The sequence below is a fragment of the Protopterus annectens genome, chromosome 3.part0, assembly GCF_019279795.1.
Source record: "Protopterus annectens isolate FY-2018-M chromosome 3.part0, PAN1.0, whole genome shotgun sequence".
Classification (NCBI taxonomy): Eukaryota; Metazoa; Chordata; order Ceratodontiformes; family Protopteridae; genus Protopterus; species Protopterus annectens.
Window position 1 is genome coordinate 1,878,018,450 of NC_056731.1, and position 72,089 is coordinate 1,878,090,538.

Below are 72,089 nucleotides of genomic sequence, written 5' to 3' on the forward strand. Positions count from 1 at the left end.
TACATAATCAGAGAGCTCCTCTATGTCTCTTTTCATGTAGTCCAGGGAGGTATGTCTCAGGTCATTCACGCCAGCATGGACAATGACGGAGTCATATTTGTACTTGCTTTGGAGTGACCTGAGTGCGTGTGTTATGTGGCGGAGCCTAGCTCCCGACAGGCAGCTTACAGTCACCCTCTCCTTGCTCAGCCTGGTAACTGGGACATCAGTGTGTCTGACAATAGAGTCACCTATTACTAGTGTATCAGGCATGGTGTTTGGCCTTAAGGGCTGTGATTGCTTGACACACTAATTTATTGAAGTATGTGTTGCATGTGTTGTGTTTTGATGTGGTGGATTTTTGGGTGTCTGCTTCGGGGGCCTCTGTTGTTTTGGTAAGTTTTTTATTAGAGCCTCCGAGTATGTCTTTGTGTTGTTATGTGATTGGTTCGCAGTTGGGGTAGGTCTATGTGGGACTGGATATGTTGTATGTGTGGTTACCATCTCCTCCTGTCTGGTCTTGCCAGCCTTGACTTGAGAGAGTTTAGCCTCCAGTTTGGCTATATAGTTGCATCTCTCACATGTATTTGTGTTTGTTGGGAGGAGGAGAGGGTTGTCTGTGTACATGAGACAATTGTAACATTGTCTCAAGATTCCCAGATTAACCAGCTGAACTGGAGAGGATGCCAGCACTCTACCACTCGACATGCTAGAATAGTATAAGGGAGTGCTGTGCCTTTAAGGGAAGTGGGTATTCACAGGGGTGGATGTAGTGCTTACTTTAGTTTGAGAGTGCTTACTTATAAGAGAGGTTTTGAGAACAAGTGCTAGGCTTATAATATAGCGAGTAGACTGATTATACAAAGAGTAGAGCTTTCTTAAGGGAAAATTTGAAGAGCAGACTTGGCGGAGCCAGAAGAAGTTTAACCTTGTTTAACCGGTGCTGCGCTATGCGCACAATCGCACAAAGCTGTGCAAACGTGGATTTTAAACAGGGAACTTCAAAAGAGCTAGAAATGGTCCAAAACAACCAATTACTACAGCTCTTGTGCTGAGGTCACTTTCCTCAAGGACAGGTAGGCTGCTCAAGGCTCCCCACTCCCACTGGTGAGCAAAGAAACTTCCTTCTATCCAAGTAAGGTAATGGACAACACAGGAACTACACCACAGCCCAGAATACAGCAAGGCCTGTAAACTGGTCTAAACTAGTCGAGGAGAGGCAGGAAAACAAGGATTATTTTTTTGGGTTTTTTTGTTTTTAGATAGAAAACACACAGAAATGCAGAAACAGCAATAAATCAGTTGTACAGACTAGCACACTTTAGTGGGCAGCCTCAACAGTTAAATTAAACCGCAAACAAACAATTTTTTTATCAAAATTCGACTAAATGTAACTTTAAGTGCAGATAGTATTAAATGCAGTAAACAGCTAAAAAAACAGTTAAAGCTTGCTTGTGGTAAGCACTAGAAGGTAATTCAAGTAAAAAAAACAGCAGGATACTTAAATCAAGAAAGTAGTCGCTTTACATGCATGTTACATGCATACACTGCTCTCTTTGAGTCAGTACTTTGTAAGTAACATTTCCTGCTGCTGAATGACTACTTAAAACAGAGGCAGTGCAAATGTCACAGAACAGACTAAGTGCTTTTTAACACTGATTTTTTAATTACGCTTAAATGGCACTAATTTGTGAGAGACTGAATTCCAGTCTATCTACTTCTCATCCCTCCCCGGTAACACTTAGCTTCCCTAGCTGTCAAAGTCCTGAGGGTAATTTGACCTGTTAATTCCTGTGATTGGCAGCTCTCAGCAGGGGTTTGACTCGTCTAATTTTCCCTTGTTTGAGCATTTCCTTTAACAGAGGGTACATTTCTTTTTGCTGCACTATAGTCATGGTCTTACCTGACTGCATTCACATGCGCTTTCTGAAGTAGCAATTTAAGTTTTAATTTATCACTTACTTCATTAGTTCACTTTCTTAAAAATTAAGATTGACATGTCCAAACTATGTTGGTATGCAGTGTCTACCTACATATGTTTTTATTCCACTTGGTTTTCAAAAATATTTTGCATTGTCCCTGCATTTCTCTTTGTACATACAAACCACATCACTATATTGTCCCTTCCCTTTTGTTGTGTCCAGAAACCACTGTGGCCATTGGTGAATGCCTCAATGTCACTTTTCACAAAGAAGGGTTTTTTAAAGCAAGGGCATCATGGTTAATTTACCTGAATCAGATTATAGATACCACTGCAAGGACTGACTTCTGAAATAATCACGTGTGCCGACAAAATGCCTTACTTAATCCAGCCTCCAGTGCAATTGGTGCTATGGCTGTAATATACTGGTGTGTTTGATTATGCCTTCAGAAATGCCCACTATTACAAAGCAGTTTTGCAGTGTAGTAACCACCCTACATGCCCATACACCTTTATCCATCAATATGCAGACAGTCCTGTTTATCCAACGACCCTATGAATATGTCCATTCATTTTCATCAGACAAAGTGTGGAAACTACAATGAATGATTCTACGTGCTTTTTCAGGTTTCACATGCTGCTTGCATCGAGCTACTCTCAGTTGCTTTGTCACTGCAAATATGTTACACTGCCAGCTTTGATAACACTGTAATGTTTTAATCTTTGCATTCCCATAGAGCAGACCAGGAGTATCTAGTGCAACTGAAACACAGCAGACTATGTGAGTGCCAGACCACTTCAGCAGCATTTGCCTTGGAGAATGTAAAAGTATGTACACAAAATTTCAATGTTGCCATACGCCATGGATGTACAGCAGTAATGAAGAATATATTGAAATGTAACCTTACCTCTGACCAGTTGTAATTAATAAATACTTTGTCCTGTGTAATAAACATTCCCTTATTCTCTGGCTGTTTACTTTACTTCACTTTACTGCCTCTCTGCAGAGGTTTGCTGTCAGTTTCTTTGCAAACCATTCTAGTTGGTGCAGACTGCAATATTTATTTAATTTATTTATTTGGCATTTGCTTGCTGTGTTAGTTCGACTGGACACAAGGTGACTGTTTTCAGTGTAGGTCTGGGGGTAAAAGCTCAAAATGGCACAGTCTCAATAGTCTGACTTTGTGCTGTAGTCACTTGTGTTGCCTTCCATTTACTGTCATGTCTTTTCTACAAGACTTTGTAGGCATTGAATTGCTATGTTTATCTGCCTCTCACATCAAACAAATTAGCCTTGTAGACAATCACCAATCTCAGTCAAAGTGTACTTCATTCCACCTACACACATATCCCAATGGTGGTGAACTGGTCATGTTGCCAGTCACACCGTCGGGTAATGTAACTACAACTACAACTTTCATTTAGTGGCTACAGCTAGGAACTGTATTTTTTTTTCCCAGCCACCCACCCACGCTAGTGTTGTGTGCTCTTATACTTGGTGGCCTTGCAGTTGCCCGCCCATACTGTATATTTGATCTGTAACACTCCTCCCAGTCTAGTGTCATTAGTTCACTCAATCTAATACAGAACATTTGTGAAGGCCAACCCACTCAGATTCTTAACGTTGAATTAACTTCTGTTCCAGCCTTCTCCATTTCCACTTTACTGGAAAAAAAAAATTCTAAGCTTGCTTCCCCCCTTTCCTGTGGCAGGTCAGATACGGATTTGCTGTGTCCAGGACTGTTTGTGAGCTCCTAAGCCCCCCCCCCCACACTTAACTGGGGTTAAACTATTCCTGGCGCCATAATGTCTGTTTTTCAAAATTTCCCTTGCAACTAGCTAGCTTTTTAGTTTAAGCACTCATCTGTTTCTTTGATCTCAGCACTTGTTCAGAACTCATTGTAAGCACTAAATAAGTTACAAATTACTACAGCACTCAACTTTCCTCACTTGTCTAGAGGAAAACAGTTTTTAATACTTAATAAATAAGCACCTATTCAGGCATGTCTAAAGGTCGGCTCCCAGTGTTTTCTCCTGTCTACCTGAGGAATCTGGGCATCTTGGGACAATGCAGCAATTGCCTCATGTACACAGACAACCCTCTCCTCCTACCACCCAACACTACGACCTGTGAGAGATGCACTTATATAGCCAAACTGAAAGCAAAGCTCTCTTTACCAAAGACTGGCCTAGACAGTCAAGAGGAGAAGGTAAACACTTGCACCGCACCACACTCATCACATAGTCCCTCAAAACCTACACCACCAAAACACACACACATAACCACAAAACACACACCTACATTCACGGAGGCTCTCAGTACTAATCTGCCCAAACAACAGAGACCTCCAAAGCAGAAATGCAAGCAACCTCCACCCCCCCAACACAACCCAAATGACACATAGCCCACATACTCGGTGTGCCACTCAACTACAGCCCATAAGGCATAACGTACCCAACACTCTAGTCATAGGTGACTCTATAGTCAGGCACACTGATGTTCCACTCACCAGGCTAAACAAGGAAAAAGTTACTGTCAGCTGCCTGTCAGGTGCCAGGATCCGCCACATAATGCACGCACTCAGGTCACTCCATAACAAGTACAAATATGATTCTGTCATTGTCCATGTTGGTGTGAATGACCTGAGATGTACCTCCCTGGACTCAGGGCCGGCCTTAGCTGAAATGGCCCCCTAGGCGAAGTAGCACTCCAGCGCCCCTTAAGCCCCACCCACACCATACTAATGCACACCCCTATAAGCCACACCCACAGGTAGGCCACTCTCCAAGAAGGCTACTTCAGTCTTTTCCTTTAATTATTTAAATGCATAGAAAGAAAGATACCTTATAATGTAGTTAAACTGAAAGTGAAGGACGGTGGAATTTTCCTTTAATAAACCTGCTTTATCTGTCGCTCCTTCACACATATTTTACTATAAAAGTCATGCCCTCAAAAATAGAAGACCATGTGCCTTGTTTTAAAAGGTTGCTTAACTTACAGTTTAATTTACTTTGGGGTAGGCGAGCGAGTCCTACAGCTCAGTGAAAGTAGAATAGCAACCTCTTTCCTCCCTCTGTACAGTAGCTTAAGCTAGAATAGCACAAACACAGATAGCCATTTGCTAAACAATACAATCTCGCAATGAAAACAGACTTAGCATAAGCATTAAACTTCTCTGCCATTGAAATGGAATGAAAACCCACATTCATAGAAAATGCATCTGGCCATTAAGTTTATCTTTGGGCTGTTTTCAAAACAGACTCCTTGCACACATTTTTAGGGTCATGCATGCATGTATTCATTCTTTGATTCACCTTCCTGATTCTAGTAAATTATATTCCTTGTATAATACCACTGCCACTTGTTAGAAAGCATTTTAAATTGCAGTTTAACATTCTTTTAATAAGCAATGAAATGATGTATAAAATCAATAACACTATTCATTTCAGAAAATTTCAAGCATAATAAGCTAGACCTGTCATTACAATCCACCAATATCACTCAATGCACAATCTTGCAGAAGTAAAATCATCTGAATAATTCCACATTAAAGAAATATGTAACTAGTGAAGAGGTTGCTACTGGCAAACAACTTTACATCTCAATGCTTCATCTACAAATTCAGTGTAAGTTGCCCTTGAAGAATTGCCTATATTACAATTAAAAATGTGATAAACTGGTAATATTGCAAAAGGAAATGACTAAAACTGACAATAAGTTCATAGTTACTAGGCTTCTCGTACAAAGGAGGACACACTCAGGAGTGGAGAACCCCTAGCCTCCCTTGTAATGCACCAAATCATTGGCAATCATATGGGTACTGCAATATCAGCACTTCATCTACATGGTGGGGGAGTAGAATCCACAGCCTTCTGCACCAAAGGCAATTATGGTACTAACACTGCTTTCAAATTCCCTGTACAATAAGGCACCATTTGTTCGTGTATGTTTTAAATTTGTAGCTTTGTGCTTTAAATTTGTAGTTTTGAACATTTTTCCAGAAAGCAATGAATTTCCCAATAATGAAATAACTGCCCATTTCAGAATATTTTAACCATAAAAGGCCACTCAAGACTTCTATCATTACAATCCATCAGTATAAGTCAGTAAGCATAATCTCTGCATAAATAAATTTCATCTGAATAATTCCACATTAAAGAGATGCGTAACTAATGAAGAGGCTGTTACTGGCAAGCAACTTTATATTTCAGTGTTTCATCTACAAATTCAGTGCCCTTTAAGAATTAATTGCCTATGTTACATAAAACTGGTAAGCTGGTGATACTACAATAGGGAATGACTGAGAAAACAACAAGTTCATAGTCACTAGACATCTTAAGCAAAGGAAGACACACTCAGGAATGCATTACCACTACCTCACCTTAAAATGCACCAAATAATTGGCAACTAGGGCGTTACATACAGTGCCTCCATACCTCTCAACTTCTTAGCACAAGAGAGCTGGACAAAGCCTAAAATATTTGGGGGGGACAAAGGCTCCAAAAGGACAGATTATAAATATTGCTCTTATAGACTTAAAAAGTTGCTAGAATAACAAAATTTCTCTTAGCAGGCATTGTCTAAAGGAAATGAAGACTGAAACTCAAATGTATGACATTTAATTATTTCAGTCTTTAGGGATTTTCCAGAAAACCACACATTTTATGAGGAATAGGCCAAAAATATGAGGCAAGAATTTTGACATTCTGCAAACATCTGTACAGCAGAAAGATATGCATATCTCTCAAGCTCTTAGTGCAAAAAATCTGCACAAAGCCTAAAATAACATGGATGCAATGGCTAAAAAATAGGGACAGTTTGAAGTAATGCTCTTTTTAACTTAGAAAGTTAAAAGAACAGTATTTGTATTAGCATGTATTTTGTGGAGGATGCAAAGTTTAAAACTCATATACATAATAATTTCATAACTACAGTCCTCCCTGATTTGCCAAAAAACCACAAACTTTATGGGAAACAGACAAAAACTATAATGCTAAATCCAGATACTTGAAAAGGTATGCTAAACACACACACACACACACACACACACACACACACACACACACACCCCTACTCTCACATAGCAACACACACCTACTCTCACACATAGCAACACACAGACACACACCTTCTCTATCACACAGCAACTAACAACTAGTTTAAATTCCACAGTCCTACTCTACTCTCTCATACAACACAGACATGCACTTTTCTCTCTCATACAGAGATAAACGGAACCACTAAATTTACATTATACACACACACACACAAACACACACACACACACACACACATGCCTAGGGCCAATTTAGAATGTCAGCTACACCTACAGCATGTCTTGGAATATGGAAGGAAACCGGAGCACCGTGAGGAAACCCACACGAACACAGAAGGTACACGCATCTACTCTCACACATTAACACACATGCACACTATCTCTCATGCAAACAGAACAGCTAAATTTAAATTCCATACATATACACACACACACTTCCTCTCTCATACAGAAGTGAGTGGCTTAAATTACACTTAAACACAAACACGCATACACTTACCTTCTTTCTAAACCAAATGGCTCCACACGGACTTGGCGTATTTCTTAAAAGAACTGCTAGTTTAAATTACGTGCAGGCCTGAAGAATATAATTGCACCCACGCTGGCATCATGATGCATGCATGTTGATGTTCCTCCTTAAGGTAACAGACTCGTGTACTGCAATTTTTATATATTTTTTTTTTAGTTTCCGAGCCAACCTGCAGCTATAAGTGGGAGGGTGCTCACCCCTCTCACGCTATGGATCAGGATTCCTGAACAGGGAACCGAGCAAGAAGAATTTTATTAATTAAAATAAATAAATAGTTAAAAATAGTGCCCTTTCCGAGGCTGGCCTGTACGGCGCCCTAGGTGGTTGCCTAGTTCGCCTATGCCTAAGGCCGGCCATGCCTGGTCTACATGAAAAGAGACATGGAGGAGCTCTCTGATCTTGTAGCCCAGGCTGTTATGACCCTAACCCTGAGTAGCATCCAGCCATCACCCAGAATGACACCACAGTACAAGGACAAAATGATTGACTTTAACATTTGGTTAAGCTTCTGGTGTCATTCTAAGGGAATCCAGTATCTGTCTGCCTGGGATGACATGATCGACAGACCACGCTGCTTTGCCAGAGATGGCCTGCACATGTCGCCCTTAGGGTTCCGGATACTGGCAAAGGCTCTTGCCACCCCTATAGTGCCTTTTTTAGGCAATGTTCAAATGACAAATTTACCACCGTAACCGATACAAGCAAGGAAAATCTGAGGGTAATGCTACTCAATGCTAGAAGTCTAAACCTCAAAATACACTCACTCGAGGCACTCCTTAAAATGGAGGGCATTGACATCTGTACAGTGGCAGAGACCTGGTTCAAAGCTCCAGAGAGCACCCCTGCATTGCCAGACTATAATTCATACCACACCTTTCGGCCACCAAACCCAGACCGAAACACTAAAGGTGGAGGCATGTCCATATTCATTAAGGATATCCACACGTCCAAGCTAGTTGCTCAGCATAATGCAACCGAGATTATCCAAGTTCAACTAACTCTGGGCAAAACCACAATCCAGATTGTAGCTTGCTACAGACCCCCCACCATGCCCCAGGATTCCCACTCCTCTTTTCTTGATACACTGGAGAATATTAAGGTACAACCCAACAATCTAATAATGGGTGATTTCAACTACCCTACCATTAACTGGGAAAACTACTCATGTGCCAACTCTTTTGCTCAACATTTTCTGGAAATCATCAATTCCAATGCTTTGGATCAACTTATCCACACCCCCACCAGAGGCAGCAATATCCTAGACCTGGTCATCACCAACATGGGTGACCGGTGTTCCACACCAGAGGTCAGCTCCTCGTTGGTCAGATCCGACCACAAGCTAATCACCCTAGACATCCACATCCCGCTCCCACCCCCCATTAGGAAAGCAACTGTAAAAAATTTCTCCAAAGCCAACTTCAAGCTTCTTAAGACAGAAGTGGCAAACTTCATAACACCCATGCAGATGGACAATAGAGGTACGACTCTTGAATCCTACACAAATGCACTTTATAAGCACTTACACGAGTGCATGAATCGTGCTATCCCTAACAGAACCAAGATGCTATCCTCCAAAAAAAGGAAGCCAATCTGGTGGTCTTCTGCCATAAACAAACTCTACAACAGAAGAAAGAAACTGTTGCAAAAAAGAGTAAAATCCCACGATTGGAGGAACTCCCTGGTCAGCCTCAGTAAGAAGCTGAGATCCCTCATAAAATCCTCCAAAGATAGTTATGAAAACAAAATTGCCACTGATTCTAAAGATAACCACAAAGCATTCTATAGCTATGTCAAAAATCTCAATGGCAACACTCAGATCTGCTCTGAGTTACAGCACAATGACACTAAATATACAGAACCAACTGATATTGCCAACATCCTGGCAGATAGGTTCAGTGCTAACTTTACCCCCCCTCTCACCCATAAAGGGCCCATCTTTATACCGGAAGAATGCAAAGTTCCTGTAATCACGGCTGCACAGGTAAAAACTTCACTCTCCAAAGCCAAGAACACAGCATCCATGGGACCTGACAACATCCCAGGCTGCCTTCTACATGAACTACAGAATGAACTGGCACCCCACCTAAGTGCCATGTTCAATCATAGCCTCACCTCAGGCTTTGTGCCCATTGAATGGTGCACAGTGACAGTTATCCCACTCCACAAAGGGGGGGCCACAACAGACCCTGGGAACTACCACCCCATTAGCCTGACGAGCCTCGTCTGCAAGGTCATGGAACGTATCATCATGGAACTCATAAACAAAGACATTGGAGATCTCCAACTGGCTTACTGACAGAACCCACACTGTGAAAGTAGCAGACTCCAAATCAGACTTCAGACCAGTGACAAGTGGAGTACCACAGGATTCAGTCCTGGGTCCTCTCCTGTTTGGTATCTACTTCTCTGAAGTACAGGCTAACACAGAAGGTCTTTGGCTAACTAAATTTGCAGATGACTGCAAACTAGGAGCCATAATTGAAACTCCTAACGATGTGGACATCCTACAAAAGGGCCTCACTAAGACAGATGCCTGGTGTCAAAGACATGGTCTCAAACTCAATGCCAAAAAGTGCATTGTCATCCCCTTTGGTAAAAATTCTGTACCCATGAACTACCACATAGTTGGTAGTCTACTTAACACTGAAAGTGTGATAAGAGACCTTGGGACACAGGTGGACAGTAGTCTCTCCTTTGATAATCACATCGCTAAAGTGGTCAGGAAATCCTTCTACATGGCATACCTCATCACAAAAGGTTTCTCATCCAGAAAAAAAGAGGTCATTGTTCCCCTCTACTCATCACTCATTAGACCCATTATAGAGTACAATGCCCCTTTTGGTATGTATCTCAAAAGACATCTACAACAACTGGAAAGGCTGCAAAAATACCTCAAAAAGAGGATTACTGGCCTCAAACAGATGCCTTAAGCAGACCGTCTCAAAAAACTCCAGCTTTACTCGTCGCATATCGCCTACTCAGTGGCGATCTCTGCCTAACATACCAAGCTATGTCAAACCCAGAGATGTTGGACATGCTCCACTTAAAAAAATCCCAGTCCCTCCGAGCTACATGCTCTAGGGACCTAAACCTTGTCACCACAATAAACAGAACATGCTGGAGGGATAGATTCCTGTCCCATAGCCTTCCCATACTCTGGAACAGACTACCTATCTATGTCAAACAGAGCTCCTCATTAGCACTCCTCAAGAAAAATCTTGATGATTGAATGGGTAATAGGAAATTCACTCTGGGGAACACTTCTGTGGTTCTGTTTGACAGGGGCACAGGAAAATTATTTTCTTGGGTGGCGAAAGCCAGGGTACATTTTTGGCTAGGCTTGTATAGGCCCTAGGGCCAATAGCCTAGTATCTACCTATGAATCTATGAACCTATGAACAGTACATCACAACAGTCTAGTCCAGACAACCACCAAAATATAACATCTAATCATCATCAGCATCTTTTTCCCAGTATACTCAATATCCCTCCTCAGCACATGTCCAAACCAACGTAATCTTGCCCCTCTGGCTTTGTCTCCAAACCTTCCAACCTGGGCTGACCCTCTAATATACTTATTCCTAATCCTGTCCACCTTCGTCACACCCAGTGCAAATCTTAACATCTTTAACTCTGCCACATCTAGCTCTAACGCCTGCCTTTTTGTCAGTGCCACTGTCTCCAACCCATATAACATAGCTGGTCTCACTACCCTCTTGCAGACCTTCCTTTTCAATCTTACTGGTACTCGTCTGTCACAAATCACTCCTGACACTCTTCTCCACCCACTCCATCCTGCCTGTACTCTTTTCTTCACCTCTCTTCCACACTCACCATTACTCTGAATTGTTGATCCCAAGTATTTAAACTCATCCACCTTCGCCACCTCTACTCCTTGCATCCTCACCATTCCTCTATCCTCCATCTCATTCACACACATATATTCTGTCTTAATCTTGCTGACCTTCATTCCTCTTCTCTCTAGAGCATACCTCCATCTCTCCAGGGTCTCCTCCACCTGTTCCCTACTCTCACTACAGATCACAATGTCATCAAACATCATAGTCCACGGGGACTCCTGTCTGATCTCATCTGTCAACCTGTCCATCACCATTGCAAATAAGAAAGGGCTAAGAGCTGATCCTTGATGTAATCCCATCTCCACCTTAAACACATCCATCACTCCCACCACAGACCTCACCGCTGTCACACTACCCTTGTACATATCCTGTACCACTCTTGCATACTTCTCTGACACTCCAGACTTCCTCATACAATACCACAATTCCTCTCTAGGCACCCTGTAGCATCTAATCATGTCTTTTTTATGTGCTCCACAAAACAGAAGTCATCGGATGCTTCAGACCATCATGAAAGATTACTCCATAATGTTCGTTATCGATGACTTTCACTAATGTTTTCCCTTCACCTGTAACTCTAACCACTGTTCTACCACTGCGGTAATAGCTTTAAGAATTATTGCTCTAGTTTGTTTAATACTATCATTTGGTTAACTGAAGCCATGGGGCAGGTGTTTTGTCAACTTAGATGGTGACGTCTCACTATTATTACAATGCCAGTGTGCCTTTACAGCGTCTGGGCACTAGCTGTCATACCAGCGTATGCATTTGTCCCACCATCTTAAACACTGTAAACAACACATCAATATATATTAAACTGTCTACCTAATAATGCTATCACCATCAATCTGTCCATACAACTGAACAGGTATTCTTCCAAATGGCTCTAGAGTCCTAACAATTCTGAGGCTAGAAATATTCCTCTGACATAATGTAACACCAGAAAGATATGTTACAGTCTTGCACAAGGCAGATCTGAATTATCTATTGCAAGGTCCATTTCATCTATCAGGCAGTATCAAACAGTATGACTAGATAAACCATCTGTCTGGACAATAGGCGATTCTTTACACTAAAAAACTCTTACCTTTATCAAAATCAGGCTGTGTATTACTTGGTTTTATGAAGGTGAATTTATGTGAGTATTTGAGGGACAGCACTCCCAGGCTCTTCAGACCTTGCAAAATACATCAGCCATGACTCATTTGTCATGTTTGTACATTATGCAGCCAGCATTATCCACATCACATGGTTCCACACGTAAGATTCAAATGCCAAATACCTGTCAATACAAGAGAAGATTATTGCATTCCTTACAAATATTCGCCAATGCTTAACCACCAATTATACACCTAAATATATACCAGCAGTCAAAAGATAGTACTTAAATGATGTCTGCACACTCTGGCTTTTGGTTACAATGTGCAAATGCAGAAATTAATGCACTATTGTGACAAGCCTCTGTACCAACTCATGGTAGCCAGCCTCACAGAGGTCCACTCACACCACAACACTACTTGCAGCTGCAGCCAGATCCACTCATCTCACCACTATCATAACACTCCTGCAGCTACGCAGGCTTCCACAAGCACGCAGCCTGTTGCCAGTTACGCAGTCTGTACATCTTACTTCTCTGTCCTCAAACACCAGTCCTTAAAACTGCAGCTGCAAAAAAAAATCTAACAAACACCACTGCACAGCTGCATCATTCACTCAAGTCCAGGGTTGAAGGCTGACAGACAACTAACAATCCCAGTTTAGTACACATTTAGATTATCTATTGATAGACACATGCAAATGTTCAGACAGCTCTTAGCCATGACATTTCCTGCTTACCCCGTTGTATATGAATGTCATTGTCTATATTCTAATAGCTCAGCTAAGCAGTCATGTTTGAAAGCATGTGCTGCGGTGAATAATGGTTGACAGTCCGATCCTAAACACATTCCTAGGCAGGTGTTTATACACAGATTTGCTATATCCTCCAACATTTCTGGTTGGCCATGGCAGTTTGACAACTGTTTCATTACCGGGGTTGTGAACTGGTCAGCACCCACAGTCTCCACAAACCTTTTATCAATGCGGGCATGCTCCACCACAGTTAATGTGAGATTACTTGTGATAAGGGCACTAGCATTCCTTTCCACACTTCTCAGTTATAATCCATTTCCAACAAGCTCCTCACCAACCATCACCTCGTCCAGACACTACTGTACAAATTATGATCAAAGTGTATGAACATACAACAGTAACACACTACTTATGCCTAATAAACATAACTTGTCAGTAAACACATCCCATACACAGCATGTAACAGAAGGATGCCAACTTCCATGCTCGACTCCTTTCACAAATTATACACACAGAAAAAGATTGAAAGTTTGCTTTACATGTGGCCTACTTGCATGATGAGGTATTTCAAACCTTTACAAATGACATATGATTACAGTAATCCCTGACACAAGTTTCTTACACATGACTAAACTGAAATGGACATTTGTCATGTGTAATTACCCTCACGCCTAAGAAAGTGAACCAAATTTCTGGACATATATTTCTTCTCAGCAGCAGTCACCACGTAGTTTCTCCAAATGATGATGCCCTCAGTACAAGACAACCTACAGGTGGATATTACCAATACAACTGTAGATAAATGCTGAAAAAGCAGTTTGTATAGGGATATAGTAACATATGTTTCACTATTTGTTCTTCTGCTCTTTCAGCACTTGCAATACATGACAAGCCCGACCCAATCTGTCACTGATGGCAAAACCAATGCAATTAATTTATGACTGTCACTTGCCAAGGGCCCAGTGTAAAATAAGACATACAATTCTCAGTTACGTTCCAACAAAATAAATAAGCCTTTCCATGTTGCTGCTTTTAACAATGGCCACCCACTTCATAACATAAGATTAATACAATTATGCATGTCACTGATTACTCGTTTATTTTAATTACAGATATCTACAACAATTTCCATGGTTGCATTCTAATGTACACCTAATGAACCATGGTAAGTGACATATCAGAATGCAGCATAATACATAAGCAAATTACAATTAACATGACAGTACATAACACAAACTCAATAGCCCTAAGTCACCTACAAATCAGCCAGACAGGGGATGACAAAAGAGGATGAGGGCAGCAACTAAACCATTTGAAAATTACTTTCTGAAGAGGGAGAAGGACACATAGGCCTGTAGGCTAAGACCAAGGGTACAACTACGCAAGAGTCTAAATGCAGTACAGTAAGGGTGTAGTGCCAGGGACTGACAAGAGCTTCACTGCACCTCTCCCCTATGATGGGCATGGGAAGTAGCCACAGATCTACACCAATAATTTATGCCATTACCTGTTTAACTGCACTGACCGATGGGAAGACAATAAGCACAAGGATGAGCCAGCCTGCCAGGTGGACAGGCGGCATTCGCACTGTTTACCACCAGGTGGACAAGCAGCATTCATACTGTTTACCACCAGGTGGACAAGCAGCATTCATACTGTTTACCATAAGATGAAGAAATGTGTTCATAGCAACAGGCAGCATGCCCTAAACTGGCAACGCTCCCTCCTCAACTTTACCATGCACATAATTTGTGCAGTCCTTTTGAGCAAAGACTCCAAATTAGATTTAGATACCTCACCTATGGACAACCAGAACTCGTTTTTTACTTTCATCCCTTACCAGTAATGAAAGGAAAAATACTAAGCAGAACTAACAGCTATTGATACCACATACACTGAGACAGTAGATATGGCTAATCTTGTGAGCTGACAGGTCATAAGAAAAACTCAATCCCCCGTTGCCATCACATGTATCACATGACATCCATACCAGTCCCCTAAGTTGTATCTCTAAAGAGCAGATCTGAAATCCCCTCTCTAAGGATAGAAATACAGCAACGGTGGGACTGGCTGAGTCATATATTGCCTACAACAAGAATTAGTAACAACTTTGGGTACTGATAACGTCGTATTGGCTTCATCACAGCTGACTGGAAGATGTCTTCTCAGGATGTTGGCACCAAGCAATATTCTTTGTCCATGTGACCAAAGTTGGTGATTCCACTGAGACCGGGGACTGTATCTATTTTTGCTTGATTAGCAGTGAGACAGTTAGCGACCTACCACACTATTCAAGGTTTACCTCCCAGGGTGATGCCAGGGTGGTGACTAATGTCAAAATGCCTGCAAAAATGTATGTAGGCTGTACACAGTGAGGTCTATGATTCCTTGCATGGGCTTGAAAATAAGGCTAATCAAGCAAAAATAGATACAGTCCCACTAGGGCAATTCACCTTCTCCAGCAGACCACTAACCAGTGGGGTTCCACAGGGAGCACACGTGGGACCTCTTCTGCTTGTTGATATTTCTCATTAAATAATAGCAAAAAGTAGGTTCTGCAGCTGACAAAATTTGCAGAAGACAACCTCTGTGAATCAAGGTTTTCATCTGTCCTATATGGATTAGATGAAATTACAGTCATTTCTGTTTCTTACTGACAAGTCATACAGGAACTCTGCTTTGCCTCTAAATCAGAAGGCACACTGTAATGACCTTCCCTTGGTATGTGACAGTACTATAAACTGCCAGTTGGACTTTGGTGTCCCACAGAGAGTACCCAACCTGGGCACCAGAATTCTGAATCATGTCTGAACACCTCATTGGACTGCTTTGCATGCAATGCATACAATTGGATGGGTAATGGGGTGCTCCACCAATGTCTCCTGGACAGGGACAATTGGTTATGATTGTGAAAACAAGAATAACACTTGACTATGCTTGTGAGGCCATTATGGGCATTACATCAGATCATAGGAATTCATTATGCAAAACTGCTAATGAACCCTGCTATCACTGTTTAATGGCAGCATAAAACTCATACACATTTACCCAGAGAGAATATGTACCCAAAATCCAATATGCACTCAAAATCCAATCAGGTAAATATGTATAAGAGAGGAAACTTCAATGAGTAAAATAGATGTAGGGTAGGAAAAATGCCAATTCAAATGGTACTTACCCAGTTTGTGGTTACAGTTTCACTGTATTAGCCAGGATTTTCCTTACTTTTTCCAAACCCGGAGACATGTCTTTCAATCACCAGTGTCTTCTCAGGATGTTGGCACCAAGCAATATTCTTTGGAATTGTGGGTATTGACATGGGTTGAGTTTCCCATATGCCTCTTCTGGCTTTTATGACGTCCATCATCAGGTCACAGATGTAGTCAAACTTTTGTTTCTCAAATATTGGTTTCACTAACCACTCCTGTTATGCCTTCAGATACACCACTGTTGTATCTAAGCTCTCCCTTTGGTGCTGAGTTTTGGGTAGGGAATCTGATGACTGCTTGTTCACGAGTGAGGTTTTTGTTGTTATCCAGGATGGCTAAAATGATTCATGCCTTCATTCTTGCAAAATTGAAATGCTCAAACTTTGGCAGTACTTACACAGCAATGCATGGAACACCTCTAGGTTGCTGGTGTGGCAGAACTTGGTAACCTGCTTTAAATCTTTAATAAAAACTCAATTTGCAACATCCTCTTCAATGCACTGTGGCATGCATCATCTTCATCCAGCCACTTCTTCTCATCTCCATCGACAACTGGCATCTCATGACCGCAACATGAAACCTTTGTTGCACCACTCCAGCTGTGTTGGTCTATTACATGGTAGAGCAATGGCAACCATTTCTCTTGTAGTATAACTTCATCGCTTCATTGCCTTTGCATGTTTCAGCACACCACCACAGGTGAATGGAAACACTGTGGCACCACTACAGCAATTTGTGTTTTTCTCTCTTTTTGCCAGCTTCTGTAATTTTCTTTGTCAAGCTTTTAGCCATATGCCATACATCAAACTGGTGATCCACTGCTGGGAAATCCTTGTGCATCAAAAATCTGAACCCCAGATGTCGGTCTGTTGCCACAAGACGTACCTTAATATTTCTTGACAGTAAGTTAGACAGGCACTTCTTGAACGCTTTAAATACCCCTGTGCAAACTTGCTCAAGAGCAAAATCAATGATGAATCCAGAATTCCGGTCCATCATGCTATAGCAGCAGTATTTGGCTGAATAACCTGGACTATCACATCGCCCATCACTACCTAACCTTATTTCCTTTCCCTCTGTATCTGCTAGTAGACCATTCTGATGCTCTCTCCAGGTATGCTGCAATTGTGGGAACAAATACTGTCTTTGAATGGCATAAAAGGTCATCTCACTGATAACTCCAGGCCTAAATATGCATGGAAATGTGTGATATGGGCATATGTACTTCCACTGAACAGGAGAGACAATGCAAGTAGGAAGTTGCCAGCAAGCATTCGGCCTATTACTGGTTGACTTTGCCACCGAATAATTGCATGTCCACTAATGCAGGATACCTTTACAGATACATATGACCCCAACTTTGTTTTCTTTTCCACTTCCACAGCAGGATGTTGGCATTCCGGGCAGGTCAGTTTTAACTGCAGTGAATCAAGGAAAGACTCAAAAACAATGAACTTTGGTTCACTTATCATCTTTTCATCATCATCCTCTTCCAACAATGTGTCTTCCATCTGATTGGTCATCATGCTGTCCAAAGGGTAGCTCCTATTTGGATCCTTTCCCATATCATTTGTCCACAGCGAATCTGAGGAGTCACTCTGCATGCTTGTGTTATGTATTTCTGGTGTGAGCTTGATTGGAGTGCTGCAAGCCTGCATCTGAAGAGACATGTAGGCACTTGAGCTACATGTGGCTGCTTCACTGCAGGTATCATCCTCGGGTTGAAAACATGGGTTGATGCTCAGTCTACTGGTGCCCTCATCCATAGAACTGTGATCTTCTCATGGTCCTGACTCAGTCATTTTAGCCTGAACAACTTGGTATTTTCGGCAGTATGTGTGGTCCATCAACAGTGACACTCCAACCTCTGGAAACTGTGCAGCTGCATATCTTCCATGGTATTGTATTCTGGTCCAGTAACTTAGCTTGCACTCCTATACTGCACCTTTCTTTTGCTGGAACTTTGTTTGGCATGCTACTGTATTCCTTTCCACTGCAATTATATCTATGGCTTCCACTATCTATTCATATACTTGTACCTGCAAATAGAAGAAAATTATATATGAAATGCACACTGCATTGTAGCCTGTCATAACCTCAATAAAATAAGCCCATTTACTAGAACAAACCTATTCTGGACAGGAACACATTTACCAGTACTCTGTCCCAAAGATGCTCCTCAATTCACATTTGCATGTTTCACAATTTTACTGTCACTGACATTGTCTGAAGCATTATTATGCCCATTAGCATTGCATTGCTTGTTATCATTACTGCATGTAACTTCAGCAACTATCAACAGGTAGTGTGCTCATTAGGGCCAGCTAAAACTGTCATTCCCATAGAAAAGCATATGGAAATGGCATATGACTGTGTACCACCACCGTTAACACTGCTGCAGTACTCCAGCAGTCCTTTAGTGAACATCAATCCCCGGAAGAGTTGCAGTACTTAACACTACACACAGTACTACCTCTGCCTTGAAGGAAACTACAGCAAATGCACATTCATTGGTCTCCACACAGTACACACTTGATGTATTGCAGCACTATTCAACTCACATGTACAGTACAGTGTGTACTGCAGCACTACTCATCTTACACATACAGTACAATGTGTACTGCAGCAATACTCATCTCACACATACAGTACAGGGTGTACTGCAGCACTACTCATCTCACACGTACAGTACAATGTGTACTGCTGCACTACTCATCTCACATGTACAGTACAATGTGAATTGCAGCACTACTCATTTCACATGTACAGTACAATGTGAATTGCAGCACTACTCATTTCACATGTGCAGTACAATGTGTACTGCACCACTACTCACCTCACATGTACAGTACAATGTGTACTGCAGCACTACTCATCTCACATGTACAGTACAATGTGTACTGCAGCACTACTCATCTCACATGTACAGTACAATGTGTACTGCAGCACTACTCATCTCACATGTACAGTACACACAATGTACAGCAGCACTACTCATGTCACATGCACGGTACAATGTATACTGCAGCACTACTCATCTCAAATGTACAGTACAATGTGTACTGCAGCACTACTCATCTCACATGTACAGTGCACACAATGTACGGCAGCACTACTCATCTCACATGTACAGTACAATGTGTACTGCAGCACTACTCATCTCACATGTACATTACAATGTGTACTGCAGCACTACTCAACTCATGTGCAGTACAATGTGTACTGCAGCACTACTCATCTCACATGTACAGTACAATGTGTACTGCAGCACTACTCATCTTCCATGTGTAGTACAATGTGTACTGCAGCAATACTCATCTCACATGTACAGTACAATGTGTACATGAGCACTACTCATCTCACATGTAAAGTACAATGTGTACTGCAACACTACTTGTCTTACATGTGCAGTACAATGTGTACTGCAGCACTACTCATCTCATGCCCATTAGCATTGCATTGCTTGTTATCATTACTGCATGTAACTTCAGCAACTATCAACAGGTAGTGTGCTCATTAGGGCCAGCTAAAACCGTCATTCCCATAGAAAAGCATATGGGAATGGCATATGACTGTGTACCACCACCGTTAACACTGCTGCAGTACTCCAGCAGTCCTTTAGTGAACATCAATCCCCGGAAGAGTTGCAGTACTTAACACTACACACAGTACTACCTCTGCCTTGAAGGACACTACAGCAAATGCACATTCATTGGTCTCCACACAGTACACACTTAATGTATTGCAGCACTATTCAACTCACATGTACAGTACAGTGTGTACTGCAGCACTACTCATCTCACACATACAGTACAATGTGTACTGCAGCAATACTCATCTCACACATACAGTACAGTGTGTACTGCAGCACTACTCATCTCACACATACAGTACAATGTGTACTGCAGCACTACTCATCTCACATGTACAGTACAATGTGAATTGCAGCACTACTCATTTCACATGTACAGTACAATGTGAATTGCAGCACTACTCTTTTCACATGTGCAGTACAATGTGTACTGCACCACTACTCATCTCACATGTACAGTACAATGTGTACTGCAGCACTACTCATCTCACATGTACAGTACACACAATGTACTGCAGCACTACTCATCTCAAATGTACAGTACAATCTGTACTGCAGCACTGCTCATCTCACATGTATAGTACAATGTGTACTGCAACACTACTCATCTCACATGTACAGTACAATGTGTACTGCAGCACTACTCATTTGACATGTACAGCACAATGTGTACTGTAGCACTACTCATCTTACATGTGCAGTACAATGTGTACTGCAGCACTACTCATCTCACATGTACAGTGCACACTCAATGTACTGTAGCACTACTCATCTCACATGTACAGTACACACAATGTACTGCAGCACTACTCATCTCACATGTACAGTACAATGTGTATTGCAGCACTACTCATTTCACATGTACAGTACAATGTGTACTGCAGCACTACTCATCTCACATGTACAGTACAATGTGTACTGCAGCACTACTCATCTCACATGTACAGTACACACAATGTACGGCAGCACTACTCATCTCACATGCACAGTACAATGTATACTGCAGCACTACTCATCTCAAATGTACAGTACAATGTGTACTGCAGCACTACTCATCTCACATGTACAGTACACACAATGTACGGCAGCACTACTCATCTCACATGTACAGTACAATGTGTACTGCAGCACTACTCATCTCACATGTACATTACAATGTGTACTGCAGCACTACTCAACTCATGTGCAGTACAATGTGTACTGCAGCACTACTCAACTCACATGTACAGTACAATGTGTACTGCAGCACTACTCATCTTCCATGTGTAGTACAATGTGTACTGCAGCAATACTCATCTCACATGTACAGTACAATGTGTACATGAGCACTACTCATCTCACATGTACGGTACAATGTGTACTGCAGTACTACTCATCTCACATGTACATTACATTGTGTACTGCAGCACTACTCATCTCACATGTACAGTACAATGTGTACAGCAGCACTATTCATCTCACATGTAAAGTACAATGTGTACTGCAACACTACTTGTCTTACATGTGCAGTACAATGTGTACTGCAGCACTACTCATCTCACACGTACAGTACAATGTGTACTGCAGCACTACTCATCTCACATGTACAGTGCACACTCAATGTACTGTAGCACTACTCATCTCACATGTACAGTACACACAATGTACTACAGCACTACTCATCTCACATATACAGTACAATGTGTATTGCAGCACTACTCATTTCACATGTACAGTACAATGTGTACTGCAGCACTACTCATCTCACATGTACAGTACAATGTGTACTGCAGCACTACTCATCTCACATGTACAGTACACACAATGTACGGCAGCACTACTCATCTCACATGCACAGTACAATGTATACTGCAGCACTACTCATCTCAAATGTACAGTACAATGTGTACTGCAGCACTACTCATCTTCCATGTGTAGTACAATGTGTACTGCAGCAATACTCATCTCACATGTACAGTACAATGTGTACATGAGCACTACTCATCTCACATGTACGGTACAATGTGTACTGCAGTACTACTCATCTCACATGTACATTACATTGTGTACTGCAGCACTACTCATCTCACATGTACAGTACAATGTGTACAGCAGCACTATTCATCTCACATGTAAAGTACAATGTGTACTGCAACACTACTTGTCTTACATGTGCAGTACAATATGTACTGCAGCACTACTCATCTCACACGTACAGTACAATGTGTACTGCAGCACTACTCATCTCACATGTACAGTGCACACTCAATGTACTGTAGCACTACTCATCTCACATGTACAGTACACACAATGTACTGCAGCACTACTCATCTCACATGTACAGTACACACAATGTACGGCAGCACTACTCATCTCACATGCACAGTACAATGTATACTGCAGCACTACTCATCTCAAATGTACAGTACAATGTGTACTGCAGCACTACTCATCTCACATGTACAGTACACACAATGTACGGCAGCACTACTCATCTCACATGTACAGTACAATGTGTACTGCAGCACTACTCATCTCACATGTACATTACAATGTGTACTGCAGCACTACTCAACTCATGTGCAGTACAATGTGTACTGCAGCACTACTCAACTCACATGTACAGTACAATGTGTACTGCAGCACTACTCATCTTCCATGTGTAGTACAATGTGTACTGCAGCAATACTCATCTCACATGTACAGTACAATGTGTACATGAGCACTACTCATCTCACATGTACGGTACAATGTGTACTGCAGTACTACTCATCTCACATGTACATTACATTGTGTACTGCAGCACTACTCATCTCACATGTACAGTACAATGTGTACAGCAGCACTATTCATCTCACATGTAAAGTACAATGTGTACTGCAACACTACTCATCTCACATGTACAGTACAATGTGTACTGCAGCACTACTCATCTCACATGTACATTACAATGTGTACTGCAGCACTACTCAACTCATGTGCAGTACAATGTGTACTGCAGCACTATTCAACTCACATGTACAGTACAATGTGTACTGCAGCACTACTCATCTTCCATGTGTAGTACAATGTGTACTGCAGCAATACTCATCTCACATGTACAGTACAATGTGTACATGAGCACTACTCATCTCACATGTACGGTACAATATGTACTGCAGCACTACTCATCTCACATGTACAGTACAATGTGTACAGCAGCACTATTCATCTCACATGTAAAGTACAATGTGTACTGCAACACTACTTGTCTTACATGTGCAGTACAATGTGTACTGCAGCACTACTCATCTCACATGTACAGTACAATGTGTACTGCAGCACTACTCATCTCACATGTACAGTGCACACTCAATGTACTGTAGCACTACTCATCTCACATGTACAGTACACACAATGTACTGCAGCACTACTCATCTCACATGTACAGTACAATGTGTATTGCAGCACTACTCATTTCACATGTACAGTACAATGTGTACTGCAGCACTACTCATCTCACATGTACAGTACAATGTGTACTGCAGCACTACTCATCTCACATGTACAGTACACACAATGTACGGCAGCACTACTCATCTCACATGCACAGTACAATGTATACTGCAGCACTACTCATCTCAAATGTACAGTACAATGTGTACTGCAGCACTACTCATCTTCCATGTGTAGTACAATGTGTACTGCAGCAATACTCATCTCACATGTACAGTACAATGTGTACATGAGCACTACTCATCTCACATGTACGGTACAATGTGTACTGCAGTACTACTCATCTCACATGTACATTACATTGTGTACTGCAGCACTACTCATCTCACATGTACAGTACAATGTGTACAGCAGCACTATTCATCTCACATGTAAAGTACAATGTGTACTGCAACACTACTTGTCTTACATGTGCAGTACAATATGTACTGCAGCACTACTCATCTCACACGTACAGTACAATGTGTACTGCAGCACTACTCATCTCACATGTACAGTGCACACTCAATGTACTGTAGCACTACTCATCTCACATGTACAGTACACACAATGTACTGTAGCACTACTCATCTCACATGTACAGTACACACAATGTACGGCAGCACTACTCATCTCACATGCACAGTACAATGTATACTGCAGCACTACTCATCTCAAATGTACAGTACAATGTGTACTGCAGCACTACTCATCTCACATGTACAGTACACACAATGTACGGCAGCACTACTCATCTCACATGTACAGTACAATGTGTACTGCAGCACTACTCATCTCACATGTACATTACAATGTGTACTGCAGCACTACTCAACTCATGTGCAGTACAATGTGTACTGCAGCACTACTCAACTCACATGTACAGTACAATGTGTACTGCAGCACTACTCATCTTCCATGTGTAGTACAATGTGTACTGCAGCAATACTCATCTCACATGTACAGTACAATGTGTATTGCAGCACTACTCATTTCACATGTACAGTACAATGTGTACTGCAGCACTACTCATCTCACATGTACAGTACAATGTGTACTGCAGCACTACTCATCTCACATGTACAGTACACACAATGTACGGCAGCACTACTCATCTCACATGCACAGTACAATGTATACTGCAGCACTACTCATCTCAAATGTACAGTACAATGTGTACTGCAGCACTACTCATCTTCCATGTGTAGTACAATGTGTACTGCAGCAATACTCATCTCACATGTACAGTACAATGTGTACATGAGCACTACTCATCTCACATGTACGGTACAATGTGTACTGCAGTACTACTCATCTCACATGTACATTACATTGTGTACTGCAGCACTACTCATCTCACATGTACAGTACAATGTGTACAGCAGCACTATTCATCTCACATGTAAAGTACAATGTGTACTGCAACACTACTTGTCTTACATGTGCAGTACAATATGTACTGCAGCACTACTCATCTCACACGCAGTACAATGTGTACTGCAGCACTACTCATCTCACATGTACAGTGCACACTCAATGTACTGTAGCACTACTCATCTCACATGTACAGTACACACAATGTACTGCAGCACTACTCATCTCACATGTACAGTACACACAATGTACGGCAGCACTACTCATCTCACATGCACAGTACAATGTATACTGCAGCACTACTCATCTCAAATGTACAGTACAATGTGTACTGCAGCACTACTCATCTCACATGTACAGTACACACAATGTACGGCAGCACTACTCATCTCACATGTACAGTACAATGTGTACTGCAGCACTACTCATCTCACATGTACATTACAATGTGTACTGCTGCACTACTCAACTCATGTGCAGTACAATGTGTACTGCAGCACTACTCAACTCACATGTACAGTACAATGTGTACTGCAGCACTACTCATCTTCCATGTGTAGTACAATGTGTACTGCAGCAATACTCATCTCACATGTACAGTACAATGTGTACATGAGCACTACTCATCTCACATGTACGGTACAATGTGTACTGCAGTACTACTCATCTCACATGTACATTACATTGTGTACTGCAGCACTACTCATCTCACATGTACAGTACAATGTGTACAGCAGCACTATTCATCTCACATGTAAAGTACAATGTGTACTGCAACACTACTTGTCTTACATGTGCAGTACAATGTGTACTGCAGCACTACTCATCTCACACGTACAGTACAATGTGTACTGCAGCACTACTCATCTCACACGTACAGTACAGTGTGTACTGCAGCACTACTCATCTCACACGTACAGTACAATGTGTACTGCATCACTACTCATCTCACATGTACAGTACAATGTGTACTGCAGCACTACTCATCTCACATGTACAGTACAATGTGTACTGTAGCACTACTCATCTTCCATGTGCAGTACAATGTGTACTGCAGCACTACTCATCTCACATGTGCAGTACAATGTGTATAGGAGCACTACTCATCTCACATGTACAGTACATACTCAATGTACTGTAGCAGTACTCATCTCACATGTACAGTACAATGTGTACAGGAGCACTACTCATCTCACGTATACAGTACACACTCTATGTACTGCAGCACTACTCATCTCACACGTACAGTACAATGTGTACTGCAGCACTACCCATCTCACATGTACAGTACTCACTCAATGTACTGCAGCACTACTCATCTTGCATGTACAGTACAATGTGTACTGCAGCACTACTCATGTCACATGTACAGTTCAATGTGTACTGCAGCAATACTCATCACACATGTACAGTACAATGTGTACTGCAGCACTACTCATCTCACGTCTACAGTACAATGTGTACTGTAGATAGCACTACTCATCTCACATGTACAGTACAATGTGTACTGCAGCACTACTCATCTAACATGTGCAGTAGAATGTGTACTGCAGCACTACTCATCTCACATGTACAGTACTCACTCAATGTACTGCAGCACTACTCATCTCACATGTACAGTACAATATTTACTGCAGCACTACTCATCTCACATGTACAGTTCAATGTGTACTGCAGCACTACTCATCACACATGTACATTACAATGTGTACTGCAGCACTACTCAACTCATGTGCAGTACAATGTGTACTGCAGCACTACTCATCTCACATGTACAGTACAATGTGTACTGCAGCACTACTCATCTTCCATGTGTAGTACAATGTGTACTGCAGCAATACTCATCTCACATGTACAGTACAATGTGTACATGAGCACTACTCATCTCACATGTACGGTACAATGTGTACTGCAGTACTACTCATCTCACATGTACATTACATTGTGTACTGCAGCACTACTCATCTGACATGTACAGTACAATGTGTACAGCAGCACTATTCATCTCACATGTAAAGTACAATGTGTACTGCAACACTACTTGTCTTACATGTGCAGTACAATGTGTACTGCAGCACTACTCATCTCACACGTACAGTACAATGTGTACTGCAGCACTACTCATCTCACACGTACAGTACAGTGTGTACTGCAGCACTACTCATCTCACACGTACAGTACAATGTGTACTGCATCACTACTCATCTCACATGTACAGTACAATGTGTACTGCAGCACTACTCATCTCACATGTACAGTACAATGTGTACTGTAGCACTACTCATCTTCCATGTGCAGTACAATGTGTACTGCAGCACTACTCATCTCACATGTGCAGTACAATGTGTATAGGAGCACTACTCATCTCACATGTACAGTACATACTCAATGTACTGTAGCAGTACTCATCTCACATGTACAGTACAATGTGTACAGGAGCACTACTCATCTCACGTATACAGTACACACTCTATGTACTGCAGCACTACTCATCTCACACGTACAGTACAATGTGTACTGCAGCACTACCCATCTCACATGTACAGTACTCACTCAATGTACTGCAGCACTACTCATCTTGCATGTACAGTACAATGTGTACTGCAGCACTACTCATGTCACATGTACAGTTCAATGTGTACTGCAGCAATACTCATCACACATGTACAGTACAATGTGTACTGCAGCACTACTCATCTCACGTCTACAGTACAATGTGTACTGTAGATAGCACTACTCATCTCACATGTACAGTACAATGTGTACTGCAGCACTACTCATCTAACATGTGCAGTAGAATGCGTACTGCAGCACTACTCATCTCACATGTACAGTACTCACTCAATGTACTGCAGCACTACTCATCTCACATGTACAGTACAATATGTACTGCAGCACTACTCATCTCACATGTACAGTTCAATGTGTTCTGCAGCACTACTCATCACACATGTACAGTACAATGTGTAGTGCAGCACTACACATTGTACTGTACATGTACAGTACAATGTGTAGTGCAGCACTACTCATCTCACATGTACAGTACAATGTGTACTGCAGCACTACTCATCTCACATGTACAGTACAGTGTGTACTGCAGCACTACTTATCTCATGTGTGCAGTACAATGTATACCGCAGCACTACTCAGCTCACACGTACAGTACAATGTGTACTGTGGCACTACTCATCTCACATGTACAGTACAATTTGTAATGCAGCACTACTCATCTCACATATACAGTAAAATGTGTATTGCAGCACTACTCATCTCACATGTACAGTATAATGTAAAATGTGTATTGCAGCACTACTCATCTCACATGTACAGTATAATGTGTACTGCAGCACTACTCATCTGACATGTACAGTACAATGTGTACTGCAGCACTACTCATCTGACATATACAGTACAATGTGTACTGCAGCACTGCTCCTCTCACACGTACAGTACAATGTGTACTGCAGCACTATGCATCTCACATGTACAGTACAATGTGTACTGCAGCACTACGCATCTCACATGTACAGTACAATGTGTACTGCAGCACTACTCATCTCACATGTACAGTACATTGTGTACTGCAGCACTACTCACCTTTCTCTCCAATCAGAATATTCCTGCCTACTGCGACAGCCATAATCTGAACAGTACACAAATGTCTTGTCACCAGTTCATATAGCACAAGTCTTCATCCTTGCTTACTTCTACAGGTTGTGCCATCACAGGACGGTCTTCTAGGTGATCTTCAACCACAGCAGGCTCTGCTTCCTCATCCGTTGTTTCACTTTCATTCTGCCTCTGGACATGGCTATTAGTCTTTGACAAGCAAAAAAAAAATAAAAATCAGGCAACCGTCACATTACAACACTGACTCTGGATGTTATCACTGCTGGATATATGTGGACCAGAAAATGAAATTAGATTTACCTTGCATTGGCCATACACTTGGTCATTCACAACATCTGGAAGGTAGGCTGGGTTGTACTGAGAAGTTACTCAATAAGCTGCCGGCGACAGTAAAGGCATTAATGAATTATACTCCAGAAGCGTTATAACATACTGTCTACATGTCATGCTAAGCAAATGCAAGTATCACAAAACAAATGTATGTATGCGAATATTCTTACAGTTTCATGCTGTTTGCACTGCAGCCACTGTTCTGAAAATGTTCATGGATTTGTGGTTGAAAAAGTAAAAAGTGTAGGTACAGCCTTTTTAATTAGTCAACAAGCTGCATGCCTTGGCTTCATGTTATCTGGAAGTAGCTGACTTTTGAAGTCCAGCTCAAATTGGTTCTACACCAAATGTTTGGAGCAAAGGAAATTAGAACTGCTGACCGCTTCTTTCACAAACCTGCCTATGTTACCGACATCCATCCCACAGTTAATCACTCATCGTGTACACAGTTTAATGTCACGTGGAAAGTGAAGGAATGCTGCACCAGGTAGCAGATTGTCTTGGGAAACATTACATGCATAGGCGAAACAGGTTGGCATGGCTTCACTCACCTGAAGGAAAAAAAATAGTACAGGATCAACTCCTATTGGCCATAACTTTTTAACAATGCACAGCCCTGGTACACCGATTAATATGTTACAACATCCAATACTTGGGGTTAATTATACAACTTTGGCAGGACATCAACATCAGCTGTACTTAATCGGCACTAACATATCCTCCTACAGTAATTCGTTCCTGCTTGTGACACTCCAAGACACTTACGTGCTGCGTCTGGTTATTCTCACACCTTATCCCACCTTTTCAGCCACCACTGAAAGGCCTAGCAGTTAAGCACACCATCATAAATGTACTCATTCCTCCCAGCATTACACACTGACTGCATAACTTGCTTGTATAACAGTAGTATCTTTGTAACACTATTTTTCCTTATGACAAGAATTAAGGCTTTACTGTACTTACATGTTCATTTAATACCCTGTATGGGTGAATGTTGTGCAAATACCAGTTGCAATCATGAAACTGTGATTTGAGTGTTCCTCACATGGTGGTAGCTGTGAGGCAGTTAAACATCTGTGCAATGTAGCATACACCACTAATAATTAATGTGTCAAAACAGCTAATGAAAAGCAATTCTTGATAGCGCCAGACTGTACGGCTTGTCACCAACCACTGACAGGCTACCTATATTCACATTAGTACTGCGGATAGCCAAAAAATGATTTCACTGCTCACCACTGTTTGGTCAATAGCTCAACATTGCCCACTGTTGTCAACACCACCGAGAAAAAACACTAACCTGTTTAAATAATACACAAGCTTCACCTTTGGAGACTGGCTGTTCATGCCGACAGTGTTAATATTAAGCATGTATGCACACAGAAATCTGAGTTCGATAATGATTCAACCAATTTATTACTACTCATCCAAAATCACAATAAGGGATGGCATAGAAGCATTGAAATGTGATGTGTTCTCATATTCACTTTGATGCCACTCAGTGTTGCTGTGCAACTTTACATTTGCCAAATGAGACTTCAGTCCTAATGAAAAACCCACAGTCCCTCAAAAGGATGAAACCCAGTGTAACCTTCATCTCCTTCTGCTCCTAGAAAATGTGTTTGTACATGTGACACCACACAAGCGGGGAGGATGACTCTGTTGCTGAAGCCAAGGTTGGAATTGTTGTACACCACAGAACATAGGCTCTGTATGCCACGAGTTGGTACAACCTGAAACAACAAAAATTAATGTCACTAAAGATCGATCACTGGAACACATAGGTACTCCTGCCCATCCTTAGGCAACAACACATGAGCACTGTCTATAGTGTTTGAGAGACCACAGCTGGCAAGCCAAATCTCCCATAACACTGGAAGTCACTGCTAGCATATAATCGTTGCACTTCTACATGCCCAGACTTACTGACATGCCAGTATAGTACTATTGCTTCCAGCATTATCTGCTGCCACCTATATTTTCACATTAATCTTGCACACTAACAAAGGTAGGCCACTATGGTGGGGACTCGCTCAACAATGCAGTCACACACACCCAGTCATACCTGTTGGTCCGCTGTGCTCATCTGAATCTTCCTCAAAGCATAGACTACTGTCTGAATATCATTTGCAGTACATGTGGTAATAAGCATGCCGATTCTAACTGCGGATGTTTAGTAATGCATGGATTTGTTGTTGATGCTGAGTTTATTTCTCTCCATTTCTGGATAACACTCTGTGATGACACACAGCATTGGCATTCAGGTGACATGTTCATCAATGTGCACTAGCCATAAAAGCACTATGTCATGTTCAACAGATTACAGACATCAGGTTCCACTGAGTCCTGCTCCATATCATTGTTCCTGCTCCTACAACGCTTCTTCCTTGGCTCTCCAGGATGATATGTTGGCTCAAACTGATATCCTTGTCATGAATGCTGTTGTCCTTGAGAAGTCATGGTGGTCATTCTATTATGGGAGAGAATACACAACACCCAGAAAAACTTGTCATAATTGGCCATCCAAAGAATAAAAATTTATAACCTCCTGCATTGTGTCCTACATGTCTACATTCACATATGCAGCTGGCCGACATACAAAGCATCAAGCACCCAAGTCCACACGTGTTCATTAAACTGGGTAACATCTAATCAGTTACATCGATGAAATCTACTTTTCAAACAACCGTCACACATTCAGACTCACGATGCCTTTGAAACTGCTTCAAGCGTGCATATCCAAGATTGTGTACCAGCACACTCCTACAGGTACAATGCTCCTCAACACATAAACAGTTCAAGTATGGGTGTAATGTCACTAACTGAGGCACTGTCCTAAGTGCACCAACAAAGCTGATAAGCAATGCAAGTGCAGATTGTGACTCAAACATTGAACAGTAAGCCGCAAGACTGTATCTGCCAAGCTATCTGAAAGCCAGTAGTGAAGTATTGCAACACCCCGGCAACCATGGCCACCAAAACCCATTCCAGTACTTGTGTAACTTGGCCACGACCCACGTTCAAGCCAGGCTGCACCATGTCCTCCAAACCCCCCCTCCCTTTAGTATGAAGGTCCCTTCAACTAAGACCATCAAAAAGTCATCATTCAAGAGAAACAAATGGATTCCACAGAGAACTACTGAGACTAAGAAAACAAGTATACATTACTACTGCTGCAAGAAGCCCATATTTTCAACTGCAAAGACAAGTTTGTCAGAAATGGTAGCAATACCACTACCATTCTTGCACCTGTACTATTACATCAATTCTGCTGCCTTTAGTACTGCTAGCTAGTAGCCTGTCTAAAGTGCAACTGCCATTCTAAGCTTCATACTTTTGGTTCAAGCACTTGGGTTTCATACAAGGTGCTAGCTTATAGGTAATGTGAGCAGGAGATGGCAGGATTTGCTACATTTCTGTTACTAGAATCTGAGCTAAATATTTCCCCTTAGCAGCCTTTGTGTGACAACCAGTGGTGGTTGGTGACTTCAAATCAAAGGGGGGCAGCAGGAGGCAGCTGAATGGGTGGGGTCAATGGGGAGGGGTGCGGACAACTAGAAAGGGGAGGAGCTATGCTCAAAACCACAAAAACTGTAACTTTAATTAAAATACACTACTCTGGGTGCCAAACAGTCATTATGAGAGTCCAATCAAGACAAACTGAAGTGTAGAAGAAAAAAAATATTTTAATGCATTGGCTACATGACAACTTACTTAATATCTAGAAGGTTGCGAGGCATGAAAAAGTAAATTACTTTTTAAGTACATTACTGGAATGCCAGTCAAAATCAAGTATAAGAAAAACAAGCAGCACTCAACTCAAACCATTTCTCCTTGCACTGCAGTTCTAATTATAATTTATATTCAGCTTTATTAAAGTACCAAGTAACATGCTGAAAGTAGCAATCTCTGTGATACCCCTACTTGTAAAAATGTTTCTTATCCAAAAAGACCTGCTGCCTGACAACTATCTACTTGTTTCATGGGGAAAACAAGATCAAAGTAAAAAATGAAAAGCAAACAAGAAACAAGCTCAACATACATTGCTTAAAGGATTACTGCACAGGTTATGGACCACACATGACAGATTGGCATTCTATTTGGTTTACCGGTAAAGCCTGCAAAGAAGACTGCAAGTCTCCAACAAATGTAATGAGCTTCTTAAAATAATGTACTCCTATCCTTTATTACAAATACTGTCATATGCATTTCAATACCCAAGGTTTGTACATTATCTACTTATGTAAGTATTCTCTGCATGGCAACAACAGAAAGGCTTTCAATGTTGGCAATTCTTTAACAGTATGCTTATTAAAGCTGACTTGCATCTTACAATCTCAGACATGCTTACCTGATGGCCATTAAAGCATTGCTACTTAAACACAGAGCAACAGACACATTCTGAGTAATAATAAGCGTAAATCAACAGTATAAAAATATGACAGAAACCAGAACATTCTGCAAAATCAAGGACAGAATAAAAGTAGCACTTGTGTCTACTTTGGATGGGGGGATACTCTGCACATTTACACTGCATAACTGCTCCTTGCCTTGCTTGGACACATCCAGAGTAACTACGTGGGGGAGTGGAGTGCAATAAGTATGTCACAATTTGAAATGTCTCTGTCTGACTGTGATGGCCCTGACACATTTGTCATACCTCTCAACCTCAGAACAAAAAATATGGACAAAGCCATACATAGAAGTGGGGCAAAGGCCCAAAAATAAGGACAATTTTTAAATATGGCTCTTATAAACTTAGAAAGATAATAGAATAGTAGGTCTTGCATTATTATGAATTTTTTGAAAGGTACAAAATCTGAAACTCAAATGTCTGTCATTATTTTCTAACTTCAGTCTCTAATGATTTGCCACTAATTTGGGAAAAAAACACAATTGTATGAAAAATGGACCAAAAATATGATGCAAAAATATAAAACAGCCACACAATACAGCTGGGAACCTGTCAAAGAAGGGACACTTTTTTAATATTAGTACTGCTAACTTGAGCAGCTGACAAAATAAAAGAATCTACATGCATTTCTGAAATAAAAGTAATCTATAACTCTGATTATTACAGTTATTTCTTAATTGTAAGCCCTCCACGTTTTCTTCCAAAATTGCCATTTTGCGGCAGAATTATTAGGGGAAGAGCAACATTTTATGCCAAAATTAGGGACAGTTGAGAGGTTTGGATATGCCTAATTCTATAAAGCAATTTATTTGCACGTACCTCTCAACCTGTTAATGCAGGAAATCTGGACAAGGCCAAATATACTGGGAGAACATATAAACAGTACTATTAATTGTTGTATAAACTGAGACAATTGATAGAATAACAGGTCTTGCTTTAGCATGCATTTTTCTGAAGGTTATGAAGTCTGACACTCAGTGTCTGTCATTATTTAGTGACTTAATTCCTAAATTATTTGCCAGAAAACCACACATTTTATGAGGAACAAACCAAAAATAAGAAGCAAAAATCTATTCATTCTGTGAAATTCTGGACAGTTGAGAGGTATATGAGCTGGAGCTGTCTTTGAGTTTGCTGCCCTTCCCCCTCACAAAATCATGGTCAAATGGAGCCTCCCCCCTGCAGCCATTCCAATGAACCATTACTTGGCTAGTTCACCCCATTTACCATAAACACTAATGTGCATACTGCTTTACTTCTACGATGATTTGGACTTTATTTGAAAGGTTTATTTTGCATTTTACAGCACAAACACTAAGACAACTGCTCAATAAAGCAATGTAATCTCACAATGAAAACAGACTTAGCATTAAAACTTCTCTGCCCTTGAAACTCACATTCATTGAAACAGCACTGAAACCCACATTCAAAGAAAATACATTTCGCCGGTGGCAGATAAAGATTAACTTTGGGCTGTTTTCAAATCATAGGCCCCTTGCACATGAAACATACACGTGGTCTTTGATATACCTTCCTGACTGTATTAAATTATATTCCTTGTACAATATAGTACAGTTGTTAGAGAGCGTTTTTAAATTTGTTTTGACCATTTTCCAGTAAACAATGAAACAAAATGAATGCACCAATAATGACAAAACTGCCCAATTCAGAACATTTTTCCAGTAAACAATGAAACAAAATGCATGCACCAATAATGACAAAACTGCCCAATTCAGAACATTTCTATCATAAAAGTCTACTTAAACTTCTACAGTCCACCAGTATTAGTAAATATGCACAATCTCTGAGGAAGTAAAAGTCATCTAAATAATTCCACATTAAAGAAATCTGTAACTAATGAAGAGGTTGCTGCTAGCGAACAACTTTGTATTTCATTGTTTCATCTACAAATAAAGTGTCTGTTGCCCTTGAGGAATAAATTGCCTAAGTTGCATTAAAAAATGATAAGCTAGTAATTTATTTATTTATTTATTTATTTGCAGTTGGTTTACCAGGATAGTCCATTGGGCCAAAATGAACCCGTTTTCAATGGAGTCCTGGGGAGAAAAGCTCCAAAAACAAACAAACTAGGTACATACAATAGATTACTAATGATAATTATACAAATATAAAAAGATACAAGCATTTAATTTCAAAAATTCAGGAAACATTTCAGAACAATACAGTCTAGTGATGAAAATTTTAGGTGTTTTAGGCTGTGAAAAGTAATATTGCATAATGATACAGAGTAGTTATTGTGTAAGGAGCATAAGCTTTACAAGGTGCAGTCAAATACAGTCTTTGCAGATACCATGGGAAAAAAAAAAAAAATAATATGAGTTATGGGGAATTTATAAGGAAAAATTACTGGAGTAACATGAGAGTGAAAGGAAGAAAATTGCCATTATTAGATAAGAGGGGTGGGAGCAAGAGCATTCCCAGTGGGACATTAGATGTATGTGAAGAGATTTTTTGAACATATAATGGTTAGAGGTGGTGCGAATGGATGGTGGTAGTGAGTTCCAAAGATGTGCTAGGTTATAGGATAGTAAGTTTTTGCCTGGGGGACGAGTTGGTTTGTGCACTTCTAATAGGTTTTGATTGCTTAACCTTAAAACTCTATCAGGTAGGTGCATCTTAAAGGCAGAAGACAGGGAGGGACAGAGAGAGGGGTTGAAAATGAGCTTATGGGCAAGAGTTAGCTGAGTATAGCTGAGATGATTGGGTAGTTCTAGCCAATTAAGTTTTTGGAGAGAGGAACAGTGGTGGGTGGAGGACCTATGGCTGTTAGCGAACTTGGCGATTTTGTTGTAGCAAGAGGAAAGTTGTTTTTTTAGAGAGGACTGAAGATTAGTTAGGAGTGGAGCTCCATAGAGAAGGGAGGGGATAAGAAAGGAAGAAGAGAGAGTGATTTTAGAGGTGCTTGTAAGGTACTGATTTTGTCGGTAGAGCATACCTAGTTTTTGATGATTTTTTTGATATTTAATTGTAGATGGGAATTGAAATTAAGCTGGCTGTCAATTTGGACACCAAGTAACTTGGTTTCTGACACCAGTTCCAGAAGTGAGTTATTTTGACTAGTAATCAAGAATGTGTTTATATCGAAAGGAGTAACTTTAGAGGGGGTAAATACCATTAGTTTAGTTTTGGAAGCATTGAGTGCTAGGTGGTTTATTCTCATCCATTGCTCAGTGATTGAAAAAGCTTCTTGTGTAAGCTTTAGGAGCATAGGGGTAGATGTGGCAGAGCAGATAATGGTAGAATCATCTGCATATTGGATGATATCTGAGAATGGAATAGATTTGCGGAAATCATTTATAAATATATTGAAAAGAAGGGGACCTAGTATGGAGCCTTGAGGAACTCCGGTGGGGGTACTAAGAAAAGAGGAGGTTGCCTTTTTCCATTTTACAGCTTGGTATCTATTAGATAAGTAGCTGGAGAACCAATTCAAAGAGGAGGGAGATAGGTTAAGTTTTGAGAGTTTAGTTAAGAGCAGGCTGTGTGAGATAGTGTCAAAGGCCTTAGAGAGGTCCAGTAGTAGGGTAGAAACAATTTGGCCAGAGTCACGAGCTTTGTTTACAGTTTCAAGATAGGAGAGGAGGGCTGTCATGGTGCTATGATTTGGCCTAAATCCATGTTGTGTAGTAGTTAGAAGGTTATTATCTAAGAGATGTGGTAAGAGTTGAAGTTGGACACATTTTTCTAGAAGTTTAGAAATGGGGGACAGGATAGCAATGGGTCGGAAGTTGTTGACATTACAATTGTTGCCACCTTTATGCAGAGGTATGATAAAGGCTTGTTTCCAGATTTGGGGTACTGTACACTCTTGGATGGAGCGGTTGATTAGAATGCTTATGGGATAGGCAATTGCTTCAGCAGATATGCTTAGAAAGTAAGAAGGGATGTTATCAGGTGCGTTAGTGCAAGGCTTCAATTTCTGAAGGAGTTTCTTTATAGTAGAAGTGGGTATAGGTTTTAATGAGAATAGAGGTGAGTGGGGAGAGGGAGTATTAGAGGATGGTAAGGATGCTGTGGAAGTTAGAGTAGGAGAAGAGGTGGAGGATAGAGAGTTAGTAGATGGGAATGACGAAGGAGCAGCAGTGCAGGGAGGATTGTTGGCAGGGGAGGGTGGGGGTGTATTAGATAATGAGGTGGAACTAGGGAATGAGGAGGTTAGTTTGCCAATAGATTCAATGAAAAAGGAGTTAAATTGAGTAGCTACGTCTAAATCAGGGGCATTTGGGTCTGGGGTAGGGGTGTGTGGTTTGCTGGGGTTAAGGAGGGTAGAGATACCTTTCCAGAATTTCTGAGGGTTTGTTTTATTATTGTTTTGGAGTGTAAATAAGTAATTTTGTCTATCAGAGATAATAAGCTTTTTTACTTTATTTCGAAGTGTTTTGTATTCAATGTGGTGTCGAGGGGTCTTGTTTTTCTGATAGAGTGCCCAGGCTTTATCTCTATGGCGCATGGTTGCTAGCGTGTTTTTGGTTAGCCAGGGGGCAGAATTAGTTTTTATTCTCTTTGTCCTCAAAGGGGCTTGGGAGTCTAGTAGTTTTAAGAATGTTGAGCTGAAGTGGGCAACTGCATTATCTAAGGATAATGTCCTTAGATAATTCCAGTTAATTGCTTTTAGAGAGTTTGAGAAGGTTGTTGGGTTAAAGTTTTTGTGGTTGCGGGTAGTAATATAATTATGGGTGCGATATGGGATACAGGGGAGTCGGTGAGTGAAGATGGGCATATGATCACTTAGAGGATCGGGAAGAGTGCCACTGTCAGAAAAATAGTGGGGATGTGAGACTAGAATCCAATCTAGAATACTGCCACAAGAGAGGTTTTTTGAAGGACGTGTTACAGAGTTGATTAGCTGGGAAAAATTATAGAGGTTGATGTTAAGGGAGTTAGTTGGAGACTGAATGGAGGCCCAGTTAATATTTACATCTCCTAAGATTATGGTTTCATTGCTGATGTTATTGGAGAGCCAGGAGAGGATATCTTCAAGTGTCGAAATATTATCCCCTGGGGGGATGTAGAGGGATGCTAGACATATGTGTTTGTGCTTGTTTACTTGAAGGAGAGTGAGGAGTAATTCAGCGTTATTAAAGTGTGGAATAGGTTTGTTGTAGGGAGTAACTAACAAGGAGGATGAATATAGTAATATTGCAATAGGGAATCAATGGCAAACTGATAACAGGTTCATAGTTACTAGGTATCTTCACCAAAAAGGACTGCAGCATCCACCCCTTTTACAATACAGTACACTATCAGCAATGTATCTACTTAATGTGGGAGTAGAACCCACAGCCTTCTGCATCAAAAGTAACTACACTACCTATAGCGCTATAAACAATGCAAGCAGAATTGGCATAAGCAGCACTAAATTTTTGTTCCCCAGTAGCTCTCAGCTTCTTGTAAAATGTGGTAAAAACACAAGCAAAACACGAACTGATATTCCAAAAACAAGGAAGAAACCACGATGCAGTCACAATGCAGCACAAAAAACAACACTTATAATAAGATCTTGTAAAATGTACTTGACACTCATCTGCATCTCTGAACTTTGCAGCACAAGAAATCTGGAAAAATCCAAAATTTAGGTGGGGGGGGGGGCAAAAGACCAACAAACAGGGACACATTTTAAACATTGCTTGTATAATGTTGGAAAGTTGTTAGAATAAAATGCTGTGTTACTACCATGCATTTCACTGCCAGGTATTGAACCCAGGACCCTGTGCAAAACAGTCAGAGCAACATACTACTATACCAAATCATCTGTTTTATGAAAGAAAGGAAGACTGAAACTTAAATGGCTACCATTTAGTGAATTCAGTTTTCACCATAGCTGTCAACATCTTAGCACAAAACACCTGAATAAGCCAATAATGGGGGGATACAGCCCTCAAACATATTCAGTGTGTTGTTATTAGCATAGCTCTCAACCTTGGCACAAAAAATCTGGACAAAGCCAATAATTGGGGAATACAGTCCAGAAAATAGGTACAAATATCCATTGAGGACACCAGAGCAAACCTACACAAACACAGGGAGGACATGCAGACTCCACACAGAAGACACCCCAGCCAAGAATCAAGCCAGACAACTTGTAGCTGTCAGGCAACAATGCTACCACTGCACTACTTGCTGTGTTAAGAAACAAAAATACAGAAACCACAGATTTTATGAGGAACAGAGCAGAACAAATATGAGGCAAAAATCTGCAAATGTTTTACAAATGGTGGTGGATCGGGAATTCAAGCTCTTGCCACTTGGGCCCAAGGTACAGGGTTCAAGCCTTATTCTCTACCCACCACCATGTAGCAAGTGGGGCATTTCACACGCACACACAAACACACACACACACACACACACGCACACACACACACACCCTACCTCCAGCAGACCTAAGTCCTCATCCTCTGCAGCAGACCTGATCCTCCATGGTGGCCTGAATCTGTTCTCTGCAGCAGCCTGATCACCTGTCTGTCCTCCATAGCAGCCTGCGCAGGCTTTTCTGGTTTCCCTGTGAAATGTGAGTAGGCTGGAGCCTGCAGGCGATGCAGTCCAGTGTTCTTCTGGTCTTTGCAGTCATCACTGCACAGACTTCTGGGCTGGCAGGGTCAAGTTCCCTTCCTTCTCTATCCAGACTGCCTAACAGAGCAGTCTGGAGTTTAGGAACTAAGCACACATGTGTGCATGGAGCTCTGGACTGCCTAACACAGCAGTCAGGAACTAAGCATGCATGTGTGGAGTTCAGGGACTCGTTATTTTTTTATTTTATTAACTTTTCTACAGGGGGGGCTATTTTTCTTTTTTCTTTTTACAGGTGGGGGGGGCTGCAGTCCTGCAGTCCTATAGCATGAGCCACCCCTGGTGAGAACTGACTAGTACTTATCTCAGACCTCCCTCCCTGTATCCCTTTAGCTCTCTCTGGCCACTCTCAAATTCTGAGAAATATGGGTGGAAATTTTCCAAAGGTCTCTCTGGCATGTCTGGTTGATATGGGCATTTTGAGACTGTGGAGCAATTGCCTCATGCAGCCAAACACCCCTCTACTACCACCTAGGAACACAATTTGTGAGAGATGCAGTTACATTAAGAACCTATAGTCTTTGTTCTCAACTCTCATGACAGTATTACTGGCACTGAGAAGGTTGGCAATACAATCACTACACCTCAAGAACCATCCTTTATTATCCCACCAAAAGTGCTTGCTGGAAAACTGGATTGGAAGCAAAAAATACACACCTGGCATTCCTCCTGTGTCCATGCTGGGCAGGGGCATCAGGAGATGACATGTCTGACCATGGGCTAAACACTTGGCTATGCTTGTAAGCCAATCTGTGCCAAACACTGAGTAACTGCCTATGATTATTGGATAATAATAAAACATGTTGGTAGCCTCCAGTAACTGTGTTTGTTGACATCCAAGACTTGTACATCAAATGTAATGCAAACGAAGCCTAGGATAAAGTGTGTGAATAATCAAAACCTCAATATGTCTGAAAGAGTTCACTACATAATCTCGAACTTTTGAAATATCGAATTTCAAAAGCTCAAGACCATGTAGCTGAAACCCTGGAATACCAAAAGACCAGAAGCACGAAATTCAAAATCCCGATGTTCGGAGATATTGAATTAGCACTTCTGGTGTTGCGGTTCAGGTAAGTATGTGTGTGTAAGTGTGTTTGTGAGGGGATTTAGTGTGTGTAAGTGTGTTTGTGAGGGGATTTAGTGTGTGTAAGTGTATGTTGTGACTGTGATGTGTGTGTGTGAGGGACTGTAATGTGTGGGTGTGAGTTTGCCTTGTGTGTCTGTTTGTGCGATCTCGGAGTTAGAATATTTAAGTAGGCGGGGTGTGTGGGGCACAGCCTCCCACATGGGGCATGCAGGGGGGCTTGCCCCCCTGCTTATCTGTAGTGTAGTGTGATATGTTTGATTGCAGGGAGAAGCTGTGTGTATGTGTGTGCTGTATGTGTGTTAGATGTTCGGGATTTTAAATTCCGCGCTTGTGTAGTTTCGGTATTTAGGAGTTTCGGGTTTATAGTCTCAAGTTTTTGAAATTCGGTATTTCAAAAGTTTTAGATTATGTAGTGAACCTATCTGAAAGTTATAGCAAAAATAATTGACCTTGGCAAAGACAAGCTTGATATGGTGCACTGCTTATGCACAGTGGATAGACCCAAACATTAATGCCATCAGTGCAGCCAGCTGGATATCTTGATACATGCCGACAACGGCATCCAGGCAGGCAGTTTCACCTTAAATGTACAAGAGATTATAGATACCGCAAGATTAAGCAGCGTTTTAAAAAGCTAATGATGTAGTGTCTTTAAAATAAGTAATGAGCACAAATTATGCTTGATGCATATCTGCACATGTAAACGCATTGAGCAGAATGTGCATTTGTTCTGATCTGAACATATGCCAACAATATCAAAGCAATATATATGCAATGACGAGGCATTTGTAATGTCCCCTGTCAAGGGAGAAACAATAAATAGACTACTCTTTGGTCACCATTCCTAAGGATATTGGTGTCAAAGCAAAAGTAATGAAACTGTAGGTAGTCTGCACCATTGACCTTCAGCAACTCTGTGATTTGCAATATTGAACAACCTCAACAGCGCAGTGCATGTGGGTAAATCATTACATATTGTTACACATTTAAAAAGCATCGTAAAACTATTTTTACAAGGGCTACAGTGACACTTCGTGGTCTTTCATGTGCAGTTTTTGAGTGGTAGCACTTATAAATTCATAGCAAATGGTCCTTCTGAAATGGCACTCCCACCCTACATATGACCCAAATCTTCTCCCAGTAGTAGACTCACAAGTACAACAACTGGACACCTCGGTGCAGTTCACTACTTCTGTAAAACGACCACGTATGTACACATAGGCATGAACAATTACCCACTACTACCCCTTCTACTGGCTTGGAAGAGGGTGCCAAAGGACTCCACTGACACACCTCACAACTATTATGTGTAACTCACTAGGGGAAGCATGACAATTAGGCAACTAATTGACTGCAGTAGCTGCAAAGCAGGTCCAAACTACCTAAACAACTCACATCACTGTTAACTGACAAACCCCTCTTCATGTTTTCCCTTATGTAAAACCAAAACTAACTATAAACATTAAAAAGTCATACAAACAGCCAAGCCCCATGCCAGCCAAGATCCAAACAACACTGTCAGTCCCACTGGTAGTGCAGCTCAACCTCAAGAAATTATAGTCATCAGGCACAATCATGTGAGTGAAAAAAAACAAAACACCCACAGACCCATGAAACCGGTAACCAGACAAGGCCACAGACACACATACTCTTAAGGCTGAAATACAGTCTTAAGTTGCATGAAATAAACAGACTGCACATATACAGACCAAAACAGTACACAGAGTTATGAACATATGAAATTCAATAAGCAAGTGGTGCGCATTTAGCAAGCAGATAACAAGCATTGGTTTATTGTTGGAACAGCCTCTGGATTTGGAGAAAACAGATGTTTCCGAACTTCTTTGTCAGCTACACTTCTTTAAAACCCATGCAAATCTGCCTAGAAATGGAGTTGAACTACAAGGAAATACAAAATGAAGCACCAACACTAAAAACTAGCCAGTCAAGCTCACCACATGCTCTCCCCTTATCCAAACTGTCTCCACAAGCTCAAAATACTGACCAAAACCTTGTTTGCTATATGCATTGTTAGAGGACTAATAGCGATTATCTCACTGTAACAATTTCCTCATGGCTGACAACATGCTCATGCCCTCATACCCAGTTACCATAAACACTGTGCCAACCTGATAACGTGCATACTGTTTTTCTAGTAACTGCAACACAAGGTCTGACAGTAACATAAGATTGAACAACTCGGGACAGACACTTGCTACTAAATTGAGTGCCCCAATGAAACATAGTGTTAGCAGGACCAGTAAATGATCCTGCCCTTAACAGACACATCTGTTTAAGCATCATTAAAATTCACACTCCAATAAAACACATCGTAGCAGTAGCAACTTTGGGCTTGTTTCAAAGGTTAGGCTCCATTCACACATTTTAGGGCCATGCTTAGACGTATGTGTTATATGATTCATCTCCCTGATTGTATTACATTATACTCCATCTGCAGTGCAGCAGTACTTGTTAGAATGTGTTTGCCATCTGTAAAGTGGAGTACTCTACTAATCAATGCAACCAAGAAGTAATGACACAACCAACCACTTCCGAAAGTGTGTACCACAATAGGCCACTCAAGCTTCTGTCACTGCAATAAACCAAGTAGTAATGACACAACCAACCACTTCTGAAAGTTTGTACCACAATAGGCCACTCAAGCTTGTGTCACTGCAATATACCAAGTAGTAATGACACAACCAACCACTTCCGAAAGTTTGTAGCATGATAGGCCACTCAGGCTTGTGTCACTGCAATATATCAAGTAGTAATAACACAACCAACCACTTTTGAAAGTTTGTACCACAATAGGCCACTCAAGCTTGTGTCACTGCAATATAGCAAGAAATAATGACACAACCAACCACTTCAGAAAGTTTGTACCACTATAGGCAACTCAAGCTTGTGTCACTGCAATATAGCAAGAAGTAATGACACAACCAACCACTTCTGAAAGTTTGTACCACAATAGGCCACACAAGCTTGTGTCCCTGCAATATACCAGTATCAAGTACTGTGCACAATCACTGCAGAACTCAAAAGTCATCCAAATAAGTACACACTAAAGACACTGTCAACTAAAGACTAGGTTGCTACTGACCAACAAGGTTACATGGGTAGCACATTTACCCCAGTTCCAAAGGACCCAAAATTGGGATACGGCACATAAGCAGATGTATTTCCAGCATCTAAAATACTGACTGTGCTCCAGATGCAAAACCTACTATTCGAGTCTGTACTCCTGTCATACTTTGTCAATGTTATTCAAGTTAACATTTTTTCAGTCTGTGACCTTATTAGCAATTGTTTCACATTATCTACATTACAAGAGGCAGTGTTCCCATATTTGGAGATGGTTAAGAACTATGCAGGTCCTAATGCTGAATGAACAATTAAATATCAAAGCATACTTAGCAACAACTGATGCACATATTAAACTAAAGCAGATCCACAATGTTTTCAGCTCTGCTCATGCCAGCACCATGAAGTGGCAACTGAACTCCAGCTACAGAAATGCAAATATTCCAAATAAATCATATATACTGCACCCAAGTACTTGAAATACATCTTTACTGGTGAGAGGGATGGACTTAAAAAGAAGGCACTATGTTCAGAGGGCAAGAACAGTTATCCCAAGCCACATTCATTTATTCACAAAGTGTGTGTTAAACATAACACAGATTATAAATGACACTGACTGCACCTCCTTGTCTCCATAACCATAGAATGTAGTCGTGATATACACCCAAACCCACTCTGAACTTAGCATATACATGTACCAGACAGCATATCCACGTCAGCTACTTCATCATATACATCCTACACATAGTCCCAAACTGGCCTTCATATTTACTGTACCAGCTTACAAACTCTGTATAACAAACTGTCTTAAGCACATACATGGATAGCAGTACACACTCTAGACATCAGAATTGCCACAGAAATACCAAAGAAGATGAAGCCATTTCCACAGCAAGCCATAATATTTCAAGATTAGACAATGACAAAAAATGCAGGTGGTGTAGCTACTTGCTATAAAGCATACAATGGTTATCTGCATGCACCCCAATGACCTTTCAACTTTCAATAACAAAAAAATCATGCTAGCCATATTAAAACTAAACACTCACAATACAATTGAAGGCATGGTTACAGACATACCCCAGGGTGATACTAAAACCGGTTACACACACACACACACACACACACACACACACACACACACACACACACACACAAACACCACGCGTGCACGCACACACACAGACACACACAGACACACACAGACACACACATGCACACACATGCACACCCACTTTGTTCCACTTTTGTTCAGCTATTAGCTATGAATACATCATGTACGGGAGAGGGTCAGCAGCAAAACAGTGGTGGAAACCAGGGTGTGTTTATGTGTGTCAGAGTGCGATTATGATCCGGCAAGTCTTTATTTTACACTTGCTTAGCTGTTTAGGTGAGTGTAAAATAAGACCAAAGTTAACAGCTAAGTGGGTGTAAGAAAATGGCCATCTACAGCGGCGTTTACAGGAATCTGCAAAAGGGGGGATGTAGTCTGGTTAGTCAGCTATTGGGGTTGGAGTGACACTGGTGTTTGGGGGCGTGTAAAGATCACATGAGGATGCTCTGACATCATGTTTGAAAAGACAGCAAGATACATTCGGTTGATAAATAGATAGATAAATGACCTGTAATACAATGTTCATGCTGATATTTAACACTAAAATATATCTCCTAATAGCTAATACAACTGTAGTACAGTAAACACGTGTAATAGACAGGCGGGGTAGTTGTAGATAGGCTATGTTTGACCTCCTTCTGCACTCAGAAGTAACTTCAGGGGTTCAGAGCTGAGGAGTTTACTCACAAGTTACGCACTATAGACAGGATCCCTACTGCAGATTGGTAGCACTCTGTAGCTGGGATGTGTGCATGTTGTGGGGTATTTATGCTTGCTCAGTGGCTATTAAACAGTCTGGTGCAATATCAATATCACTTTCTTTACATGCAAATGTCTCCTCTCATTTGATATGGGGTAAAAGTGATTTAAAGTGACTGCGTCACATTTGCAGATTACCTGGGAGTCATATGCTGTTATCCTGTGTGCTGAGAACAGACCCTTCCTGCCTAATGTCAGTGCCTGCACCTCATTCAGATCCTCAAAGAAAAGTCCCCAAGGCTACTGTAGGGTTATCTACATACCTCCAGAACTCCATCATAACTGGGGTTATACAGTGAAATAATGACCCAGAAATTCTCCAGGTATTGTTAATGTAAATAAGGTAATCTAGTACATGCCAGCCCTTTACCAACCTCGCTTCATGTCACCAGTACCTTGAGAAACATACCTCAGTATACAGTGTTCACCATACTGCTCAACCTGTAGACATCACAAATAAAGACAAAGGCTCTTGGAAAGCAGATACATCCAACCAAAATTATGGACAGCTAAACTTGTTTAACCAACCTCATAACTCCTACTTCAGTATAACTATCAGAAACAAGGGGAGAAAGACATCATAAATCAATCATACAGGCTGATTCCAACAGAAACAAGGGGAGAAAGACATCATAAATCAATCATACAGGCTGATTCCAACAGAAACAAGGGGAGAAAGGCATCATAAATCAATCATACAGGCTAATTCCAACAGAAACAAGGGGAGATAGACATCATAAATCAATCATACAGGCTGATTCCAAGGTAGAGGCCTTTGTCTTTTCATATGGAAACATGGTGGTAGAATGCAGAAGTCCAGCAAGTCATCAAAAGAAAGAAAGAAGCAGTTCCGGAAAAAGTGGACACTATAAAACATGGACCAGCTAAGAAGGGTTACTGGATGGTGAGTAAAGAAGCTAAGAAAGGACTACCAATAGCTAAAAGCAGGGAATTGGAGGCACTCCACCAGCATCTACAAAGTGACTCAGTTGATGGCACAAAGACACTATATCAGGTTGCAAGACAGACAGAAAGATAAAGAAAACTTTAAGACAGCCTTCATAAGGGATCCCAGCAATAACCTCCTCACCAGAGCACAGGGCTAAGGAAGTGGGAAGGAGTACTTTCATCACTTTCTGAATGAAGACAAGCACACAGAAGCTGTACTGCCCCAGACACAGCTGACAATGAGAGAAGAGGAGCCCATCCCAGAAATGTTAAGAAAACCACTAAGGAAAATGAAGTCAGAGAAAGCAGTAAAATCAGATGAGGTTACAGCAGATATGATTAAGATGACTAAATGAGGACAAAAGAGCAGAAGGGAAACTATTTATTTTAAATTAATAATTCATGTACGTGGGAACAATTACCTGGTCAAGTGACTGGCTCAGAGTTGCATCGCTGGCAACACAGGATAAAGGGAATCGAACCCCAGACTACAGGACATGTCTTAATGCTCTATGCTACTGTGCCTGAAAGCATGACTAGTAGAAGAAGTACTGGGAAAACTTAATATGTCGTACATCAACAAGCAAGAACAGACAAGGTCTTATCTCCTATGCAAGCTAGCCCTTCAGGTTTGGCAGCTAGCTATAACATATCAGATGATCTTTCAAGCAGTTTACATTCCCTCAGATCAGTAGCTGGCTGCTTCAACTACCTTAAAGCATTGTTTTTGGATGACTGTTCTTTTGGCCCATTACTTCTCCACGATGGGTGTTCGAGCTGCAAACCCTTATAGCTGTTGCTCCTTTTGTAGTTTTCCATAAGGACAGGGTGTCTCTTCATACTAATCCTTTTATGCCCAAGGTGGTTAATGATTTCTCTTAATCATTCCATTCATTTACTCACTTTTTTCCTTTCTCCACATGCCACTAGTGAGAAGGTTTTGCACACCTTGGATATGCATAAACAACTCTGGTATTATTTGGATAAGACTCTAGCTTTTCACACATCTGATCAGCTTTTTTTTTGTTTTCATACTTGGTCTTTAGGTTTGGCTGTTTTCAAGCAAACCAATTGTTTATGGATATCTAAAGCCATGTCATTTGGCAATTTTTTTCATGGGAAGAGCCTTCTTTTTTCTGTTAAGGTTAATTCAGCTATAGCTGTGGCTTCTACTGATGATGTTTCCAAGGCTTTGAACACTAATTCCATTATTTAGGCAGCAGCCTGGACTTCTATGCATACCATCGATAAGCAGTATAACTTAGATGTGATTTCTACGGCCATAGCTGACTTTGCCAGGACTGTTCTCCATGGCTTTCTAGAGGGTTCTGCTGATCCTTGCTCCTTCCAGTCTTCTTCCCGAGTTATTGTACTCTCCCGATTGTAAAGATGACTGCAACAGTGATATGGAAGGACATAGTACAGCTGTGTAAAATCTTACCACAACAATTAATGTCCTTATCTTCGCTGTTACAGTATTGACACCCTCTCACATCCCTCTGGTCCTTTTTCCTTCTGGATAGGTTTGCTACCTATGTTTATCCTTGGATTGTCATTCCTACTGGGGCTTTGTCAGTTCTGAGGATATTACATTCCATACATGATCTTCAAGTCTTACATCACATGTGGGGAGCTTACTTGTGACACATGGCTTATCCTTTACAAATCAAAAGTGTTTGCTATACTGACCAGATGTCCTTCTGCCCTTGGCAGGGCATTCCTATTGTTATGAAGACTTTATCACTCAAGAGAAGTACATCTATGGTTATATGATTTTACACAACTGTACTTTCCCATGCTTGTCAGTACATGACAGTGCTTTAGAAGGCAATCAGAGAAAGGAAGACCTCTATTGCTTCTTTCTTTATTTAAAAAAAAAACGAAATCCAGGCAGTTTACAGATATGACAGAGTACAAAAGTACAAGACAAAAATCAGGTTAATTTCTTCAGGTATGTATGATGTATCAGATTTCCTTGAATTATTTTTACTCTACATATGTACCTCTCGACCTTTTAGCTCAAGAGAACTGGAAAGTCTTAGCATATATTAATAGAAGAAAATCCAGGTGACCACACTTGTTTCTGTTGGTATATGCTGGATTTACAATGGGCACACTGGTTGGGCTGAGCAATCAGCATACACGTTTTTGAATATGTATGAGCTACCATTGTATAATATATGTTTAAGTTCTGTTGTCCAGGTTCATTTTTTAACAAAATGTGTGTGTGTGTGTGTCTGCATTTCTATGACTTAAAGATCCTGGCCAAGTGACCTATCAATTGGTTTATAATTTATTGGGAGATCTGTTGACCTCTAGTTATGGAGTAAATAGGAGCCAATCTCTTACATGAAAGAGAGAAGGACTTTGCACCCATCACTTACACCAATTCAGTTATTTTAACTGAAGCAACGGCTTAATTCAAGGCTGAATGGGACCAGAAATTCTTTTCTGGGTTAAACGAAGCAAAATAACAAAACAAAGAACATAATTCTATCAGAATCCTGGCTGTCCCTATGGCCAAAGCACACTGGAGTTTACTGGACTTGGACAGAGACACATTTACAGGAATGGCCAAAACAGAGAAACGTACGACTGCACAATCTCCACTCCCCGACCCCCAGATACACACACAGACAGAGACATTCTAGACGTATTGCTTTGGAATGTGTGAGGAACTCGGTTCACCCAGAGGAAACCCACGTGAAAGCAGGGAGAACATGCTGACTCTGCATACAAAGCACCCAATTAGAGAATCGAACAGGAGTACCTCTTGCTGTAAGGCGACAACTCTAACTGCTGCACCACTGTGCTGCCTATTCAGTGCAATCATAAGATAACACTGATATGACTTTGCACTGGATAGGAAATTTCTGCAATAGATTTCAGCATTGGCACCCTTCTTACATACTGGAAATTTGTTTAGGGTCAACAGCTGGTCAAAAGTCATACAAGGTCAAAATATTAGAACATTTACATACTATTTTGGAAAATGAAGTTTATAATTTAGATTTCACTACTCTCATATGAGCAGTCTCTGACCCAACAGACTAGATAGGTTAATGTGCACACAGCTCTCTCTTCCCAGTTTCTAACAGGCCCAAAGCTTGTTTAATCTCCTCTGGCAAACTATTACACATTCAGGCCATCAAATCGTAGCATACATTGTCAGTCTGACTTGCGTTCCTATCTTACATTCTCCAACGCTTTCCAAACTTCAACGTAAAATCTTTTCACTTAAACAGCATCACAAAACAAGCCATTTTCACACTTCTGTTAACACATTTTCAAAACAATTTACTTGCTTTTACACACTGTTGCAAACTGTTATTTGCAGGGTTAGATTAAATGGACATCACGTTACGGCCATATCTAAAGCAACCAAATTTGCAGTCTTTGACTTTCTTCAGCTGAAAATAGGTAAAGTGAAAAAGTTAACAGAAGCCACAAACATTGTGATTTCACCACTACGTCATATACATTTTTTTTTCACAAATGAATGCATTCCACCTACAATATCCAGCTGACGTGTCTCTACAGGAAGCAAAGATCACCTGTGGCTGCAGTTACCACAGTAATACAGAAGTCTATGAAGACTGAGGTGTATATGTAAAATAAGCAAATACGTGCTGCAGTTCTTTCTCAGCCAGATGCCACAACGGGAAGATTGAAAGTCTGGGAAAATTTTTTGGATGTGAGTAACTCTGCAAAAACACACACATACCTACTTTCTGCACAAGAATCAGCACACTGACAGTCCATATGGTAGGAGTACTACTGAAGGGTTCATACTTAATTCTACTTCACCAATGTACCTTGATCACCTACACTCACAAAATTACATTCAAAAACACTGCTGAAGTTCTGAAGGAAAACTGCAGCCTCCCTGTAAAAGTTAGAATGACTTTTAATCTTGGCAACTGACAATACTTTTGCACAAAATATACAATACAATTCAGTCAGTGTTCATTAAGGCAAGACAAGTCACGTTTGATCCACTTCCAAGTATACTATTTACATTACAGAGAGCAGGAGAGAAAGACTGGTGTTCTTGTTTTGCAAAATTAACTTTTGCACCAAATGAGAATAGTTTTTCCTGCTTATATTCACAACAGCACTTCATAAAATACTATGGATAATTTCTACAGTGGTAAATGATTATGGTCAAAGCTGGGTTACTGTATGCACTGTACAAAACACAGTCTGGTAACTTTGACAGATTTCTAACTGCTCTTCCATAAAGCAACACTCAGTAATTTACTGCAGAATCTGAAAAGTACATGCACTACAACTTTTCATACAGCGGCTTAAAAGCAGCTACTTCATAGGCCATCTCTTCACAATGTTGTACAAGTCGGCTACCTGTCATCTGTCCAGTCATAGTAAACTTTCTGCCACACCACAAGGAAATTTTGCACACATCCTACAAAAATTAAATCCAAAATGAACAAATGCTGCATGAAAGACTACCATAAAATGTAGACAATTGGATCTTAACTGTTGCTAGCAGTCACAGTTCTTCACTGACAATTTAAAGCTGCTCCAGACACTAGTGTAGCTAAACTTTCACAGCACCTCACATACTTACCACCTCATTTGGCAGATGACTGCAACAACCCTATCGAGCAAGTCCATCAACTCCTCAACTCTTTCCCCTCTTGTACAACCAGATAAAACACATACTCAGGGAAACACAACCTCTATGATCAATTTTGTTAGCAGTGCAAAATTTCTAAACTTTGCTGGCAATATATTTTTAAACTTTTCAATCAATATAAACAAGGATTTTGTCAGTGAACTTATCGCACACAATTAACCATTACTAGTGAATGCCTTACAAATGAAATAGAGAGTGGCACTAATATTTATTAGGTACCACTTTTCAGGAATGACAAAGTACTAATACAATCACATGAACTGGTTAAAAACACATAACTATAAACACTCACTTAGTGCCATACTAAAACACCAAACCATTAATTTTTTGTCAAATAACTAGCATGCATTCTATTAGAGGCACACCTCTTATAAAGAGAACCTGCAAGTCACTACATAGAACACACAGCCTTCCAAAAGACCGACCATCACAACTAACACATGGAAACACTAACCATATACCCACCTTTGCAGAGGCTCTCAATAAAAATTTACCCAAACAACAGAAACCACCGAGACAGACACGCACTCAACCACAACAACACAACACCAACCCCAGAACACATAGCTCACCACCACAGTGTGCCCATCAAGCCAAGCCCTTAAGGCAAAACACTTTGCCCAATGTACTAATCATAGGAGACTCAGTTGTGAAGCATGATCGACAGACCTTGATGCTTTGCCAGAGACAGTCTGCATCTGTCACCCCTGGGATTCTGGGTACTGGCTAAGGGTCTTGCCACCCCCTATCATGCCTTTTTAGACAGTGTTCCAAAAACCTAAATTCCACCATATCAGCTACAAATGAATGCAATCTGAGGGTGATGCTGCTCAATGCTACAAATCTAAATCTCAAGATCGACTCACTCAAAGCTCTCTTCAAAATGGAGAATGTCGACATCTGTGATGTAATGAGACCTGGTTTAAAGAGACAGAAAGCACCTCTGCACTCCAAGGCTACAACGCATTCCATACCTTTTGGACCCTTTATATGGCCAGAAGCACCAAAGGCAGTGGTGTCTCCTCTCCATACTCTTAAAGAATACGCACACTTCTAGACTGGTAGACAGCATAATGCATCCGATATACATCAGGTACAACTAACACTGTGTAAGACAGTGATACAAGTCATAGCCTTCTATAAAACCCCAAACATGTTCCTAGATCTCACTCCAAGTTCCTAAGCACCCTGGAATCTATCAAGGTCCAACCCAAAACTCTCATACTGGGTCCAACCCAAAACTCTCATACTGGGTGACTTCAACTACCTTTCCATCAACTGGGAAAACTTTTCAAGAACCAATATACAGGCCCAACTCTTTCTGGAATTTATCAATTCCAATGCCGTGGACCAGCACATTCTGACCCCCAATAGAGGAAGCAACATCCTTGACCTGCTCCACATCTATAGTCAAATCCTCCCTTGTTAAATCTGACCACAAACTGATCACCATGGAAATAGCCATCTCACCTACACCCCCGCTAAGGTTATCACTCTGAAAAACTACGTTAAGCCGACTTTGTGCTCCTAAAAACAGAGGTGGCTAACTTCTCGGCACCCATGCTAATAGAAAATAGCTGCATGACTGCTGAATCATACAGCAATGCACTGTACAAGCATGTACACAAATGCATGAACCTTGCCATACCAAACAGAACTAAGACACGCTCCTCCAAAAAAAGGAAGCCAATCTGGTGGTGCCCAGCCATCAATAAACTCGAGACCGGAAGGAAGATACTGTTGCAGAAAAAAACTGAAGTCACAAGACTGGAAAACCTCCCTTGTCAGTCTCAACAAAAAGCTGAGATCCCTTATCAAATCCTTTAAAGCCAGCTATGAAGGAAGAATTGTGGCTGACACCAAAAACAACCACAAAGCCTTCCTTCTATAGATACATCAAAAACCTCAAAGGCAATACCCAGATTTGCTTTGGGTTATTGCACAATGGTACCTTCTATACTGAGCAAACACATATAGCCAATATACTGTACTGACCAACAGATTCAGTGCCAAGTTTACCTCTCTCCCTCCCCCAAAGGGCCCTATCACAATACCAGAAGAAAGCCTGGTACCCACCATTTCTATGGCACAAGTAAAAGCTGCATTGTCCAAAGCCAAGAATACAGCATCCATGGGACCTGATTATATCCCTGGCTGTGTCCCAGATGAGCTACAAAATGACCTGGCACCACATCTATGTGCCCTGTTCTATCACAGCCTTACCTTACTGTATGTCCCTAATGAATGATGCACTGCTACAGTCATCTCACTCCATAAAGGGGGAGCAATTACAGACCCTGGAAACTATTGCCCCATTAGCCTAACGAGTCTGGTATGTAAAGCTATGGACCACATCATCCTGGACCTGATTAGCAAAGATATAGGAAATCTCCAAACTCTTGACCCCACACAGTTTGACTTTGTCAAGGGGATATCCTTCCTGCTGAACATGGTTGACTTGTTTGAGGCAGTCACCAAGACTGTGAATGAGGGTAAGGCATTGCATACAGCCTATCTTGACCTGGCCAAGGCCTTTGATACCATTTCCTACTCAGGTATCATTGATAAACTCACCAAAATAGGCATCAATCCTTACATCACTAGGTGGGTTGAAAATTGGCTCACACACAGGACTCACAGAGTGAAAGTTGCAGATTCCAAATCAGACTGTCGACCAGTCATGAGTGGAGACCCACAGGGTTCAGTCCTGAGCCCTCTCCTGTTTTGCATCTAGTTCTCAGAAGTCCAGGCCAACACAGATGGACTCAGGCTGACAAAGTTCACTGATGACTGCAAGCTAGGAGTCATTATCAAATCCCCAAGTGATGCAGACATCCTACAAAAGGGCCTCTCTGAGGCAATGACTGGTGTCAGAGCCATACCCTGAAGCTTAACACTACAATATGCATTATCATCCCCTTTGGAAAAAAATCAGTTCCCAGGAAATACCACATTGATGGGAGGCCACTGAATACTGAAAGGGCCATAAGAGATCTGGGCACCCAGGTTGACAACTGCCTCACCTTTGACCACTACATTGCCACCATGGTCAGAAAGTCCTTCTATGTGGCACATGTTATAACCAACGTTTTCACATCCAGGAAGAAAGAGGTCATCATCCCTCTCTACTCTTCCCTCATTAGAAAAGTCATTGAATATAATGCCCCGTTTGGCATGTACATGACCACACACCTACAACAGCTGGAGAGGTCACCAAAGTACCTCACAAAAAGGATTCTAGGCCTTAAACACATGTCATACATGGACAGACTCAAGAAACTTCAGCTGTTCTCAGTCTCTTATCATCTACTTAGAAGTGATCTCTGCTTGACTTACAAAGCCATGTCTGACCTAGTCCTACTTGAAATGCTACATCTAAAGAAATTCCAAACCCCCCAGGCCACACGCTTCACAGATCACAATCTCTTTACCACAATTAATATAACATGCTGGAGGGACAGGTTCATCTCCCAAAGACTGCCCATACTCTGCAATAAGCTTGCCATTCATGTCAAGCAGAGCACCTCGCTGGCCCTCTTCAAGAGAAATCTTGATGAGTGGATGGGTAACAGAAAGTTCACTCCATGGATCATTCCAGTTGCCCTACTGGATAGGGGCACTGTGAACTAACAACGGGTGGCATGGTGCCTGGGCAATATTTTTGGGGAGGAGCTTGGCTTGTAAAGGATCCAGGGCCATTAGCCTAGTACATACCTATGAATCCATTAACATTGACAAGTGCTGTGTACTACATTAGTCAAGAATACTGATGTAAAACTGTACTGTTCCTGATACAGGTAGTGTCTTGCATTCATTATGTAATACTGCATTTACTTGAATTCCACCCAAAGTACCAATAAGATGCAAAAGAAATGGGAAACTAGTTTGGCTGTATTTGCACAAAAACATACAGTTCGCCCATTTTAACATGCTTACGTGAGACACTGTTCAGTACATTGCAAATTCTAATACTAACACTGGCAGTACAGAGCAAGCATTTGTGTTTTGGCCAAAGCACATTTTATGAAGTAAAAGTTCTTAAAAGTATCAAAAAACAAAGGTGGTATGCCACTGGTCATTTCTGTAGTTTTCCTATTAATGCTACTGGGTACATAAAATATGTGCGTGTTACCAGTGATCCATTTCTCAAACAATACACTGCAGACTGTATGTATTAGACACAGATTCGAGTCAAACCTTAGATCACAAGGCTTTACTGGAAAAAACAGTACAGTATCTCCTTCAATAGTCTAAGAATTTCGCTTTATATTAGACCATGTGCCACTAGACAACCAGTACATGAACTGCCACTGACATCCAGATGTAGAAAATAAAGGAGGATCTCAAAAATATAGCATGCACAGAAAAATTAAAAATGGAATTCTGTGGAACCGAGAGATAAAAATACTGTGCAATTCAGACCAGAGGAAGATACCAACCAGATTGCTCACACACTACATTTGCTATGTTTACCATACTGCACAAGTTCCTATTCAAAGTGAAAACAAAACACTCCCTCTGAGGAGAGAGCCGAGTAGCCAGTGCCTTGAAAAACACAAGAAAGACGAAGGATAAACCATCCTAACAGAAACAGCTAAGCCTGACCTCCAGCAGACTTAAAACAGGCATTTATTAAGCAAGTATCACCTCAGCTCTGTAAACCCATATGAAACTTAACAACCACAAAAATAAAAGTTCTTGCAGCAATGAAACAGAGTTCTAATCTACTACAACATCCTGCCACATGGAAAATAACAAACCACATAATTTCAAAATGCATGATTGGCTGTTAAAGTGGCAAAACAATCAATGATTTACCCAACCTTTACTTAAAGTAAAAAATATAAAAAAACGCAACTATGTCATCAACTGGATGATAAAAAGAATGCACTGACCCTACCATGCCTTAACGAAATCGCTGAAACAATAGACATATCCATGCACAAAGAACTTAGATCTGAACGGAAGTAATTTTCTGTGGTATTCCGAACCCTGTAACTCTCAAGTATTCATTGTGCATTCCTTTAGATCAAGTGTTGACTGGTGGCCAAACCCTTCTTCAAGGATGTAGCATATGTAAAGTGTTGACTGGCAGTGAAAACCTTGCTGCATAGCTTGGTGAGGTAATTTTGGGCATGCAGGAAGATTACATTTTTAGAAAAATCCTTAACAAGTACAGCTAATAGTAGACATTGTAAATTGACACCAGCCATTAAGCCCAACGTAATGCAACCGCCAGACAAAGAGTACTGAAAGCATCAACATTAGAATATAAACATTAATAAATATAAGATGAAGTGCATTTTCTTAAAACACTTACGGCGTTACTGCCTTTGTACAGTGCAATGCGTTTTATTTTAAACAATGAGAGCAGACGTAAAAGGAAAATCGGTTGCTATTGGCAACCAAGACCATGTGCAGCAGCTCAGAAACAAACACCACAGCAAAGGCAACCAAACATTACCAAAAGTAAAGCAGTAAATGGCCGGCCAGAAACTTAGGAGTTTGATAGCAAAGTCCACACGTGTACCCACAGCAATTATGTTGGCAAACATGACCAAAACAGACAAACGTATACAGTTTTTGGATACACGTGTGAACTTATTGAGAAAAGCCAGGATTGTTGCATCTAACACATACCTAGGATTATTGCAGCTAACACATAATACTTTTCCCTAGAGCAATGCCATTAGAAAAACATATTGCACTCACAAATTAATAACTTGCTAAGTACATGACAATAATAATAATAATCATACCTCTCAACCTGGAAACATCAAAAATCTGGACAAGGTCCATGAAAAATAGGTACAAATCTGTACGCTGATTAACATCTAATCTGCATACATAATTATGTAACCCCACTCACTCCAATGGAATTGTGGGATACCAACTTTCAAACGCAAATTGAAGAACAGACAACCAAAACATGGCACCAGAGTCCCCCTGCACCCATTCCAGTGTCCTGTTACCTGGCTATTTTGCCCCATTTACCATAAACACTAATGTATGCATACTGCTTTACTTCTACAATGATTTGAATTTTATTTTTACATTTTACAGCACAACAATGCAGAAACACTAAAATACATCATCTGGTAAACAAAGCAATACTGTCTCACAATGAAAATAGGCTTGACATTAAACTTTGCCCTTGAAACTCACATTCATTGAAACAGCATTGAAACCCACACCGCATCCAAAGAAAATGCATCTGGCCAGTGGTGGATAAAGATTACCTTTGGGCTGTTTTCAAATCATTGGCCCCTTGCACACAAAACAAGAAACATACATGTGTTCTTTTCTTTATACACCTTCCTGACTTTATTAAATTATATTCCTTGTATAATGCAACACACATGTTGGAGCGCATTTTAAATTTATTGTTTGAACATTTTACCAGTAATCTGTACTGTAGGCAATGAAACAAAACACATGAACCAATAATGACAAAACTGCCCAATTCAGAACTTTTCCATCATAAAAGTCTGCTTCCACACCCACACTATAAATAGAATGACAGTAGTGTAAGCCATAGGCATGTTGCACAGCGTCTCGCACTTATTTTCAATTTCATTTTTTTTGGGGGGGGGGGACAAAAGGTCAAAAACCAGGGACACATTTTAAACATTGCTTGTATAATTTTGTAAAGTTTCTAGAATAAAATGTTGTGCTACCATCATGCATTTCACTGGCAGGTTTTGAACCCAGGACTCTATGCACTACATTCAGAACAACATACCACTATCCCAAATCAGCAGCTGCCTGAAAAATAGGAAGACTGAAACTTAATAGCCATCATTTAGTGAATTCATTTCTCACTTCTCAACATAGCTCTTAACCTCAACACAAAAAACATGGACAAACAACAAAGCCAATAATGGGGGAATACAAATTCAGTTCTGACTTCTCACTCACCATATCTCTGAACTGTTAGCACAAAAACAATAATAGGGGAATACAAATTGTGTGCTCACTTCTTATCATAGCTCTAAACTCTTAGCACAAAAAATGTTCTTACTTCTCATCATAGCTCTCTCAACTCTTAGTACAAAAAAAAAATCTGGACAAAGCTCAGAACATAACTTTCAACTGTTACAGAAAAAAAATCTTCTCACTTCTCATCATAGCTCTCAACTCACTCAGAAATGGTGGTGGCTAGGGATAGTAGGTGCTTTTTACCCTGTACTAAAGGTACAGGGTTTGAGCCTGAATGCCACCAAGTGTATTATATGGGGGCATTTTCACACACACACACACTCCTTACCCTGAGTAGTTATTCCTCTGTTGTTGCTGCCATTAATCCTTGCGAACTGCTGTTTCAGCTTCCTGCACAAGATCTTCTGTTCCCCATGTTGGCTCGGCGAACTGCTGTATCAGCTTCCATGCCCACCAGCTTGCAATTCCTGCCGTTTCACAACTTAATTCAGCCAGCCAGAAATGATGATGTGAGCTCCTTGAGCTCAATTTTGACTGGCTGGTAGCCTGACGGAGCTGACGTGCCACTTGGGAATCATGGCACCCCTTCATTTGTACCCCAAAGCTCAGTAAAAAATGAGTAATTCGGAACGATTGAGAGGTCTGATAACAATAATAATATTAATAATAATAACAACAATAATAATGATAATAAAACAATAATAGTAATAATAACAAGAAAACAACAATAATAATAACAACAACAACAATAATAATATTAATAATAATAACAACAATAATAATGATAATAAAATAATAATAGTAATAATAAGAAAACAACAATAATAACAACAACAATAATAATAATAATAATAACAACAACAATAATGATAATAAAACAATAATAGTAATAATAACAAGAAAACAACAATAATAATATCAACAACAATAATAATAATATTAATAATATTAATAATAATAACAACAATAATAATGATAATAAAACAATAATAGTAATAATAACAAGAAAACAATAATAATAATAATAATAATAATAATAATAATAATAATAATAACCCCTGAAACACTACACGCCTTGCCTGGCTGACTCCACTATTACTTTTGACAAGCCTGTAGTTTACCCCCAATTTACACTGGTACAACAGTGACATATTTTATTCTTCTGGTATATCTGCTCTAAATTTGCAATTTGCTGTAGATTTTTGCCTTGAGTCAACTAGCTCAGCAGTCCAATTTCTGAGAACTGTGGTAGGTAGCCATGTGGTCCTTCTGGTTTTATACTCATTAAGAGGAGATAGTGTAGTCTCCACTCCCCCCCCCATAAGAGCATCTGTGTATTGCTATCCACATGAGGCACTGTCACCCACCCAGCAGTACAACAGAGAATAGCTACAACTGTGTAGTTAGCTAGCTCCATTGAGATGCCAACTCTTGGAAGCTATACTACATATAATTGTTTATGTAACATGTCTTTCTCCCTCTCACACCCCATTAACTGATGTTCGGATACCAAATTTTAACAAACTTTCAGTCACAGGGGGGACAGGGGCTATTCTAGCATTCAAAATGTGACAAATGTAGACATCATTAGCTCACAAGGTAGCAGACAGATACCCTTGGTGCTGGAATATCAAAAGGCTGTGGGTTGTATTCCCATATCAGGCACTTTGATTATTTTTTTGCAGTACTGATCCTTCACTCCTGAGTGTGCCATGTTTTGGCTATGATGCTACACAGACATCCCATCGGTTTCACTCGATGGAAGATTAGGTGGGTCTAAGAGATCCCATGGCATTTACCAAACAAAGTAGGGGAAATTTCCAGTGCCCTGGCCAGATTTCCCCTAGTCAGTATGAATACTGCCTCAAGCCTGTGCTGAAAAGACAGCACTGGGCCAGTAGGATGACCCTGATTAGCAGAGTATAACAGAATGCATTAAGCAGAACTTCTCCTTCTGCTCATGGATGGGGTACCACGCCAAAGGATAAGTATACATGTAACATGAAAGGCTGTAATTCACCTGTAGCACATCTTTTAGGGATGTAGGATGACAATGTGAGTATGCAGTGAAAAACACAAGACACCATTACAGGGGCCAAACCTGGGAAAAAACCCTATGAAAGATATTAACAATATCTGTAGCACAATAAGCTGCCTTTCAAATACCTTAAAGTACACAATCAGTGTTACTTCTCTGCTTTCAAGTATAGAATTAATTCTAAGCCACAGATAAAATCAGCCTCCATTAATGCTTCAGTCAGTGTTCTTACATTCAAAACCTTGCAGAAAGAGAAATGCTAGTGGCACTATTTTACGCTTCTGGAACCACATTTCATTGAAATTCCAAAATACCTCCCCAGCCAAACATTCCTTGTATCTGTAGTTAAAAACAACTGAATAGAAATATACCATCCCATGCACACAACATAAAACATGCATCCCATCACCTCTACCAATTATGCATAGTACATTACAAATGTTACCATCCCCTGAATTCTGTCCACAGTATTATTTTTGGGTCCAAATCATTTGACAAGGTCAATTATGCTTCCATAAAAAGCTTTGGCTTGCTTTAATGATCCTTTCCCCACCCATGCCTAACTCCCTCCACCAAAAAAATGAACTTTACATAATTGAATGCACATGCTTGATGACAGTATTATTTTAGTACTGATTTTTATCTTTAAACAGTGAACATGTTTACATATTGGACCCATTTCAGAGTTTTTCTACATCTACACTATTTGATCTTCAACTTTTTAACAAATGTTAATTTGACAGTCTTTACAACTATTTAAAATATACTCAATTCCTGTGTGTAATGAATTATATTATTACACCAGCAATCAATAAATCCTAAGCTTTGGCAACATAAATCTCAACAATAAAAAATTACAGTAATAAAGACCATCCCATACAGGAAGGAAGGAAGGAAGGGACAATCTGATTGGTTAGTGAGATTAATTCACATTAAAAAAGATCTGAGAATACCCACATGAACGAAGGAGGCACTGCACACTCCATACAGAAGGAACTCAAGCCGAGATGATTACATGCAGCTACTTTCAGTTCCATTTGTTTATTATCATGTAAGGAATCATTAACCCAGTGCTAATCAAAGTAACTCAAACTCAGCATAGAAACAACAAGTGTCAATAACTAAACAGCATGAAACAAAAGCACGGTCGGCATACTCGGAAATAAAAACGAAGCAAATGGTGATGCTTTTGCAACACAAATAACATTACTGCATAATCAGCACATAACCCATAACGGTTTGCAAAGCAGACCAACTACATTATGATCATCAAGTTATCAGACATAAAATTTATTCTTCCATCTTGAAACCCTTTTCCATAGCTCTCAACCTTCCATCTCCAAACTGAGGAACACTAGCCCACATAATGTGGAACAAATGTGCAAAATGTGGAACACATACTAACAGCTCACTAACAACTTCAACTAGCAAGGCCATAGAATGGTTAAAATATGCTGATTTTACTTATAAAACACATCTGACTGGTGCCAGAAACATGGCCTCAAGCGGAATGCCAAAAAAATGCATCATCATTCCCTTTGGGGAGAGTGATGTCCCCACATATTATCACATTAATAACAATGTCCTAAGTACACAATCAGTAGTGAGGGATTTGGGCATGCAGGTTGTTAGCAACTTGACTTTTGTCCACTATGTCGCTTCCTTTGTATGGAAAGCTTTCTACATTGCCCACCTCATAAGTAAAGGTATCTCATCCAGGGACAAAGAGGCCATAAAATCCCTGTAATATTCCCTTATAAGGCCAATTATAGAGTACAACACACTCTTCGATATGTACGTCGCAAAGCACATGCAGAAGCTGGAGAGAGCACAGAGGTTCCTCACCAGGAGAATCCAAGGCCTCAAACATCTACCCTACACAGACAGGTTAAAAGCCCTGTCCCTCTACTCAGTTTCATACAGACTCCTCAGAGGTGACCTCTGTCTGGCATACAATGCAATCTCAGACCGTATCTTAATGGGACTGCTGCATATCTGCAAGCCAAGCTTCACTTCACTAACCCATACGCGTTACCTCAACCTGGTCTGAGATATCAATATGACTTGTTGGCGGGACAGATTTGTGCCTGAGAGACTCTCCCATCTGTGGAATAGAGTCTCTCTCCACATCAAGCAGAGTACATCATTGTTGCTTTTTAAGCGCAACCTGGATAACTGCATGGGAAACAGAAAATACACACCACGGATTCCACCTGTGTCCCTGCTGGACAAGGGCATTGGGTACTGACTTGTCCAAATGTGAGCTAAACTCTTGGCTAGGCTTATAAGGGCCTCAGGACCAATAGCCTAGTAACCTCCTATGATCCTATGATGCCCACAAATAGGTGTGATGGTCTCTCAAGTTACATCACTGACAACCAACAGGTTAAACTAGGAAAGATAAATAAATCTGATTCAGTAAATAATTCACCAACTACAACCACCACTCAAAAGCATACAGTGAATATGCAGGGTTTGGGTTTCCAACATCAAAATCGTAAGTTGAACCACATACTTACCACTTACTGTGCTGAATATTTGACTTGACACCCCATTGTCCCATTCTCACAACTGTTTCTGTGAATACCAGTGTCTTCCATTGACCCTTATTCATGGTAATTATATTGAAGCAAATTATTTGTAACACACATTCACACACAAACAATACCCAGGGAAGGTAGAATTGTTCAATTCTCAACAGTTTTTGGCTTGGCATGGTGAACTGTCACCACTCTAGATATTTGGGCCACAGAGACAACTAGTTACCACACCCCTTGTGATCAGTAGCCTGATAGTGGTAGTAAATATAAATGTTAATATGTAGAGAGGTCTGGGCAATTACAGGCAAATGCCAGCAGATTGGCAACATGTGGTTTTAAATGCTACTCTCTTCTCAATAAATACTAAATCTAAATATTAACCACAAAAATCTTAAAAGTGAGGAATATACAACTTCACTTAGAAAATGAAGGAGTTAGACCATGCTGATATAAATGTAATATGCAGAGATAAATGCATTTGGACAAAGAGCATAAAAATATTTAATTAAAGAACTTTAACTATTCAAGTTGAATACCCTGGATGGCAGTATATCAAGGAACGCAGATCTGAGTGCTAAGTTACTATCAAACTGTACACCCATATTACAGAATCACAACTTACACAGACAACACAAAGTCTTCAGCATGATCGATTTTTAAACACTTGTTCCTGTTCAAAAATATGTTAGTTGCTTATCTTTTTTCCTAAAAAACACAAGTAATTAGATCAGTTTTCTCACCAACAGAAAAAACAGAAGACAATAAAAACAAGATTTCAAATCTTTCTTCCAGCTGCTGATACCTGACCTTTTTGCAAGCCTAAGCTTAGGAGTTTCCTGACTGCACCATTGATACCTTTTTTTTTTTGCAATTATAAGCAAACAATTAAGTTGTTTCCTTAGTCAGAGATATACTTTTACAATTATTACAATTTTCTGAAGGATGATGCAGGTTCCATACCTATTTTCTATACTGTATAAAACAACAAATACAATTCTCCTGTTACTTTTAAGACATCTTACAAAAGACTGTTTGCTAAGTGAATGAAACGCAGTTTGACTGCTAGGCAGTAAACTGGACATAGATAAGAAACAGCTGAGACCGAGTTCTGAACGCCCATGGCTCAGTGAGGCTGGGGACTTTAATTGGTTGTGGAGTAACCAAGTCACTGCTGCCCAGCTGGGAGGGGCTGCACACTCGCTTGCACCCTCTCTGTCACCCAGTCACCCACAACCTCAGCAGTTGTCACCCAGAGGGTCATTTTGTGTAGCAACAAGCCCTTTTACCCCAGACACCTGGAGTCCAACTGGGTTTTACCTTTGCACGTTAAAGGGGAAAGCTCCACTTAGGAATTATTTCTGCATTGCGTGATTGTAAGATCAGATGCACATTTGGAACCAAGGAGACTACAAGCATATATAGAGATCTCAGTGGTTGTTTATGCTGGAAATATAAGTGCCACATTGACCCCTGTACAAAGTGGACGGGAAGGGGGCAAGCATCGATCAGTGCTGCTGGAGGGATACACACCCACCCATCCCCATGGCTGATAATCTGATATGTAACTTAGGCTACTGTTGAAAGGAAACTGCACTCTTCAAAGTGGTGGGCTTTAGCATGAGTGGTAGGTCTGAATGTGTGTTTAACACGCCATGAGCCAGTACGAAATGCCTCTGAAAACAGGGTGGCTAGTGGCCAAAATCATTGATGAAGAGGGATAACAGCTGCCAAAACTGTTGCTATTCATTAAGGGTATAGGGGCATCTTTGATCTAGTCAGGAAATGGATGATACATAAAATAACATTGTGTATTGGAGAGGGGGAGCAGCAAAAACAGAGGTGGAAATCCAGGGTGAGTGTGTATGTATGTGAGCGTGTGATTATGATCCAGCAAGCCATTAGTTTGCACTTGCTAAGCTGTTAAGTGAGTGTAAAATAAGAAACAAATAAACAGCTTAGCGAGTGTAAAAAAAGTGCTAGCTAGATCGTGATCACACAGTTATGCACACAAAAACACACACACTAATTGAAAGAAATTAGCAGCAATAAAAGAAATTGGTTGCTACTGGCAACCAAGACTAAATGCACCACCTTGAAATGAAATGCCACAGCAAAGGCAAAAAAACAGGGCGATAGTAAAGCAGTAGCAAATGAAAAAACATAATAAAGCAGTAAAGGGCCGGAGTTTCACAGCAAAGTGCACACGTGCATCCACAGCAATTTCATTGGCTAAGATGACCCAGGCAGTCTTTCAAAGTTTTAGGATGCACGTGTGAACTTATTAAGCATAGCCAGTTGAGAGAAGTCAGGTGAAATTCAGCTCCCACATTAATGTTTGGAATGGAATTTATTTGCTATAAAAGAAATATCTGACTCGCGAATTAAGAAGGCCATGACAGAAGCTGATGCAGAGAGAGAGAGACTCATGCAAGAGGTTCCTATTGGAAAATACAGCGTACTGGAAACACCATCAGAAAAAGAACTTCCATACCTCCTGGAGCTGTATTTGAGCACTCGGAGGTTGGGGGAAGGGCAAGGCAGCTATGACATCACAGACTGAGCGGGTTTCATTGTTTTACTCAGAACCAGAGACCGGCCGTGATGTCACTTTGGGGGAGGGAACTGTTAAAAAAAATACATGCACTACCTGGCCGCGATGACTTCAGTAATTGGGTGACTCCAGCAAGCTTTACTAAAGAGCGAGAGAATGGTTTGAAAGCGAAACCATCCCAGTATGCTAAGGTAGGCTTCCATTATAGAAGTAAGGGGAATTAGAAATATTGTAAATTCTGCATTGTTGTTCATTTATAGAGGAAGCTGTAAATAGGGAGCAAAAGGGCAGAGAAGTTGAGGAATGCATTTTAGAAAGCCACTGTACTCCTTTAAGGTGAGAATTATTTTCTTCACCATTGCAGTTGCCTCCATTGTAATCAACGGTGGTAGAACCCTGAGTCCTAATAATATAACTTCAAAGCCCCTGGCCAAGAATATGCTAAATTAGTGTCATGGGTTTGTGGCTTTGTGGCTTTGTGGCTTTGTGGCTTTGTGGCTGTCTTGAAGTTTCTTTACTTTGCAGACAATAATTGTCATGCATTGCTTATAAATATTTTCAGAAATGTCTTTATATTTGTCCAGATAAGAGTGAAATACAAAATCCTTGGTGATTAATTGGTTTATGTCTCCATTTTATTCTCATTTGCCCATACCTGAGTTGTTATTACTTCACACCCTTCTTGGCCATATACTTCAATAACCTCTTTCTGTAGGTCTGGAAAGTTAGTAGACCATGAGAAAATTTAAAAATATAGAGTTCTGTGCACTAAATTGTTCTTTAAATAATCTGTAAAATACTTATTATCACACTGCAACGTCCTGTACCACAAATGTTTTTTCACAAATTCCTCCGTTTGTTGAACTAAAGTACCTTTGTATGAGTTTAGACTTCAGAGGTCTGTAGGTAGGTACTACTCATTTAGTCTACAGATTATTACAAGCCTAGCTAATAACCAGAGGTCAGAACCAAATTCTGTACCTTGTAACTGAGAGGTAAAGCACTAATCCTAAGGAATGTAAGCATGTTAGCATGATAACCGACAACGTTAATCAAACATGCATGCTTCGCATCATGTCTACAAGTTTGCAAGCACCTCTTTCTGGCAGGCAGTAGTGTTTCCAGCCATGGAAAGATGCCTGCATGCAGGAGGAGAGAATTTAAACAAAATGGCTTGCTTATAGGTAAAACTAACATGTGAATGTTCTGTAGCCCTGAAATATTAAGAGCAAGTACAGTAAAAGAATTCTGAAGGAGTGGTAGTGAAATGGGGGAATTGGATACCAAGAATAATGGTTTGCAATGCATAATAATTAACAGGTAAAGGGAAATAAGCAAATACCACAGGCAAATGTGCTGAAGTATCAAAGAAAGATTCCTAACATAAATGCTGCCATATTAATGTACTGACAATTAATGTCAATGACAATATTGGTGTTATGCACATAAATAAAAATGGGTATGTTAACAAAGGCTGGGATAGGATTATGGAGCTGCAGTGTAACAAAAGGGAGTTAAATGTGATAAACATGTTTATAAAATGATGAGTCGCAAGTTAGGAAGGACAGAAGATACATTATGGGATGAAGGCATAGACTGCAATTATATATGAGATGTATATACAGGGAATTTATGTATACAAGATGACACCACAGCTGTATTCTCCACCTCTGCATGTATGCACAAGATCAAATGAGCCTAACTACTGTAATGTCAGGTACATCAGAAATGAACATGTTTTTGCAAAAAATGTAAGTGGCACTCATTGGAAAAGGGTTTATCACCTAATAAACATGTAATAGATAAGCAAAGGTTGTAAACTCATGTAAATGCTAAATCATAATATAATAACACACAGCATACATAACTGACAAATAACTACGGATTGGATGTCATTTCATGATTTCATGTTTTGCATCATTAATTTGAAAACATCTCAGACATCATTATACTGGGCATGCTCACATGGAATTACAGGGAACAGTGACATACCAGCAATTCAACAGCACCAACACAGAAGAAAGTGTTGTAACACAGGACCAGTCAAAGTTTTTGATGGTCTGGCTGCATGTGATAAATTCAAATACACCAACAGTTCCCAAAAGGAACAAAGAATTCTGTCCCCAAAAATCTGATGTCAGGAAACAAAAGGATTAACTGTCTTTTCTTTATTTTTTTACTTCTTCTGGTACCTCAGCTACACAAGCCTTCTAAGGAATAAAACAATGCAATTCAAGCAGCCTTTTTAAATCCCCTCAATCAACTGTGTTAATACATTTCAATTAATATACACCAATTGCTACAAAGTACAATTACTACAAATTTCAATTACTGTAAAATTCAACCCAAGCTTAACGGTGTACCCTCCTATGCTAGTGTAAAAAAAAAAGAAACCCACAGAAAAACTTTCCAAAAATACATATGAAACCACTTCACTGCTATATCCTACATAATGCATTAAACAGTAGAACCATTCATTCTTATCAATAAATTAATAAGCATCAATTAATAATGAATTTATATTAATCCCATTAAATGCTACTATTCAATACACATATCAATTCTAAATTCATTCAAATTTACATTCAGATTCACATATAATCAATGCATTATTGCACGTCCCCTACTATTACTATTCCTCTTACCTTTTGCATATTTTCATATTTCTGCTTATTACTAAGTGTGAATCCAATAATTCCCTTAAATATCCCAATTTATTTCCAAATTTAACCCGTGTGGAAACAAAGTTCCTAAATTCACAATAATTTTGGTTTCTAACCTTAACAGTCTTCGTCTAAATTCATCTCCCCCCATATTTTGACATCCGAAGGGTTGGGCCAGAACACTGAAGAAGAAGCTGTCAGCATCTCCCCCATGGACAGTGCAAAAATGCTGGGCCATTGGACTCTCCATTCTCCTGTTCCTAAATCTCCCAAATGTTCTAAAATTCTTAACTTCACTTTTCTCTTTGTTTGTCCTATGTACCACATTTTGGGTGTACACCCACACCCAATAATGTAGACAACCCCACACGAATTACATTTAAACTCATTACCATTAATTACCCAACCATCCACAGTTTTTATTTTTTTTGCATACTTTGCACATTCCACAGGGGAATGCCCCCAACTTCTTCCCCACTGTGCTCTGTGCCTCTTGATTCAATAACTCCCTTAAGTTCTTAAATCGGCCATATGAAAAAGTTACTTTTTTTGGCAACAAATTCCCCACCATTTCATCCCTATAAATCACTGGCCATAACTTATTCACCAACTTTCTTAATGTGTCAGAAAAGGGAGAGAATTTAGTTATTTAAAATATGAACTCTACATTTTCTATTTCTTTTACTTCGTGAATTTTATGATGAACCCCGGGACTTTTCAAATCATGGCTTTTATTCACCAGCCCTCTGACTTTGTTCAAAGCTCCCTGAATATACGCATCTGTGTACCCTCTCTTCCATAATCTATTTTTCACCATGATAAATTAATTTCCTATGACCTTATTATCAGAAGTATTTGTCGTAGTTCTCTTGAATTCCCCATAAGGTAAGGATTTAATCAAATGCACAGGATGTGCACTGCTAGCTTCCAAAAAAATATCTGCAGCAGTTGCTTTACGAAAGGGCCTATATTGTAACTTCCCATTGAAATCTACATAGAATTCCACATCCAAAAATTGCATAATTCTGTCATTAACTCTGTATGTAAATTCTTTTAAATTTCATTGCTGCTGAAATCTACAAGACAGGTGGACCAGTCTTGTTACAGAAGCTCACCCAGCTGTTCCAAACCATGTGGCAACAGGAAGTTATCCCTCAGGAGCTAAAGAATGCCTCCATTGTCCATCTCTATAAGAGAAAGGGAAACAGGCAGTCTTGTGAGAACCACAGAGGAATCTCTCTCCTGGTCATTGCCGGCAAAATCCTTGCCAGAGTTCTCCTCAACTGTCTCATTCAACACATGGAAGATGGACACCTGCCAGAGAGTCAGTGTGGCTTTATAGAAGGCCGAGGGACACTGGACATGATATTTGCAGCACATCAAATTCAGGAGAAGTGCCAGGAACAAAACAGGGACCTTTATACAACATTCATGGACCTGACTAAAGCCTTTGACACCATTAGTCATGAGGGGCTATGGCGGATCATGGAGAAGTTTGACTGCCCAGGCAAATTTATCAGTATGGTACACCAGTTCCATGATGGCATGCTTGCTCAGGTACTGGACAATGGAGACTCCTCTGATGCCTTCTTAGTCATCAATGGAGTTAAGCAAGGCTGTGTATTGGCACCCATGCTGTTCAGCATGATATTCTCGGCCATGCTGGCAGATGGCTTCTGCAATGATGAAGAAACCAGCATCAAGATTAGATACAAGACTGATGGCAGGCTGTTCAACCTGCGGAGGCTACAGGCCCAGACCAAGGTTGAAGAAGACTTTCTGCATGATATCCTGTTTGCAGATGACTGCGCACTCAATGCTGCCACAGAGGCCCAGATGCAGCAGAATGAACTGCTTTTCCACTGCCTGCAGAAACTTTGGCTTCACAATTCATACCAAGAAGACTGAGGTTTTGCATCAGCCTGTACTGCAGAAAATGTATGCAGAACCAACTATCACCGCTGAAGGTTAGATCTTGAAGGCTGTTGACAAGTTTGCATACCTTGGCAGCACACTCTCCAGATTTGTGAAAATTAACGATGAGGTAGACATGCATTGCCAAGGCAAACTCCGCATTTGGACGGTTGTGGGAGTCAGTGTGGGAGAGGAGAGGCATTAAAATCTCCACAAAGCTGAAGGTGTACAAGACAGTTATACTGCCCACATTACTGTATGCCTGTGAGACATGGACTGTGTGTGAGCATCATGCCAAAAAGCTGAATCGCTTCCATATTAACTACTTAAGAAGGCTGCTGAAAATTACCTGACAGGACAAAGTTCCAGACACAGCTATCCTCTCTCAAGCTGGACTGTCAAGTATCTACACCCTGCTGAGGAGAGCCCAAGTCAGGTGGGCAGGCCACCTTGTACATATGCCAGACACACGCCTCCCCAAGAGACTGTTGTAGGCAAACGCACACAAGGTGGGCAGAAAAAGTGCTTCAAGGATACATTGGAAGTCTCTCTGAAGAGCTTTGGCATTGACCCGGACTCCTGGGAAATCCTAGCGCAAGACCGCCCCGGCTGGCAAACCTGCATCAGTAAAGGTGCTACCTCCTACGAGCAGAGCAGGACCGCAGAGGCACAGAAGATGCAGGAGCTGCATAAATCCACAGCCAACTCATTGCCAACCAACTCAAATGACCACTTGTGCCCAACCTGTGGCAGAGCTTTCCAAGCCCGCACCGGATTGATCAGTCACAGACGGACACACCCTACTCAGTCAACCTCATTGACATGATGGCTTTGGTCATCATCGACAATGATGGATGAACAATACAACATGTAAATTCTACATAGTAAAACATCACATTTAAAATATCAAATAACCAACAAAATTCAATAATGAATCCGCCTCATCTTTAAGGCGGGCTTTATAGGGATTACACCATTCATACCGGAGGGGTCTATGTGCTGCCAGATCAACTATCCATTTTGATTCAGGGTACTCAGTTAGATTGCGTAACCTCCCCCCTGGAAACATTCACTATCTGTAGTACCATAAAATCAAAAGTGTATGTGAGTCCAAGAGGTGACAGGTGATAAAGGTCTGTGATCCAACCAGAAAAGCAAAAATAATAAAAAAAGAAGATCCACAGACCAACAGGCGGTAAAAATAATGAAAATAGTTTAATATAACACAGAAAATGTTAGCGCTTTCAGGTACTCAACACTTCCTCAGACATGCAATAACTAACAACATTCAATTCTTTTTAAACAAAATTGCTCCAATCAAAAGAGACCATCAATAAGACAATTAATGCATTGGAATGTAAGGTCTATGCCTATTCAAAACAGGTTTTAAAGGCACCACACCATTGAGTCCTGGATATCTATATGCCCCAAGTTCAATAATCCATCTGGTTTCACAGTACTCTGTATAACCAGAGACCTTGTTGTTCCTATTATCCATAGTTATTTTGTGTAGTGCTTGGAATAGGAACTGATGTCCTGGAGATTTCTCTACATGTACTGAAAGAGCATTATGTTTATCCTTAAGTCTGATGGCTGACAGATGTCTCAAAATCCTGTCCTTCAGCCTGCAGTTGGTTTTCCCTACATAAAATGAGGGACAGCAGGCGCAGGTAGCTATGTACACAATATCAGTAGATAGACAGGTGACCATGGTATTAAGTCCATACTGTTTACCAGTAAGGGGATGTATAAAGTGGAATTCCATATTAATGGATGTGCAGGCCTTACTCCTTTGACATGGAAAGGTCCCAGTCTTGGTAAATCTATTTCTCTCTTTAGATTGTTTATCACATAAAATATGCTTTAAATTTTTATTTCTCTTAAAAACAAAATCAGGGTTTGTACAGAAGATAGGGTCTTGCAGGAAGAACTTAATACCTTTAGCACTAGACTTGTGGCCAGGGGTTACAAAGAGACAGAAATTGAGGATACTTTACAAGATGTG